Consider the following 72,089-nt stretch of genomic DNA (forward strand, 5'->3'; position numbering starts at 1 on the left):
ACTGATGTTAGTTTAAGTTATTAAATATATAGTACATTATTCAGCCAAGATATTTGGAAGTACTAAAATGATTTTTCATTGCAATTTTAATGATATTGGATACATAAGTTTCTCATTACACTGCTGTTATATATATAATTTTGAAAATTATTATTGGTCACTACATATACAATATCAATTCATTATCACTATCTATGAAATTCTACTAAATAAACAAAATAAAAGATGGTTCAATAGTATCTCCTAAATTAAATGAGGATAGGTGTATGAAATCGTTTAGCCTAATTATAGTTTGTTACGTTCAAGATCTTCACGTAAAAAATATCTAAATAACAACAATATAAAAAATATACTCATTAATTCAACCAAAAAAAAAAAAGCAAAAATCTAAACAATTTAATTTGTATGAAAAGCTAAAGGCAAAATCTAATTTTGATTCTAATCGAATTTTCTCTAAGCTTTGGTTTAAAAAAAAAAAAAAATATATATATATATATATATATATTATCTAGGTCTATTTATATTGAACTCCTCATTTTTTACACTGAATTAACACACTTGACAAAAAAATAGATTAGATGGAACATGTGGCACAAAATTAAACTATAATTAAAATCCAATTTTTATACTAAATTAACTCACTTAGTACAAAAATTTAAAAGGTTAGATTAGACGAGACACATGACGCAAACTTAGACTCTAATTGAATTTCAATTTGAAATCTAATAAGATTTTCTCTCAGCTTTCTATATATATATATATAAGAGAGAGAGAGAGAGAGAGAGAGAGAGAGAGAGAGATTATGCTTGAGTCTCTATTGTTATAGTCATTCACCATATATAACATACAATTACAAGCACAATGCTATATGGTAACCCAGAGAAAACTAATAGAACAACTATTCCAAAATAAAAACCACTTAGAGAACACTATCAACCACATGGAAAAATAAAATCTACTAGAGTAGAACAAAAAGTTTATACAATAAATTTAACCCTAGATCTATCATTACCTCGTGTAATATTAATGTGACTCTAGGTAACTCCGGATCGATAGGCTCTTATATTCTGGACTTTGTTGAACGTGAACTTCACACTCATGACTTCAAGTACCCACTTGAAGGTTTACTCTTAACAACTTTCATATAACTAGATTGCAGCATCTACTTTAATCATTGGATCTTCAAAACTTGAATCAGATCTTCGGTGATACTTTAAGAGAACTTGGAAGACCTCCAATGCTTGTGAGACAAAATACAACTCTCCAAAAGTCTTGAAAGACACGCTTTAGGGGTCCGTTTGGGATCCTTTTATTTTGTTAAAACTGAAAACTTTTTACTAAAAGTACTGTAGATAAAGGTAAAAGTTAGTTGAAATAGTACAACAAGACCCATGAATAATACCAAAAAGTGCAGTGAAGCCCATAAATAGTAACAAAAATAATCTGAATAGTAAAATAAGTTGGCTTTTTAAACTAGAGCTAAATGCACACTAGGTCTACTTTTATACTTGGCCTGAAAACCATGAAACTCTAAATCAAACAATTGAAAGAAACAAAACCAAAAAACTAATTCTACACGAATCTTAATTGATCGAGAGTACATATTGAGACTAGTGAATCTCGATGGGTTAAGCTGGAATTGACTTGGAGTCAAGATTCCAAAAAAATTTGGGTCTTCTTGATATTTGAACCTTGGCTTGTTTAGATCCTGAACTAGATTTCAAGTAGCATTAAAACACCCTAAGATTCATAAATTGGTTACACATGGTAACAATTTGCCAACCTAGTACTATGGACTCAACATAAGATAATAATGGAGTTTCATACTGGAAAATCTAGACATTCCAGTATTTGGAAAAACATTATGCCAAGTGAAAAACTTTAAGCAAGTGTACGCATGATTAATGTAGCTTTGTTCCAGTGGTGGCTCTGAGAATTTTTCTCAGGGTGTTCCTTAAGAAGTATAAATTACACAATCTAATAAAAGAGATTATCTTGGGCTTTTTTCCTGGGGTCTATTGGGCATTTGGGCTTGCTATGTTATAGTTTTTTTTTTTTTTTTTTCCAGATTTTAGTTCAAAAATTTTTTTGGGCTTCTTTTTGCTTGAAAGCCCCAATATATTATTAAGTAGAACAAATTATAGGGTACAATTTAATTTTATTGACATAAAAAAAATTGAAGGTCTTCCCAAATTTTTTTTGAAGGGTAGACAAATATAAAATTTTAAATTATTATGTATAAAAAAAAAAATTCAGGTCAGGGTGGTTCTGTGACCAACCTGGCCTTCATGTGCCAACGCCCCTGCTTTGTTCTACCCACTTTTGTAACTCTATCTTATGAAATATCTGTCAATTTGTTGATATATAGTCACCCGGGCCAACTCTAACTCCTAGAAAGACGCTGCTCGGGGTTCATTATACTTGAGGTTGAGGTAATAAAAATGTAACTAAAGGCTTCTTTAATGGATGTTGGCCGAACTATATAAGTCTCCTCTCTCTCTCCCTTAACCCTTTAATTTAACAATACACTTTTAATGTGGGACAAGCTTTAAAACACAAGCCCACTCCATTCCATATCACAATCTACAAGATAGGTTTTTAAAAACTAAATAGCTTTCTTAGTAGAAAGACTAGTGCAGATTATTGTGGATTGATCATAGTGAGCAAAATACACCTTACTAATGTCTATGAACTACAAATTAAAGGAAACAGAACGACAAATCCAAGAACAGAAAATCAAGCCTAAAAGCAAACAGAGAGAATTGATTATCATAAGACATAGAAATTTATAAAAAAATAGCCAAGAGCCTTCTAAGCTTCTAGCTCAACTAGTGCATCCTAGTATTTTATTTATTTATTTATTTATTTTATACGAGATAGAATTTCTACTCTAGTCTAATCTAAGTGTATATGTATGTGAACTTTCCTTCTGGAGACTTGAACCCCGGCCCTTACCCCTCACATCCCACACCCTACAAGCACTTATACTTGTAGAGTGACTACTGCACTAAAGGTGCGCAGTGATTAATATTTTTAATGAAGACATTCAAGGTTCAAATTCCTCCTCCCAATTATAACTATTGAATTATCATAAAAGATATTTAATATATATATATATATATATATATATATATATATATATATATATCACAAGTATAAGGGACACATTAAGCAGCCATAATCAATCTAATACCTCTTTAACCACTACTAAATCAAGTGAAGCACTAGAGGATGAATTTGATAAAGACACCCAAGGGTAATGCTGCATTGAAAAAAAAAATCACACCAAATCTAGAATGGTTCTGGTTAGAAGTATGGGGCATCTGAGAAGTAAACTATAAGTTGAATTAAAATTGAAGGATCAAAGATATACCTTATCCAACTCATTCCAAAGCTGAAAACTTGCCATAATCAGTTCTAGGGATTTTCCATGCCCCAATATCTGAAACACCACTTCGCACATTTTGCTTCACAACCAAATTCAAAATTTTTTAAAAATAAATATAATTTCTACTCAGGCTAAGAGAAACATAACACATTTTACTATAAAGAAGTGAAAATTTTCCATTCCAATCCATAGGCATTCCAATACAAAGAAAATGATGGCTCCAATTTAAAATTAAAAAAAAACAGTAATGAATATGGATTTTTTTTAATATCATTATTTGGTAACATAGTCAATTATAAGGGAAAAAATAAATTCTCTGAGAGAAGTACTTGGTTGGAGGAAATCCACTTTCTGGAAAAATCGAAGCAGCAAAAACAGCTTTCAAAAGAGCAATTCCTATGCATCATCAATCAACAAAATGAACTCTTTTGCCTCTATTTGGTTGGCAAGAAAATTGTATCCAAAAAAAAAAAATTCAGAAAATTCAAATTTAATCATGCTAAGCAGGTTTAGTAGAATTTTCAATGGTCCATTTCCGAGAAACTGAAATGAAAAACAACAGAAAAATTGTAATCTAAGCAAACAGAGAATAAGCAAAGACCTCAGAAGTACATACTGTCATCATTTTCGTTTTCCCACCAAAAGGTACATGGACTACCTCAAAAGTACTTGCAAGATGCAAAAGAAGGAATTTTTATTCACTACATTTTTTCTCATTAATTGTTCCAAGTGTAGTATATTTCATATATCAAAGTAGGTTATAATATAAGTTTGATCCCACTTTAGCAGTGGGAGAATGTTATTTTGATTACACTTTAGAAGTGGAAGAGTGTTATTACAGTATTACCTTCTTAGAAGAAATACAGGGCAAGAAACAGTAGAAAAATCAAGTAGAAAAATGCGTTTGTTAGTATTTTCACTTGAGCGAATTTCGAGTGAGAATTTCTATTTGAAAATTTAATTGTTTCACTTGAGATTCATTCTATATATATTGTTTAAACTCTTATTATTCAAATCTAATAAAAGGACTATTTTTTTCCTAGAAATGTTAAATCTATTTTGGGAGAGAAAACTAATTATGATTAATCCAGATAAATTACAAAATGGGACTTCTTGCTTATATATCTTCTTCATTATGTGGACCAGGCCTACACAAGGATAATAAAAGGAGCCATGGATTGGAGAGCAAAAGGGTCAATCCGCATCAAGTTGGGCCCATCCAAAATCTAACAAATGAGCTTGGAGTACTTGTGAGACCATTGGGCCAAAATTGGAAAATAACGTTAATTTTCAAACAATATAATTAGTAGACACTGTTTTCAAACTATATTTTTTACTAACATCTCGAGTTTAAAAGACTCGATTTTGGGCCTATAAATTAAGTCTCAAAAACTAGATTTTCATAGTCTGATCACATTTGATGTGACATTTTTTCTACGTGGTGACCACCTAAAAATCGAGCCTCTAAAAATCGATTTATAAGCCCACCTATATATTCAGCCTCCATACACTACAAACCATTCACCCCACCCTACCTTCTCATCAGACTAGAAACCAAAGAACCCACAGCCGCCCGATCTAGCCAGACCACGCCACCACCGCACCACTGCGCGACCCAGGTAGCATGACCCAGGCCGCGCGACCCATGCATCAACCCGACGAGGTGAGGTGAGATCTCTCTCCTTAGATTCTTCCTCTTTTTGATCTGATTTGGGTTTTCAAGTTCAGTTTTTAGTCAAAATAGAAAAACTTAGAAAAATTGTTTCATTGTTGAATAAATAGCGAATGTGTTTCATTGTGCTGGGATTGTTGTCTTTCTGGTGTTGTGTTTATGAGATTTCTTAAATGTGTTTTTGGTATTTCTGGGAATGCTTGTAGAGACTTGAGGCTTAAAATTTTTTTGGTTTATAAATCGAGTCTTAAAGACTCGATTTTCAGGTGGACGCGATGTGGACAAAACGCCACTTCAGACGTGATCAGATCATGAAAATCGAGTCTCAAATACTCAATTTATAAGCCAAAATCGAGTCTTTAAGACTCGAGATATTAGTAAAAAATATAATTTTGTAACGGTGCCTACTAATTATATTGTTTGAAAATTAATGTTAATTTCCAATTTTGGCCAAGACCATTGGATTCATGTTTGATGCCAATGTGTAAGCAACCAAAAAAAAAAAAAAAATCATGAAAGCAATTGTACATCTATTGCGTAACAAAGTTTATGCCCACTTTTGTTACATGCGGACATGCCACATTTTGTTACATTCAGCAGTTGTACAAAACATATTTGTGAGTTCTTAACTACACAAGAAGAGGGTCCATTTTTTTTTCTTCAACTCATTACTCCCTCTTTCCTTTATTTCTTGGAGCTAATATCTATTTCCCTCAACTTGTGGGAGCTGTTTTTGCTAATTTTCTGTTACATGAATTCTAGGAGCTTGATTTATTACATGTGCTTCACAATTCATTTTGATCAAGAGAAAAATATATGGGTTGCCCACAACCAAGATGAGTTTCTATATATCCTACTCTCTTTACATATTTCTACCTATCTTCATATGATATTGTTTAATACCTTGCTTATGATTGCCTACAAATTTCTTCATATTAATTTGCATATGTTTCATAGTTTAAATTATTTACACATAAGGAAATTATTATTCTTATTAATGCATTATTTTTATTGCTTATATTATATTATGATTTTGTTGAGGTGAAACACAAAGGTAGCGGCCAAAATGACCAATTAGCATGAGTACCGATTTCAACTACCCCAAATAAAATCCTGGTCTAGCCTCTAACTTATTAAAACACAGCGCACCCCAAACAAAAGACAATATTAAAATGCGTGCCTCTAAGCCACTATTCAGTATTCATTGTTCATTTCATTGTTATTGCTAACCCCCTTCAATCCAACACCAACTGATGAACTCTTGTACTGAAATGGTATTCCTCGTTCTACTTTGGATGAAAGCCACTAGGTCCAAAATCTTTCACCGCTTAATTAGATAATTGGATGCGTGTAACAATTAAGCTGCTTTGACTTCATCTTTTGAAGGCATTTGGAAATAAGACCGATTGAAAATCCCTTTAGACTGATAAAGACTGGGTGTATCAAAGTTCCAAGGAGGGGTAGCAGTAGCATATAACCTAGCCGGAAATGGAAAAAAGCCTCGTGTAAGCTAAAGTGTTGAAAACAATGGAAGAAAGAGACTTTTCAATTGTTGCAAGCTGTGTACAGGAAAGTGTGAGGAAAGTAATACCTCGAACCTCGTTGCAAGGTGGAGAGAGATGGAAAATTTTGTGTTCGCAACTTCGCATGGCTTTCTTGAAGCCATTATTGATGCTATTAAGTCACTACTCACTGTTGAATACTGACAAAGGATTACATTCAATTATTGTATTGAGGGGTTGATCTAAATGGAAAACAAATAATGAAGGATTAAAGTGCAAGAGTTCCATGCTTTTCCTAAAGAGGACATATATTTTCCAAAATGTTCACGATTCCAAAGATGTAAATAAGCATTTTTGAAGGTGAATTTTTGCATTAACAAAAATGTGCACACGAGGATGAGACATCCAAACGAAAAACCGGAAAGACAGGTAGAAAACACGTGGTTTCCAATATAAAATAATATATAACGGGAATAATGATTGTGGGTTCGTATCTATTTTGTTGAGAAGTGATATATGACAAGACGAAGGTGTAGGTGGCCACCTACTACTCAAGTACCACTCCCATGGGAGTGGCCATCATTTTATGAAGGGAATAGGTCTCCACTCGCCCTTATCCCTTTACTTTTAGATCCCGACTTATTGAAGAAGAAAAAAGAAACAGACAAAAAAAAACAGAGACACACGCAAATTGTAGAAGAACATACAAAATTAGTTCCCTAGAGTAACTACTAGAAGTCTTCCCATGGTTGAAAGTGAATGATACTGAATATGATGCAAGCTTAAGATAACAAGAAATACTCCTTCAACTAATCTCATGTTGATCATTTAACCTTTTAAGCTTCTTTGTTAATTTGTTACTATAATTATACTTCACAAGTTTTAAAAAATAAAAAACTTTAAGACCTCTGTTGTTTGCATGAACTAGCTATAGAACCCGGGAAAAAATAGTAAAAGGAGAAATCGGGGGAGAACTGGAGAAGGTTTTTCTCAAAATTAATCATTTTGAAAGAGATATATGTTTTTTTGTTTGTTTGTTTTTTTGCATAAGAGATATACTTCCACGTCCAAGACAAATTTGACAAGGAACTAACTAATTATATATGTGAAGTGGTTTTAGCCTTTTAGGACTATCATATTTTTTTCATAGTTCTGGCATGGTATATTATGAACAACTATTTACATTAGAATTGTGACTTAAAAGTTGTCTTCTTAAATTTTCTTATATGTTAGTACTTGCTAAATTAAATAAGGGTCATACTAACGAGTGCTCTTAGGCATTAGTTAATAATCTATTTTAAGAAAGTTTTGACATCATTTTTATGGGAAATGAAAAAAACTGTCAAAACATTAATTTTTTTTTTCTTTTCTCATAGAATTTTTTTAAAATGAATTATTAAACAATACTCTAAGAGCATTCGTTAGCATTTCCCATTAAATAATTTGAGGTTTTTTTTATTATTTTTTTTATAACAAGGTGTATGTAATACAGTTTGTGAACAAATATTTGCCTTAATAATTGAGAGAAAGCCTATAAGCACCAAAAATTTGACATCGGTTTATGTGGCAGATTATTAGTAATTCGTAAAAAATGTGATATCAATAATGTACTCAAATAATCAAATGAAAACTAATAAAAATTTATTAACTCAAAATGTTGTCAAATTTGCTGCTTAGAATAGCAATAGCATTGCTCGATAATTAATTATTGTACTATGAACCAAAAAATAAATAAATAAATAATGAATTATTATTGTACCATATAGTAACCAATTACCATGGAGTTCAGTGGCTGTAATTAAGAATTGAGATACGTCGCCAAGTTTGACTGCAGCTCCTCACATGTGGAAGGCCACATAATAAAGGTAAGAGATTTCAACTTCTTTCCATTTTTTTAATGCCTCCAGACCACTTGATGAGCTTTTGATTTTTCCTTTGCGACGCCAAGAAAGTTCAACACTGTCATAACCAATTAATACTTATTTTATTTTCCACGTATAATTTTTGTTCCCTCAAATTTTTGTATATAAGGGATCGATTAATATTATAATAAATTCATTATTAATTTTTATTTTATTGATGTTTCATTAATTAATTTCGCTAATATTCTTTTTGATATCTCCTCATTGTATTTATTAAAGAATTATATAAAAATCACCATATATCAATAATTTGTAAATTAATAGCGAATTGAATTATTTTCCCAACATCAACACAATTAACATGCAATTTCTCCTTACAGATGTGCTGCTTCTAATTGTTGACTCTTTTGCTTTGAAGGAAGATTTTGAGAGTCAATCAATTTTTTTTTTAAAAAAAAAAAAAATTAATTTGAGCTCTAGCTCGTCTATTTCCCCTTTTGTTTTCTTTTCAAACAAACACATCACACATTTGTCTCGTAATGGTGACACCATATACGACGGCTTGTGTGATGAGTAGTCCAGATTAACCCACGTGTTGCAATCGAGGATCAACCTTCATCAACTATTCTTATTCTTATTCTTTTTTTTTTCTTCTTCGAGTGTTTAGAACTTTTTGAGCACTTAGAGCATTCTTCCAGCTGCATATAAGTCTCTCATTCTACTCACGGTAACTCATATCAAGCAGGATGGAACCAGGATTCAGATTTGAGGGAGCAAAACTTAAATTGTTTTTTTTTTATGAAAATAAAAATTAATATTTATTTCACATTCAACAAAATACTACATATAAAATAAGTGTTTCTCAAATATTTGATATTATAAAAATGTCAACAAAATATAACATATAAAATAAGTGTTTCTTAAATATTTTAACATATTTATCAAAATAGAACTAGACCATATTTCAGAGGAGATCCAAAAGAATTTTTTTTTTTCAAATTACATATGTATACCAGTTTTTTTTTAATTGGGGGCTATTAAGACCAAAATTTAAAATTTTATCACATATATATACATTAGTTTTTTTTTTTTTGGGAGGGAGGGTGAGGGTGGGGGTGGGGGTGGCAATGGCCGCCGCCCTAGCATGGGTCCATCCGTGACATCAAGAGTATACTACACACAAATACTCTAAAATCATTTTCAAAATATTATAAAGATGTTGTATTCTTGTTATGTATTATAATAATTTCCTCAAAATTAGCAGGATATTCGCTAAGGAAAGGTGTATAAAATGAGTTGGCACAGCTATCTAGGTATGTTGAGCTTATGAAGTGCAAAAAAAAAAGACAAATTTTTAGCTTATCGATTCGTTTGTACTCACATTAATGAACTTTACTACAGCTGATGAATCTTTTCAGGATGTAATAGTTAACTAATAAGGGCACAGACAGATTGTTAGATAGATTAAATGACTCATGAAGTTTGTTTGTTTATTACTTTATGAAGCCGACAATAATAACAACAACAACATGCTTTATACTTTATAAAGCCGTGGTGAGAGAGACTGTGTTGTTTCAATTGAGCTTGATACCTTTGACACTCTTCTCTTGAGCAAAATCTTCTGTGACAGAGAAAACTAAGAGATGGGTAGGGAAGAGAAGAAAGGTAGTCTTCAACCATTACTAATTCCAATAGCTGAAGAAGATGGTGTAAAGTCTTGTAGAAAGGAATTCCACATAGATGAGATTGTGGGGGAGGTGAAGAAGCAGCTGTGTTTAGTAGGGCCATTAGTTTCAGTTAATCTGCTGGTAAATAGTTTACAGGTGATTTCAGTTATGTATGTGGGTCATCTTGGAGAGCTAGCACTTTCTGGTGCTTCCATGGCCACTTCCTTTGCTTCAGTCACTGGTTTCAGCTTGTTGGTACGTATCAAATATCATCTCAGTACTCTTTTATCTTTTTAAGTCTTGAGTTATGAAATTTTAGCTAGTTTGGCAGATTCAGCTTTTAAGCCTTTTTTTTTTTTTTTTTTGAGTTGAGAAATGTTTGAACTTTTGAGTTGTGAAGACCATTATATGTTTTGCCAATCCATCTCACTGTTACATACAACAAACAATGACACAGAGCTTAGTCCCAAATTTATTGGAAAAAAAAAAGCACAAAACAAAAGGGGCGTTCCGAGAATCGAACTCGGGACCTCTTGCACCCAAAGCAAGAATCATACCACTAGACCAAACGCCCTCAGACATACACAACGTTACTTCGATAAGTAAAGAACGTCTGTTTTGGAATTGGTCAATCCAAATCTTATATATATATATATATATTTTTTTTGCTAAACAATCCAAATCTTATATGAAACAAGAAAGATGTGTAACATGTATCAGTTAAACTAGTTCGTTCCATCTTTTAATTATTATTATTTTTTTTTTGCCGCACATCAATCACTCACCACCAGCTGTTCTACCCTTGGGTTTGAGACAATGAGATTTAACTTCAGCCATTTACTCTAGCTCTTCAAGTTCTAAGCTAATTTCATTATTGAAAAAGGGTAGAGCTTGACACAACTTTATTAATTAAATATCTAAGATACCAGATTCTTTCAAATCTTGTTGTAAGGATATAATTTCCTTTTTTGCTTGATCTATACTTGTTAGATATATGTGTCTTTAGTATTGGCAAACTGTTTCGAATTATAACCATCACTCAAGTCAAATTGTAAGTCTTGTAGTGTCTAAGTGATATACTTGAAGATTAAGACAAAGATTCACGAACAACTCAAGGAAACTGTAATTTCTGGTAGCTCAATAACATGTTAGAAATCAAGCACTGCCTCTCTCTCTTTCTCTAGAAAATTCTCTTGAATTCCGGAAATTTCTCTATGATGCTCTTTCCGGATTTCTCTATGAGATATCTCTAAAGACTTCTACATAGAAGTAAAACTCAACCACAAATTGTTACAATAGTCTAGAGGCTGTTATGGGCTAGATATTAAAATAATAATAAAATAAAACCTAGAACTACTAGAACTCTATTGTGGCAGAAATTAGATGAAGCTAGAAGCTTCAATGTCGGTTACTTAACCGACCTCATGCTTGTATAAATAGGAACCTTTTGGTTCCCACTTGTGATATGAGCTGTGAGAGACTTGTCAAGCAGAGTGTGAGACTAGTGAGACGTGTGGAATAAGATGAAGTAGTGTGTGACGTGAAGTGCAGCCGGTGAAGGGAAGAAAGTAAAGTCAAGGGTTAGTCGGTAGGTGTCTAGGGGTAAGGTGTAAGGTGATAAGTGCGTGTTAGTGTATTTGAGGATAGTGTGTGTGCCGTGTGTGTATTGATGCATATTAGTGCTGGTAAAAAGTTAAGTTTTAAATAAAAGCTTTTTGTTCAGTTTTTTGTTCAACAATTTAGTGTCAGACTTTCCTCTAACTCAACATAACACTCAACTGATTGAGCTCACTTAATTGTTAACTGCAAGCTCGATAGTAGTTGACTGATTGAGCCTCAGGGATATAGAATTCTTGATTCAAGCCCATGATGTAAATGAACAGTTAATTCTATCAAAAACAAGTTTTTAGGGAGAAAGTGTTGCGTTGATATACACCTAAGCTTCTATGAAAAGCATGTCTCTCCCTCGCCATCAAAGCCGAAGAATTGTTGATCAACTTTGAAGTTGCTGCAACATCTACATAGACATCATGCTGTGGGAATCTTAAATTTGATACTTGAGGCTATGGACTAGATTGTTCGTATGAAGAGATCCATAGTGAAAGAGTTTAACTGAGTTGAAGCTGCGTGGGGTCACGACAGTAAGCTCTACTGATGGTAGCAAACTAGAGTAGGATCAATTATGTTTGTACAACTTCAATTTCACTGGTGGATTGTTTCGTTGAGGATTAGCATTAAACCTTTGGAGGGTTTTTTCCGTCAAGGTTTCCTTTGTAACCATATTGATGTGTAGTTTACTTTTCCACATTTAATTTTAGCAATATTGTGTTTGTGAATTATTAACCAAATCTGAATCTGAAAAGCATAATTGGTTAACTAATTGGTTTGGCTTTATTTAAAATCTACCAATCGGAGTCTAATTTGGTTAGTATGATTATATTAGTTTGCGTTTGGTTGGACAGATTGGAATGGGAAGCGCATTAGACACATTCTGTGGTCAGTCCTATGGTGCAAAACAGTATAGAATGCTTGGTATACACATGCAGAGAGCCATGATTGTTCTTCTATTGGCCTGCATTCCCCTAGCACTTATATGGGCTAATACCGGCCAAATTCTTGTATTCTTGGGACAAGATCCAGAAATTTCTGCTGAAGCTGGACTTTATGCTCGCTTCCTAATACCCTGCATTTTTGGTTATGCACTCCTTCAATGTCATATCAGATTCTTACAAGCCCAAAATAACGTACTTCCTATGATGGTTAGCACAGCGATTACAACATTATCGCACTTACTCATTTGTTGGATTCTTGTATTTAAGTCCGGCCTTGGAAATAAAGGTGCTGCTTTGGCGAATGGCATATCTTATTGGATGAATGCATTGTTATTGATGGCTTATGTTCGAATATCTCCTTCATGTAAGAGCACATGGACTGGATTTTCAAAGGAGGCCTTTCATGGGATTACCGAATTTCTAAAACTATCAATTCCCTCAGCTATAATGCTCAGGTAAGTTTCTGATTATAACTCTTAAGTCTCTTACAGTACTTATTTATAAGCTCACCTTCCCAATATTACATTTTGTGGAACAGCTTGGAAATCTGGTCTTTTGAAATGATGGTTCTTCTATCTGGTCTTCTCCCTAATCCAAAGCTTGAAACATCAGTGCTGTCAATCAGGTTTGTACTTAAACTGGTTCTAAGAACATTGCATGCTAATAAAAAATGTTTCCAAACATATTTTCACAATTTACTAACCAGCTGTAGTGTTTTTCAGCCTTAACACATGTTCAATGATTTATATGATACCCCTGGGGCTGAGTAGTACAACAAGGTCAATCTGAGCTCAATTAGAATGCTGCATTACCTCAATCTGCATCTTTCTGTACCAATATATCTTCTTTTTTTTTTTTTCTTTTTTTCAGCATAAGAGTTTCAAATGAGCTTGGCTCAGGGAGACCCCAAGCAGCTCGCCTAGCAGTTCGTGTTGCTCTATCCTTGGTTGCTACAGAGGGCATTCTAGTAGGAACAGCCCTGATATTGGGTCGTAATTTTTGGGGTTACTGTTACAGCCAGGTAGAAGAAGTTGTAAGATATGTGGGAGAAATCTTACTTTTGGTTGCAATATCCCACTTTTTCGATGGTCTTCAATCTGTGCTTTCAGGTCTGCATTAACCTTTTATTTCTATGCTTTGCAATCACTCCAAACATTTAAATGAATTTCATGCATTCGTTGGTGCTACATTTTTTTTTTTTTTTTTTTTGCTGAATATTTGTGCAACACCTTGGGATTAACACATTTATAACTAGATAGAATTTGTACATTTGCATCCAAATACTAAATATAGGCTCCCATACTAAGGTACTAAAAGTAGATCCACCAATGCATAGTCATAGCTGAAGTACCGGGTATATAGCTAAATACAAGACATCCATTGAAAATTTGAAATAGTTTTTTCAAATGTATTCTCTTGCTCTAAAATCCTATTTCTGTTTACACAGTCATACGGGTAAGCTGACACTTAGACCATCATTAGGAGAAAATTAATGTTATCGCGACTGATTTTGCCTCTAGTTATGATTTGATTGAAAATTTCAGGCGCTGCTAGAGGATGTGGATGGCAAAAGATTGGGGCCTTTGTTAATCTAGGAGCTTATTATCTTGCGGGAATTCCCGTAGCTATATTGTTAGCTTTTGTCTTCCATATTGGTGGAAAGGTGACTTCATATCTTTCCATTTCTTTGCCTCTTCCTATATTCAGTTAATCTTTAAACGTTCCTTCGCTGACAAAAAAAGGGTGAAACATTAAGCGATGAATGTGTATTTTGAATCTAATCCACAGGGACTCTGGATGGGAATCATAGTGGCATTGATCGTGCAAGCATTAGGTCTTGGGATAATTACCCTATGCACCAACTGGGAGAATGAAGTAATTGTACTTTGACATAAAAAGTTACTTATATCATCATCCGTCAATTTCATCTGATGGTTCATTTTCTTTGTTTTATAGGTGAAGAAAGCTGCTGAGAGAGTAAAAAATAGTTCTGGAGATGCATTACCATAAACTCTCACCAAAAACAATAGAAAATGGCTGCAGACACAAATTATAAGATAATAAAGGAGTTCCATATACTGGAAAACTTTCAAATTCCAGTATTTGGAAGAACATTATGCCAAGTAAGAAACTTCAAGCAAACGTACACAAGACTGATGTGGCTTTGTTATGTCCATTTTTTTAACTCTATCTGAAGAAATTTATGCCAATTTAGTAATATAGAGTGCCACGCTTTAACAAAGCATAAACCTTAAATAGCTGAACAACCTCAAATCAAAAGTACTTGCAAGAAGCAAGAGGAGGAATTTATTCACTCCATTCTTTCTCATCAACTGTTCCAAGTAGTTTGTTGTGTTAGGCCCTTAAAATTGTGAAATTTTGTACTGAAATGGTATTTTAAATTGAAACATGATGAAATGTATTGTGATGAAGTTGATTGTTGCAACAATGGTTGTGGGGAGACTGCACGGCATGATCTGGTAACAGGTGATTGGTCATAATTATGTAGCGGGACGGAGGTAGAACACATGTTAATGGAGAGAAGGGGTTGTTTCATGCATAGGGATGATATGGATGAATTGGTTAGGTTGCTGAGAAGAATTATATAATAATCCAATGGCTTGCATCAATCAAAGATTAAAAAGTTTATTTTTGAAACAAAATGTCACCCAAATCGCATTTGACTAATGAAGAGACTATAATTAAAGGATCTAATGAACTAGTCTGGCCATTAACATGTGGAGTTGTTACCACTACTCACTCCTATAGGACCTTAGTGGGACAAGCAGCCATATTGCGGAGATTGGTAATGTGTCAGGAATAGCATCTTTATCCTTTTGTAGGTATTGAAAATGTATTAGTTAAGACTTACGAATCTTGTGAGTATGTGTCATGTTCATAGTCTAACAAAAATTAGAGAATATAAAAGAAAGTGATATCATTAATTCTTTAAAAAAAAATTCGCATACATGAAAATAATAACAAATGAGATAGCATCAATATATCCAAATAATTTTAAGATATCAACTTGGAGTGAATGACTTGTTTTGAGAACCATCATTAAATAAATTATACTTTATCAAATAGGTATATAGCTATTGTAATAAAATTTTAGAAATCAACTATTTAGTTCTAACATAAATTTAGACACAAAATTGGATTATAATTTCAAATTCTAATTCAATTTTCTCTAAACTTTACCTATTAATATATATATATATATATATATATATATATATATATAGATGACTTATAAATTTGAATTTTTTTAAGTTATATGATGATGCTTTTTATAGTTTATTATATTAAACTCCTCGTTTTCTACATTTAATTAATTAATTTGGCGCAAAATTTTAAAAATTTAGATTAGATGGGACACATTACACAAAATTAAACACTAATTTAAATTTAATTTTTACACTAAATTAACTCGCTTGGCACAAAATTCTAAAATTTAGATTAGATGAGACACATGACGCAAAATTAGACTCTAATTGAATTCCAATTTAAAATTTAATTAGATTTTTTCTCAGTTTTACCTATTATTATTATTATTATTATTATTATATAGATTTTTTTCTTACAATGTGAGTTTGCTTTTACTAGAGTTTATAAAAACTAATGTAAAGGTGACATTAGTCAAGAGTTAACTTTGTATTACAACTTGCTACGTGATGAGTTGTGGCACAAAATTGTGCCACATTTGGTGTCCTTAGCATTACTCACCTATATATGAAGTCATATTCACATATCCAATTTATTTTTTCATTTTTCATTTTTAAAAATAATTCTAGTATTTTTTTTATCATATCTAGACAAAAAGAAAAAAAAAAACTAGCTCTATATGTATCTAGACAGACTGACAGACTATATACAGGGAACATTCTTAACAACAAGTCAACAACCCATTCTCAAAAAAAAAAAAAAAAATTTACACTCCTCCGGTCCAAACAATGAAGAGGGAAAGTAAAGTGAAGGCTCTGGAAAAGGTTTATAGAATGGGTGCGTTGGCAAGAAGATTACTTTATATATTTTGTAGTCTTGAAATTGCAAAACACTCTTTCCTAAGCCTCCCAGTCCTCAAATTTCCCTGACCTTCTCTCTGGCCAAAATTGGAAATTAATTCTGTTTACCAAACAATAGAATTAGTAGTACTATTACAAAATTATATTTTTTACTAACATCCCTAGTCTCAAAGACTCGATTTTGGCTTATAAATCGAGTTTTTGAAACTCAATTTCCATGGTCTGATTACGTTTGATGTGGTGTCCACCTGAAAATCGAGTCTTTAAGACTCGATTTATAAACCAAAAAAATTTTAAGTCTAAAGTCTCTCATGTACAAGCCATTCCCAACAATAATAAAAAACAAATTTAAGAAATCCCAGAAACACAACAATCCCAACACAATGAAACACATTCGCTATTTATTCAACAATGAAACAATTTTTCTGGGTTTTTCTTATTTTACTAAAAACTGAACTTGAAAACCTAAATCAGATCAGAGAGAGAAAGAATTTGAGGAGAGAGAGCTCACCTCACCTCGTCGGGTTGATGCTTGGGTCGCGCAGCCTGGGTCGCGCGGTGGTGGCGTGGTCTGGTTGGATTGGGCGGCTGTAGGTTCTTTGGTTTCTGGTCTGATGAGAAGGTTGGGTGGGGTGAATGGTTTGTAGTGTAAGGAGGCTGAATATGTAGGTGGGCTTATAAATCGAGTCTTAGAGACTCGATTTCCAGGTGGTCAACACGTGAAATATGATTAGACCATGGAAATCGAGTATTTGAGACTCAATTTATAGGCCCAAAATTGAGTCTTTTAAACTTGAGATGTTAGTAAAAATATAGTTTAAAAACAATGCTTACTAATTTTATTGTTTGGAAATTAATGTTAATTTCCAATTTTGGCCCTTCTCTCTGTCCATTAACACTCTCATATATACATATATAGATAAATAGCCACAAACTTTTATAGATCCAAAGGTTAATTTTTCACACATTGTCCTCTAATGTGGAAGATTTTCCCCCAACTTCGAAAGAACCATGAAAAGGGATCCCCAACTGCTGCTGATAACTTCAAGGCTGAGCCTACTTTAGACTCCAATCAGGTTCTAACAATTGCTGTATTTCATTTCTGGTTCATTAATTAAAAAGTTTTTGTTAGAAATTTTGGTTTGATCTATTGTGTTTTTTTCTATTATAATAAATGGTTAATAAAGAAGTGCATATCAAATAACTGCATTAATGTCTTTTAGTTTTGCTTCTTATTACATTAAATGACTCCATTGGTTTCCTTTTTTGACATGCCAAATTGCCAATAGCTTTACATTTTAAGTAGTTTATCTACTTATTGACATAGAAATGCCCCTTCACTCAACAAAAGAGAAGAAAGGAGCAAGACCTATACACTTTAACTTTGTGATTCTTATTCTTTTGAAGGTAAATCATCTTTCTCTATGTTTCTTTGTTGTGTAGTTGTGGGGGGTAAAAACTATTGAATAAATAATTGTGCTTTGGGCCTAATCGGTTGGTACTAGTTTATTTTTATCAGGGGCCTCTAAGTCCACAAGTCAACTTATACTTCAGAGGTCCGAGGAGTTGTTCGAGGAGGAATGTCTCCTTGGACGGGCTCAGCAATGACCTTGGGACTTGCTAAAGGGATTAGAGGCAAGCTTCTGGAAAAACTGATGGGTAAAAGGGCGATCCAAACACCCTTTAGAAGCAAAAACGTGTGAGAAATATCTGAGGAAAAAGCTGTTACCACCACATTAAAGACCCTGCATCTACTTCCCTAGTCGCATTAATGGGGAAATGACCTCTGAATAGTACAGTTCAACCTTCTTGCTATTGTTTAAAGACTTCAAGAATGTGGTGGATAGGACAAGTATCTAAGGGGAAAATTTGTACGACACGTGGATGAGTCAGTAAAGAGGAAGTATATAAGGAAACGAGAGAAAAAAGAGAAGGGGATCTGCACTTTCTGCTAAAGAAAAATAGGAACTAAGAATTGTAAACTTTGGCATAGAAAGAGAGTATCTATACAATTCGTCCTCGACTTACGTCTGAGGAGGTCTCTTTGCCATATTCATGTATCATTTGCACAGTTTATGGCATTCTAGCCTGTTAATCAAACTTCCAATATCTCAAACCTAGATTTCAAACTCACTCTCTACAAATTTTATTGTATAAGGCTCATTGGGCCTGAGCCCAACACTTGTCTTTGGGTCCGGGTACAATTGTGCGCTTATAGTAGTCAGATAGACATATATTTTTTGTTTTGTTTCAATAATTTTTAGGCTCTGAATATTCCAATTCTTTAATTTCTTTTTGGCTAAAAGACTTAACATTTGAATTTTTGTGTTCATTTTTTGCTATAACTAAATTTGTCAACTATATAGCCATGGATTAGCCCCATCTTTCTCTTATATTTCTCTGTTGTGTGATCAAATATTTTCGTTTTGCTTTAATAATTTTAGCTTTGAATCTTATGCTGATACATTATATATTTATGCAAAATTTTTCTGTGCATTGCATGGGTTAGCGACTAGTAAGCTACCATATTTCAGCAAAAAAATATTACGCTACCATATCACATTAACCTAATAAAGTAATATTATAAGTCTTTATGCTTTTTCCTTCCAATTTTTGGCCATTGGAAATAAATACAATTCCATTTAAGTTTTAACCTTCCTTTCTGGACAAAAACTCAGCATGTTTGAAAAACCCATCCATTACCTCGGATTTGGAAGCACAAAACTCAACCAAGCATCTTTGTAAAAGCATATTCCAATTCCAAACTCCATCAATGAAAAGAAAAATTGAGGAGAGAGAAAGAGAGAGTCCAAGTCTGAATTAATTTATGTTTCGCATTTGAGTGAGAGAGAAAGCCAAAGAAAATTAAAATTAAAATTAAAAAGTACCGAAATTGACAACAAGAAGCTTTTATCTCATACCCTTTGCCAAAGAAAAGTGGTGAATTTTTTATTTTATTTTTTATAATCCAATAGTTATAATATTGGTTTGGAAAAAAAATCAAGCAAGACCATATGTAGAGGTCAAAGTGTGATATAAAGTTTGATAATAAATTCTTGTAAATATAAAGTGGGACTTTTTACACACTAATACTTTCCATATGTAGAGTTCAATGTGTGATATAAAGTTGGATAATAAATTCTTGCAAATGTAAAGTGGGACTTTACAGTTTAGACACTAATAATTTCCATATGTAGAGGACTTTACAAAATTCTTTCCTTATTTTTCTTGTTGTTCTATTAATGAATCCATTATTGAAATGTGATCAAATTTTCATATTATGGTTGAGTGAACTTGACTTGTTGAGATTGTTGCTTGTATGGAGTACTTTTGTAAAACTATTTCCTTTCTTAGTACATTCTATTATCTATTTAGATGACTATATTGTGAAACTCTCTTTGTGACTGTATACATCTCTTTGATTTGATTCTTTGCTATAAAATAATTTTGATGACTGCCCATAGTAGCAATAGGTGGACCATAATTTGAATTATTTAACAGTGTGAAAGTTGGGTGTGTTGCTGAGATGGATGTTTGTGGTTGTAGTTGAAGCCTTGATGGTTTATGATGATTATTACTTTCCACTAACCCACTCATGGGGTAATATATAGGTTGGGAGTGTTGCTAAATTGGATGTTATGGTTGTAGTCAATGTAAATATAACCCTACTCATAGGGGTCAGACCTATGGGACAATACATAAAATATGACATCTTCTATATGTATATATTGCAAATATGTGACATGCATCTATTGTATATATTATTTAATATTTATACATCTCCAACAATCAATTTTATTGTCAGGACATGATCACTAAATCTTCAAGTGGACTATCTTTGTGATTTGAAATGTATGATAACTCTTAAAGAATTATCTATATGTATTAATAGTTTAAACTTTATTTTAAGAGTTATTTTTGTCATGAGTATTATTGTTTATGTTTTATCTCAGGATTCCAAATTATTTTGTTATTTGGAGCTTAATGAATTATTATATGTTTGGATTTATGAGTAAATTTTTGAAATTATGAAACTTCAAATTGTAGTTCAATTATAGACATTTTGACTTGAGGTTGGATTTCTATATTTAAAATTCTAGGGCGTGATGTCCATGGTTTTAGAATTTGGTATGGTCAAACAACCGTTTTTGTTCATGGTTCTCAATTTTGGGGGTTTTTGGTGGATCAAATTTGGTGTTGGTTCCCAGTTCAACTAGCCGGTTTGGTCTGGTTTTTAAAACTATGGTGATGTCTACAATGGAGAGCTCCTAAGCCTCCACATAAGTAAATTTGAATAACATAATGGTCCATGTTTGAAAAAAAAAAAAAGAAAAAAAAAAGAGTTGGGTACTTTTGTTGGATTCAAAATTTTGGGTTGTTACATCTACAATGGAGAGTGGCTAAGCCTCTACATAAGTAAATTTGAATAGTATAATGGTCCATGTTTGGGGGTAAAAAAAAAAGTTTGGTACTTTTGTTGAGGAGAGGCTTAGGTCTAGTGCTTCTTGTGCACGAGACCCGATGAGATGCTACCACATGACAATTTTTGGACACATGACAATATCCTATCGTGTTCAATGCATAGAACACTAGACCCAAGCTGAATCCCTTTTGTTGGCCGTCTCAACAAAACTATAAATTATTAATAAGAAGTTAAAGCCATAAGTATGAAAAGATTCTCTTTATATATATATATATATATATATATATATATATATATATATATTATCCTTTATAGTAATTTGCACCTCAAACAACAATTTTTATAAGCTTTACCAAACACTTAGCTTTTTCAAAAACACTTTTTGACAAATTTTGCCAAATGCGCTGCTTAATAAAAAAAAAAAAATTCAATTTCATCCTTTTAAAACTAAAACTTAAAAAAAAAAAAAAAAAAGACTGTAAATGGTTGTTTGATATGAGCTATGGTTTACGATTTTAATGTTTTCGGATCTAGTTTTTTTTTTTGGGGGGGGGGGGGGGTTTGGTTGTGACATTATTTTCTTTGTACGATGAATTGATTGTTTGATATGAGTTTGTGTTTATGATTTATGTTTCAAGTCTTGTTTCTTTTTGGGGTTTTTTATTTTGATTTTTGATTTTATTTGGTTTCTATTTGTTTTGAGTGATTGTTTGAAGGAAAATATTTAACCTCCTTCTACATAAAACACATTAAAACTACTTTGCAGCAATCTCTCTCTGATTATTTGCTTTCATTCTAAGTTGGGTACTTTTGTTGAGGAGAGGCTTAGGTCTAGTGCTTCTTGTGCACGAGACCCGATGAGATGCTACCACATGACAATTTTTGGACACATGACAACATCCTATCGCGTTCAATGCATAGAACACTAGACCCAAGTTGAATCCCTTTTGTTGGCCGTCTCAACAAAACTATAAATTATTAATAAGAAGGTAAAGCCATAAGTATGAAAAGATTCTCTTATATATATATATTATCCTTTATAGTAATTTGCACCTCAAACAACAATTTTTATAAGCTTTACCAAACACTTAGCTTTTTCAAAAACACTTTTTGACAAATTTTGCCGAATGCGCTGCTTTAAAAAAAAAAAAAAAATCAATTTCATCCTTTTAAAACTAAAACTTAAAAAAAAAAAAAAAAAAAAAAAAAAAACTGTAAATGGTTGTTTGATATGAGCTATGGTTTACGATTTTAATGTTTTCGGATCTAGTTTTTTTTGGGGGGGGGGGGGGTTTGGTTGTGACATTATTTACTTTGTACGATGAATTGATTGTTTGATATGAGTTTGTGTTTATGATTTATGTTTCAAGTCTTGTTTCTTTTTGGGGTTTTTGATTTTGATTTTTGATTTTATTTGGTTTCTTTTTGTTTTGAGTGATTGTTTGAAGGAAAATATTTAACCTCCTTCTACATAAAACACATTAAAACTACTTTGCAGCAATCTCTCTCTGATTATTTGCTTTCATTCTAAGTTGGGTACTTTTGTTGAGGAGAGGCTTAGGTCTAGTGCTTCTTGTGCACGAGACCCGATGAGATGCTACCACATGACAATTTTTGGACACATGACAACATCCTATCGCGTTCAATGCATAGAACACTAGACCCAAGTTGAATCCCTTTTGTTGGCCGTCTCAACAAAACTATAAATTATTAATAAGAAGGTAAAGCCATAAGTATGAAAAGATTCTCTTATATATATATATATATATATATATATATATATATATATATATATATTATCCTTCATAGTAATTTGCACCTCAAACTACAATTTTTATAAGCTTTACCAAACACTTAGCTTTTTCAAAAACACTTTTTGACAAATTTTGCCGAATGCGCTGCTTTAAAAAAAAAAAATCAATTTCATCCTTTTAAAACTAAAACTTAAAAAAAAAAAAAAAAAAAAACTGTAAATGGTTGTTTGATATGAGCTATGGTTTACGATTTTAATGTTTTCGGATCTAGTTTTTTTGGGGGGGGGGGGGGGGGTGGTTTGGTTGTGACATTATTTTCTTTGTACGATGAATTGATTGTTTGATATGAGTTTGTGTTTATGATTTATGTTTCAAGTCTTGTTTCTTTTTGGGGTTTTTGATTTTGATTTTTGATTTTATTTGGTTTCTATTTGTTTTGAGTGATTGTTTGAAGGAAAATATTTAACCTCCTTCTACATAAAACACATTAAAACTACTTTGCAGCAATCTCTCTCTGATTATTTGCTTTCATTCTACTTAGGACACATTAGGTACCATTTCCTCAGAGTCAGATGAAATGAACAAAAAAGAAACAATAGAAAAGTACAAGCGTGTGACATATCTTCGGAGGGATATGTCATCTCAAACATTACATACATTTCCACATACTTTTTCACCCATACGTATTTCAAAAAACTTCAAAAATCTCATCTCAAACTATTCTACCAAACACCCTATAGTGTCTGGGAGCTTCGGATAGATATGGCTCGCGGGAAACAAAGTGACCAAAGAACGCTTTGCCATGAAATGCATTAAGCGCGGTGAAAAGGTACATACCTTTTTTCCCCGTCCATAAATATATTTTTTTTAAAAACATATTTGATTTTGCCTCAATATATATATAGACACACACCCACACTTAAAACAAACCAAAAGTTTGGTCCTTTAGAGCTCAATGATATATAGCTCTTTGTATGTCTGTGCTTGGTGTACATACATGTGTTGGTTTGACAACTACTTTATTATGAATGGATCCATTGAATGTGGCCAATCCTAATTAGTCTGCTTAGTAGCCGAACCCAAAAATTTTGGGACTAATACCTAGATGATTTGTATGTGTATGTGTTTATATATCTTTTGATTGTTTTTTTTTTGGTTGAAGATTGAAGTATAAGGCTAGAGAAATCATAATCTAGAAATCACTTTGTCATCCCAACATAATTCAATTCATGGAGGTATGTGCTTGTGTTGCAAGTGCCAATTTTTCTATTATTGAATACACATATATGGGTTTTGTTTGAGTGTATATGGCTACATTTGAATTCTATTATTTAGGGAAGTGGTTGGTGAAGATATGGAACTGAAAGGGAGGTTCTTTGAAGGAGGGTTATAGAGGCAAAATATGGGTGTGAATGGTGGGGGGGGGGGGGGGGTGCTGTGATGGAGTGAGTCTTTGTAAATTCATGGCTTGGGGTGTAAATTTAGAATTTTCAAACTTGTGTGGAAATCCTAAAAGCAATTTCATTTAACTCGACTTCAACTAGATCATTGATTACTTAAATTCTGAATTTCAATTAAACATGGTGGTTGCAAGATTGGATAAATGCTCTTTTGAAACTTAAGTTGCTAAAGTGCTGATAGCCTCCAGGGCAAGGTTGTCAAAATCGGGATCCTATGTAGGATTGTTGAAGTTAGGTGAGATCGTAAATTGTAGGATTGAATCGTGAATCGTAAGATCCTACATATTTTTAGATTTAAAGCAAAAAACACATTGATAATGATTTTTTATGTTGAATAATCACGTAAATTATAAATTCATCCATAAAAAAACTAAGATTTGCATCAGATGATATAATTTGCATGTCATACATCGCTAAGTCTATATTAATGAAATAAATATATTTAAGTTTTGACCTAATGTATCTAAAAAGTTCAATAAATGTTTAATTAGCAACCAAATACCAAAATATTTATCAAAACATATGGAAAATATTTTCCAAGTTCTAAGTTCCAAGTTTGAAATCCAAAATAAGTTAGCAAATGGAAACTAGCTAACTACAATATGAAATCCAAAAGCAAGATGAACATTAAGGTGAAGTAAAGATTTAATTATTTCCATTCTAAAGTTCTTATAACCATCGCCCTAAATTCCTAATCATCAACCTCCATTTCATCATCTATGTAGACATTATATATTTGTATACTAAAATTGCAAAAGACATCAAAATACAATTTTACACTCAACTATTCAAGTTTTACCACTCAGTAACAATTAGAGAGCATGCTCAATAAAATCAATCAATCAATATACAAATATAAGCATAACTGATAAAATTATATATAAAAAAATATTTTAGTAATATTAGAACACAAATTAGTATATTGATCAAACAAATTTAACAACATTATAGCTTAAAAGGCAGCAAAACCAACATTAAATTCATCAAATGTTTCATTTTGATGAAACATTTGCTTAGGTTAACATCATTTTATAAAAATAAAATAAAAGGTCATATCATCACAACATGAAAAAATAAAAACCCTTAAAGCTTCATCAAAAGAAAAAATTTATCCCATGAAAGAAAAACCAAATTTTTTTGTTTTTGGTAGGATCGGTAGGATCCATGGGATCCTATCAATCCTACATACGATCCTACCATTTTTACGATTCTAGTGTGATTCTAATCGTTTTGGTGAGGTGGAATCGTAAAATCATGCGATTCTACGATCCAAATCACGATTTTGACAACCATGCTCCAGGGAGTTAATATAATGGACTTCATTGGATGAAGGGGGAATGAACTTGAAGGGTGTCAACATTAATGCCCATCTATAACTAAATCGAAACAAAATTCTACTATTTTACTTTTGTTGGGAAAATAACATAAGCAAGCCTGCAAAGCAATGGTTTCATGAATCTTAGATTTCCACAAGATCTTCCACACTTTCATTTGCACCTTTGACTGAATCTATGTTGTTAGGGCTGAGTCTAGTCAAATGTTATCGACTTTACTATGAACTCTCAACTTTTGTTGCCCACCCACGTTAACTTGTCTTAGCATGGGAGAATAGGGATGTATATATGTTTTTGATTGCTTCAATTGATGAATTGTTGAATATATCCTGGAGCTTCTGGTTATCCCAAGATTTTGATAATTGATTAATAAGACCATCTATAAACATAACAGGCATTTCTGTCTGATTTGGGTTGGGCTTTGGCTTAAACCCATCCACTTTATAGCTTGCCTGCAGTACTTTTGAACACAACTCTCTAGAGTTTCAATCTCTCAAATTTTGGCTCTACAGCAAAGAACTACATCATCAACATACAATAAATGGGAGATTAAAGGCCCCACTCGAGAATCTTTAGTACCTCTAATTCTCATACAATGCATTTCTCTATCTACAAATCGTGATATGGCTTCTAAATGTAAAACGAAGAGTTATGGTGATAAAGGATCCCCTTATTGTAAACCTCTTGGAGTGCTAAATTTGCCAAATATCCTGCCATTTAGAAGCAAAGAGAAGCACACTTGATGATGCAATGATAGCTCAAACCTACAAACTTTTCATTGAACCCTAATATTCTCAAAATTGCAACAGAAAGTAACACTCAATGCGGTCATAAGCCATGTGTAGTTCAGCTTTTCCCCACCATTTGCTGGTATTAAAAAGTGTGCAGCAATTCATGAGTTATCACTATGTATTCAACTATGCAGCGACCTGGTACAAAAGCTTATTGGCTTGGAGAAATGGAACTTTTAGACTCACAAACAAACTAGGAAGGTTTGGATTATTTTTTTTAGGAACTAACCTTCACGAAAACAATTTTGCATCATATTGATAAACTAGTTTCCCACAATTAACCAATAATGCTATTTAAAAAAAAATACTCAACATGCCAACGGAACGTTAGAGGATGTATTCAAACACCACTCTTTAGATCTCTTCATCTGAACGGATGCCGCACAAAATTTTAAATTTCTATTTGACTGGTACATGGCTGGATTAGCTCCTCAAGGTCTTGTGGAAAGCTTGAACAAGCAGAGCTAAATAAACCTTGAAAGTGATTCAAAAAATACTGCCCAAATTCCATTCTCTCCCATTGTCAGGCCCCATTATCATCTTTAATAGCTTCGATAAAATTCACTCTTCTTCTGATGATTGTGGAAATGTGAAATAATTCAGATCACCTTCAGCACAATTCACACCATTTCAGTTCTCAAATCAATTCTTACCTTAAGTTCCATTCCTCTTACCTTCCACATTCTATGCTAAAGGATCAGCACATTAGAGCTTTTAAATTTTATCCATGAGGTCTTTCACTTTGAATTAACAAAACCTAAAGCTTTTCTTGTTTCAATCACTGAACTCTTTCCTTGACACTTGAAATTTTCTCACTAATACTAAACTTAGGGATCTTGAAAAGACTTGAATCTCAAGCCTTTCACAACCATATGAGATATGCTAGCATGTGGGAATAACTGTCTCCACTTCTCATTTCATATGAACCTATACAATCTCTCCTTAATACAGCCTCTGCTCCACCGGTTGTTAGACTGTTTCCAGTAGGTGAAAGCACTTTGCTGATACAAGACATCCATCAAAATACTTTTTCCAAATGGATTCTCATCCTCTAAAATTTTATTTTGATGACATTGTCATACAGAATTCGAGGTTACCGCAACTGAATTTTCCTCTGGTTATGATTTGATTGAAATTTTCAGGCACTGCTAGAGGGTGTGGATGGCAAAATATTGGGGCCTTGGTTAATCTGGGAGCTTATTATTTTATAGGCATTCCCATAGCTATATTGTTGGCTTTTGTCTACCGTATTGGTGGAAAAGTGAATTCATATCCTTCCCTTTCTTTTCCTTTTTTTTGGTTACTCTTTTCATATTCTTTCACTGTCAAAAACAAGAAAGGAACATTAACCATATGAGTGTCTATCTTGAATCTAATCCACAGGGACTCTGGATGGGAATCATGGTGGCACTTTTCTTTCAAGCATTATCCCTTGGGAAAATAACTCTATGCACTGATTGTGAGAAAGAAGTAACGTAATTATACATTAAGCATATATATCATCATCTGTCAATTTCATCTCATTGTGACGGTTCATTTTTCTTTCTTTTGTAGGTGAACAAAACTTCTGAGAGAGTACATAACAGTCCTGGAGATGCAATATCATAAAGCTTCATCAAAAGCAAATAGAAATTGACTGTAGGTTTCATACTGAAAACCCTACAAATTTCAGTTTTTTGAAGAACACTTTGCCTAGTTTTATCCAAGCGAGCATACATACACATTGATATGGCTTCGTTATGCCCAGTTTTGTAGCTCTAGGTCAAGAAGTTTCTGCCAATATAGTGACATTGAGTGTCACACTTTTTTGCCAAGCATAAACCTTTTAAGTACCTGAACTACCTCAAAAGTAATACTTGCTAGGAGTAAGAGGAGGAATTTAGTTGCTCCCTTCTTTCCCACGTTTGGTGAACTTTTGTGCTGAAATTATACTTTTAAATGAAACAGAATGAAATATATTGTTATGAAGTCGATTGTTGCAGCAATGTTAGTGGAGGCAGTGCAGAGCAAAGTGCTGGTAAGTGGTGATAATCATGTGGCAGAGGTGGCAGTGGCACTTTTGACAATGGAGGAAAGGGTTGGTTCATGCGTAAAGAGGATAAGGATGAAATGGTTAAGTTGCTGAGAAGCATTAAAATGGGTTTCAATTGACTTAAATGATCCAATGGTTTGCATCAATCGTAGACTAAAAACTAAAAAGTTTATTTTTGAAACAAAATGTCACCCGAATTGCATTTGAGTATTAAAGAGACTGTAATTGAAGGGTCTATACTGAGTAGGAGTAAAAATGAACTACTCTGGTCATGCCAATGTAGAGTTGAGTTGTTACCACTACTCACACCCTTAGGCCTTTACTCTTTTTATTTAAAGGGTCATGCTAACGAATGCCCTTAGGACATTGGTTAACAATCTATTTTAGAAAAGTTTTAATATCACTTTTATGAGAAATGAAAAAAATTGTCAAAATATTAATTGCTTTATTTTATTTTTTCATAAAAATTTTATTTAAATAGATTATTAACCAATGCCCTTAGGGCATTCGTTAGAATTTTCCTTATTTAAAAAATAAAAAATAAGAGTCCTTCAGATTACAAGATTTAAGCCAAATGCTAGACTAAAGTTATGTGAATCTTAATCAATGAATTCAATCCAACTTCGCCATTTACACGCAAGTTAAATTTAGGTATTTTTTGTAGGCAACAATTTACACAAAATTTTGGCTTTGCAATGACTTTCAAGACCTTTTTTGCAGGAGAAACAGAGAAATTTCATTTAAACTAAACACACTTCACTAATGGTCATAAGAGAGCCCAGATCTAGGAAGTCATTAGGCATAAAGTCTCCAACTTTTTTTCCTAAGAGCCCAATTTTCAAGTTCGTGGGCAGAGACATTGGATCCAAATTCAATTTTTGACCAGGCCTTGACCATATGACCCTATGAATTTCTCGAGACAGAAGCTAGACTAATCAGCTCTCCATCGGTAGCCGCATTACAATTGATTTTGAGAAAATTAATTGGAGGTCTTCCGAAATTGAAAACATTTGTGCATTGCTTATAGTTTCAACGGATGGGCAAAAGGTTGTAATATGCTCGTCAAATTTGTTAAGGTTCAAGATGTGTCAGCAAATGCTAGTGTCAAAACATGTTGAAATTTGGTTGTATCAATAAAGTTGTGTTAGGGTTAAATCTAGGTCCAAAGTTGCATAAAGATAATAAAGTTATGATGTACTCAAAGATGAAACATTAATTATCTTTTGTATATATCTATTACACGTAACGAATTTCATAGTGAAAATATGTTTAATTGAAAAGTAGACATTTGGTTTCTCAAAAAAAAAAGAAAAAAGAAAAGTAGACAGTTGAGGCTTTAAAACAAATACGTATTTGATCTAATTTAGATTTGAAATGAGTAAAATATGATCATTTGGAGTTGGCACAACTTGTTGATCTAATAATCTAGCTCGATCGAGAAGCAATTTGACTCAAGGAAATATGCAGCTATTTGAAATATGAATTCTATTAGAAAAAGGGTTTTTGGTCAATTTTAAGTTTATCCCTACTTTGTGCAGCTATATAAACCATTTTATGCACAACTTTTAGAGGCAAGAAAGGAGGCTATACCAAAACCAAAAAAATTTCTAACTTTGTTCCTTTCTTTGTTAGTGTAAATAGAGAAAATTTATCATTATGCCTTGAGAAAAAAAAAAAAAAAAGTGTGTTCTTGATAACACCTTGAACTTTAAACCTTTCTTTGAAATCACATGGATTTTTTTTGGGTAAGTTTATTATAGAAGAAATCTTTTATGATGTTTGTTGGAGTACTCCTTTGTCCATAGGTACAAGTTTGTTTGGAGGATCGCTATAGGAGGATTCCAAAGTATCTAGGATTATTGTTTTGTTATGAATTCTGAGTTATAGGGTTGGGCAACGAGTTTAGCCAACAAGCTAGGCTAATGGGCTGGCCTATCGAGTGCCCATGGGCATAGAAACTAGCCCATAGCTTGACTCACTAGGCTAGTGAGCTGTACATGGACCTCAACAACAATGGGTTGGGCAGCCCATTTGTTCGATGGGCCTTTAGGCTACTGGGTCGGACCATGAACAATGGGCTATTTGGTGATCTTTACTACAAAGGTTCAAGTTCGCTTGGAGGAAAGAGAAGCACACTATCATGATGCAATGATAGATCAAACCTACAAACTTTTCATTCAACCCAAATCTTCTCAAAACTAACACCATAAGTTTTACTCAATGTGGTCATAAGCCTTCGGTACATCCAGCTTACCCCCACCATATGTTGGTTTTAAAAGTGTGCTGCAATTCAGGAATTATCACATGTATTCAACTATCTAGTGACCTAATACAAAAGCTAATTGGCTTAGAGAAATCAATTTTGGAAGCAAAGGCCAATGTTTGATTAACAGGAATTATCAGAGTTTTTTTTTTAATGGCCAATGTTGATGAAGAGTGGATGCCGCAATTCAGGAACCATCACTTTTCTTTTCTTTTTTCCCGCTAAGCAATTTGATCCAATGGTTCGCATCAATGATTCAATAGACAATAGTAGACTAAAAAGTTATTTTTGAAACAAAACGCCACCCAAATCGCATTTGACTAATAAAGGTTTTTTTTTTTTTTTGGAGAAACAAACACACACAAGGAAGATGGAATTAAAGGGTCTGTATCTATAGTAATTACAGAGGAATCGCTGCTTGTATACATAATTCTATACTGAATAATAGTCATAAATTGTAGAAAGGACTCATTACAGAGGAATCATTGGATGTATACATATTTCTTGGTAAGCTTAAAAAATTGTCATAAACTGTTACTCTTCCAATGTAAGTTCCTGCATTTAAATTTATGAGATGTAGATGAATCCATTGGAGGCACATTGGTCCAAGCGAACTATGCTAATCAGTAATCACTAATCAGGTTCCCCATTTGATTAGCATATAAATAAGAAGGACCATATCAACATTCTTGTTTCATAGCACTACACAGTTTGAGACATCCAGAACATCGAAGCAAATTGTTAAAAATGGCGTCTTGGTGTTCTATTTTTGAGTTTGTTGAGGCCGCAAAACCAATGTCCCGGAAAATTACGGCAGCTGTTGAGGCCGGTGTCCCGGCAATTGTGGCAGCTGTTGAGGCCGTGACACCGGCAATTGCGGCAGCTGTACCAGTTGCGTCGATTGTCCCATGACTGCAACCTGTGGTGGCACCCTTAGCCGCAGTAGTTAGTACAGTTACAGCTGCTAAGGAATTCCAAAACTACAGGAATGCGAGAGGACAAAACTAGATGGTGCTATGTCTGAACAAAATGATTGTGTACTTACTACTTAGCTCTGTGTACTTGCTTTGGGTTCCAAAAATAAAATGTTTTGAATTTTAATCTCCTGTTGTTTTCTAGACATATTCACGCACTATATACTTGATTTGTTATTATTTTTATTTTGGGTAATAAGGAAATTAACATAGAAGTAACCAGTCACCAAAGGCACAGTAGCGTAGCGACATATGGTCTATTACAGAACAGAAACATCAAAGCTTAACAAAAAAGAGAAAATTCCATTGAATAGTGGCTAATGAAATAAAATTTAGAAGCTACATACGTGTGAGAATTAACATCAGTGATGATGATGATGATAATGACTATGAGAACGCCATCCCAGATGAGAAGGGTGTAGTACTAAGTACCAACCTTCCTCCACTAAAAACCGACAGATGTTTTGGTCTGATAATAAAATAACTATCATCAGAAACGAACTTCATGAGTTAAAACTCTCTAAAAAAAGAAACCTTCCTCCACTTATTAAAGAAACATAGGTGTGCATTAGATTATAAGATTTATTATAAATAAATACTAATAATTATTAGTTTGTGTATATATATATAGAGGAAATAATTATAAGGTTTGAACTTTAAAGTTTAAACCTTATGCCAGACTAAAGTCATGTGAATCTTTTCTTAATTTTTTTTATTTTAATAATTAAGTTATGTGAATTCTGATTTAATCCGAAATCAATTCAACTTCTCCATTCAATTTGTAGGCAACAATTTACCCAAATTATTGCCAACGATGACTTTCAAGACTATTTGGCAACTTTTTATTGTTCTTCCACCTTAACATGATTCGTTTAGACTTATCAAATATTTCAAACAAGAAAACTTCTGAAGGGACTTTTTTATTTATTTATTTTTTTTTATGCGATACGGGATTTTCTTTTGCTATAGTGATGACTCTATACTAAAACTGATCCTTAAAGAGTAAATGATCATTTCCAAAACTTGTGGTACTTTGCTTAATCATTATAAGGCTTATAATGTGAGGAGTATCATTTACTGCCATGGATCACCGTAAGAAGTGATCATTTGTGAAATAAATTAATACTCCTATAATAAAGTGATTACCTCATTAGAAACTGCTCCTTAAATCTTCATGGTAAGTATAAGACAGTATCCTTACCTATGATGGTTATTTGGCGATAACAATAAGGAAAATAAAGATAAGAATTGGATTTAACTGAGGAAACCCTGACCTCTTGAGACTTAGCTCGAAATGAATTCTTTTGATGATTTATTCCTTATTATCTTACTGCTTAAATACAGTAATTGATAACCACAAAAACGAAATACAAGGACTTCTTTCTAATATGAAGGGATACCGTGGCACAACAACCCAACATGCTAGGGACTCACTCACAATTGAAAACAATCCAAACTAACCAACAATCCTAACGTTACAATAGAGATCTTCCCAAAGATAATAACAAACACCTAAAACAGAGGACACTAATAACAATCACCTAAAACAGAGGACTCCAAACCACATCCAAGTAGATACACGTATCACTTCATGGCCATTACTTTCCGATGGTGATCAGATTACATATCAATTGAACCTATCGATCTATCAGAGGCATAACAAAAGTGACTTGGAGAAAAGATAACCACATTTTCTAACCCAAAACGGGTGTTTAGCTAATCACAAAATAAAATTAAAATAATTATTATATTTTTGAAATGATACCCAATCATATATGTTTGGTTTGTAAGTTAGTTTAAGTAAGTTTGTTAGTAGCTTTAAGCCTTTAACATTTTCCATTAGTCAAATAAAAATGAATTGTCAAAGAGTCCCGATGATATTTTAGTAGAAATTGATGGAAAATTATAATCTCCCTTCCAAATAATCAATTTCATGATTTATATTAGATATTTATGAATCTAAAAGTATCAAGAGTAATACTAGAAACACAATATTTTCCCGAACTTCTTTTACAATTGTTGATGTAGGCACATATAGCTTGTTGTTATTAGAATAACTTCACTTTTATCTAGATTCTTTTTCTTTTTCTTTTTTGCCCTCACACCGTGTATTCTCAGAGCTTTTAATCAAAGACTAATCATTGTTCGTGCCGGATGGGCCCATGAAGAAATAAAGCGCTGGTTCAAGAAATTCTTTTCAAGATGCAAGTAGTTGGACTTGAACTGGGGAGCACACCGCCGAACCGGGGAGCACACCCGCCGAACCCCATACAAGCACTTTGAACCGAGAGCCTAACAGGACATATAATTAAAATAAAGTTGGCATCCTATACCTTTTTTATTTCCACTAATTATAAATATTACTACATAACATCTCTCCCCCGGGCTCGAGCTGATAGAGGCCTCATGTTCCCCATGCATCCAGCTAGATTCACCAGGTGGTGAGATCCTATACTTATTGAAAATTTAAAAAATGGAGGTAAATAAATGTTAACGGATAAAGTGGACCTATCCATTCAATTCTTGGGGAGGCCATGGGACTATGGCCGCAAAATTATCACATTTATTTAAGGAAAACGCTAAGTTCTCACATTTATTCCAAGCCATATACAAGGTACCGTGGAAGCAAGAACTAAGAAGTTCAAATGTGAAAGCTACTGAGATTCAGGCTAATGGTCTATCTAAATCCCTGAACTTATCACATTCTACCTGCCTTATATATAGACCAGGAAGTGTCTCTCTTCCTCACACGCTCAAAAGAAGAAGAAACACACCAAAGCAATCATGTCAGGAAAACCTAAGAAGATAGCATTCGGGTATGGTGGGGTAGTGATCACAAGCAGTAGTGAGGGCAACTCAAGCAAAAAAATGTCGAATAAAGCGATCACAAGCAGTGGGGGCAGCTCAAGCAAAAGAGTGTTGAACAAAGCGACCGAATTAAATAGTTCATCGCGTATGATCTTCAAAGACAAGCACACTTCATGTTCAAGTCATTTTGCCAAGCAGCATAAGACAGAAAAGTTTGTGGACAATAATAGTGGAAAGTTGGGGTACAAAGATGAGGCCAAGTACACAGCTGGTCTCAAGTTCAATGACAGGGTACTCGGGAATACCACAGAGTTCGAGATCCAAGTCAAGTTCAAGAAAACTATTTATCCCAACAAGAGTGCCTCAAAGTTCAACAATAAAGAAAGAGTAAACATTAGGTCCGGAGGTGGCGTAAAAGCAGTGTTTTACGCCACCCACTAACATTAGGACACGTGGACAATTTAATTAAGAGCAACAAAATCCTCTCCAGGTCACCCAAACCCACGCTATTCACCTCAGAAAAAACAGAGAAAACAGAGGAAAGCTCACCACGCTATTCACCCAAACCCACGCTTCCTTCCACCACAGCCTGATCGCCGGAGCCTGATCGCCGGAGCCGCCCTCAGACAAAAGCTCACGCCTTCACCTCTGCTTCCTTCACGCAAAAATTTCTGGTTTCCTCTGCTTCCGGCGACTTCCATCTTCTACTTCCTCTTGCCCAAATCTCCACCACACCACACACCGAAGCATACCGCCACACAAGTCACCGGATTCTTTCCTAGAGCTTGTGAACATGCCGGAGCCACACAAAGGTTTGTTTTTCTGTTTTCCCTTTTCCCCAATTTGGATTTCGAATTTTTGATGGGTTTTTCTGTTTTCTCTGTTTATGGGTTTTTTCTGGAGCCTCATGAAATATTTGTGGGTTTTTTTTCTTGTATTTTGGTATCTTTATGGGTTTTGATTAGATTCCTAAGTGTTAGGGTTCAACCCGTATATTGATGGGTTTTGATTAGATTTTTTTTGCTTAGCTTTTGTTATTTTTGTTTGTTATTCCTAAGTGTATGGGTTACTTTTGTTTGCCTTTGAAATTGTAAAAATTAGTGATTTTTTTACAAAGCCCAATGATAAAACATCACTGAATTTGGATGTGTTTATAAATTTTTTCCTAATTCTAATATAATAATACTGTTGCCTAATTTGGATGTGTTTTATTTTTGCCTAATTCTAATATAAATCCTGAACATCCAACTAAAGTGCCTCAGTTTCAAGAATTATGCAAAAGAGAGCTGGACTCAATTGGAGGGTCATATAATTGACATAAATGAATATACACAGGTGTTCAAACATGCCCTAACATAATTGACATTTTAGCATAATATTACAAAGATGCTCATCTTATCATTTAATTTCCATATTCTTTAACATTTAGATTTACACTAACACGATTTTCCCAAAACAATTCAAAATAGAACCCAACAAAATCCTGTTAGAGTAATTTGCACAAGTTACTTAACCTTCTCCCCTTCAATCTCATTGCCAGCCTCAATTTTAATTAGAACCTCCTGCCTTTCACCACATTCATCTTCTATCATGCTTGGCAAATTTGCCTGTTTCTCATTTGCACTATGATTCTCATAGTTCACCTCAGGGGCAGATTGATTTTCACCTCTAACTGGTGATTCTCATAGAACTTCAATCTTGTCATTACTTAAATCAAAAACTAGTGTTTAAAGGAAGGTGAACTGTTCAATACTTTCTTTTTTGACCTTCCAAAGAACAGAATGAATTTCTTTTTTTTCTTCCCATCTTTTCTTTCAATCGATTGGTAACTGAACTATATGATTGCACCCATAGCAAATACCTGAAACACTTGGCTCTTTTTCCGTCATTGGGTCTTTTGTTCAATAAGCTTTATAATAATACAAAGACTGCTTTGGATAACCTGCCGTCCTTTATCCATGGAGGTCCACCTACGCCAAAACTGAACCAGTGTATAGTGTAGGTGACAAGTAATCAAAAGTTAGTAAACTGTTTTTTCTTCGTTGGTTGAAGACGGTTTCAAGTTCTCTGTAGTGATAATGCTAGTAATCCCTGCTTATGAAATCATTTAGGTACTTAACTCTTTACCCACTTCCAAAACTGGATATAGTTGCTGTCCCTGAACTTTCTGGTGAGGCTATGGAGGGTTATGGTACGATCACAGTTGTGAAAATGAGCTACTTTATGATGGTTTGCTTTCTCCAGTTAATAAGAAGCAGATTGTAAGTTACACATCTAATTACCCTGTTAGCTGCTGCTTCTTTTTTTGCTCCCAAAACTTTAGGAATATTATCTTTATGGGTTTTGATTAGATTCCTAAGTGTTAGGGTTCAACCCGTATATTGATGGGTTTTGATTAGATTTTTTTTGCTTAGCTTTTGTTATTTTTGTTTGTTATTCCTAAGTGTATGGGTTACTTTTGTTTGCCTTTGAAATTGTAAAAATTAGTGATTTTTTTACAAAGCCCAATGATAAAACATCACTGAATTTGGATGTGTTTATAAATTTTTGCCTTGTACTATTATAATTATTCTTATTTCTAGTGTTTTTCCTTATAGTTTTTCAATTTTCCTAAGCATATGATGCTTGACAAGTGGCATGTATTCTATTGTCCCTATTAGAGTTTATTTATGATTTTTTTTCCAGTTCTATTTGTTATTCTGCTTGACTTATTCCTAAAAGTTCTCATTTCAATTTCTTAGGATGTGGAAGACCAAAAGCAGCTGGCAAATGTTTGGCAAAGGACTAGAGATCTTGGTGTCTACAGCTATTAAATAGTTCTCTCTTTTGAAATTTATAATCATTTTGGCTAAGATTACTGCCTGGTTTGGAACAAGGTCTCAGATTGGTTTCTAAAACAGTCGTGGCCTCGTCTTAAGCTTTGAGACAATTTCACATCTGATTATGTAGTAATAGTAATAAAAAGCTGCTCTAATCTTTTGTCATGTGTGTGATTAATGTATGTATGTTGGAGGTAATTTTGTTACCTTGGCTGGGCTGTTAAAAAGTTATAGAGAACTGTTGGAATAATTTTCAAATTGGGATTTGGAAATGAATGGATTACTTTGAGAAATATTTTATGTATAAAGTTTATTTTAGTTTTTAAAATAGAGTTACAAATGCAAGATTTTAGATTTCAATTTTTCAAGTTCTAATACGGGAAAAAGGGAAGCTGATTTTTGTTTGCTCAAATAGAGTGATGACCGACGTCCTGTGCAAGTAGAGCTAATGCTATTTTGTGGGCGGGCTGTACATTTATCTTTACTGCAAGGCTTATAAACTTAAAGAGTAAAAATAACATCTTAGGCTCTATAGACAGTCATGAATTTTCAAATAATTCAAGTCAACTAATGCTCCTCTACCATACAAACTAAAATACATCTAAAATAAAACCTGTCACAATTTTTTCTATAAAAGTTTCTAATTGAGAATACATTTAGCTGAAATAAAACCTGTTACAATTTTTTCTATAAGAGTTTCTAATTAAGAATACATTCAACTGAATAAAACTTGTCACAATTTTTTCTATAACAGTTTCTAATCGAGAATACATTCACCTGGATAAAACCTGTCACAATTTTTTCTATAACAGTTTCTAATGGAAAATACATTCACCTGAAATAAAACTTGTCACAATTTTTTCTATAAGAGTTTCTAATTGAGAATACATTCACTTGAAATAAAAACCTGTCACAATTCAATTCATAAAAGATCATATGATTGACCATACATCTTAAAGATGATTGATAAATAAATAAAATGAATAAATAACAAAAACTTCTATTACAGAACAATTTATACTAAGTAAAAAAATCAAATACATCATATACCTGTACAAAACTTGTGGAGCACAATGTATTTGCTATGACTAACGGGTTCAACCTTGCCATCGAAGACTCCTAATTTAAAAAAGTAAAGGTTTATTTTTGAAAATATCAGCAAATGTATGTATTATCTTGAAACTGAATATATTGTAATTACATAACCTCAGTTTGACTTTGTTGTTGATGCACTGACTCCGAATGTGGTGTCAAGCTTGTATTTGCAACATCCCTACAAGAAGTAAGTTTATAAACCACAAAATTTAAATACTAAATTAATAATACAACTCAATAAAGTCATGTAATTACCTGGAATGTTTATGTGTTGGACAATTGGATCTCACATGACCCGTTTCTTTGCAAATGCTACATTTTCTCTTCTTCATCAATTGTTTTTCTTTTGGATGCTTTTGTCTCAAAGCTTTAGGCCTTCCCTTTGATGGAACATGTGGAGGGTCTCGCAAAGTCATTGGAAGATTTGATAATACTTGACTATTTAATATAGTATTATCAGGACTTCCTAAATCATCAACATCCTGAACATCTTGCATGGCTAGAAGCTCCTCATGAACTTTTCGTAAAGTTTGTCCAAGATGCTTGTATTGCTTCTCTGATTGTGACCCTACCTCTGCAACTTCCAAAAATTGAAGCATCAAACTATTTCTCATCATGGTAGAAGAAACTTGAGGCTCCACCTGTACTACATCACTAGATATGTCATGCACAATATGCTTCTTGGCATTAATTGTCCATCTTTCTAAAATATAATGTGATGGAAGAAAATGCACAAGAGATTTCTTCACAAAAACAGCTAGGATATGCCTACAAATAATACCAACAAACTCAAACATATGACATGTACAAATAGCTTTTGTCTCAACAATATCAAGAGACACTTCATAAAATGGACTTTCTCTCCCATGAGCTACCACCTTGTATATCTTCTTCACTCCTTCTTCATGATATTTGGATGCCTTGTATTTTTTACTACAAAATAACTCTTCTTGAAACTTCATAAACATCTTTCTTGTATAAACTTTTGCTGCCTCTGCTTCCAGCTTATAACATGTTTTCAAAATTGGCACTGAATTTTTTGTCTTTACATCTTGCTCTTTCTCTTTATGATAACGTGCATTCAAAGCTAGCTCATATTGATAGACAAAATCACTTATCGTTGTACTCGAACGAACATAATCTTTAAAAAATTTATTCATGCTTTCACTCCTTTGAGTTGTAGACATCCCGGCACAAAATGAGCTTCGTAAGTAAGCTGGAACCCATCTTTCACGCCGCATATAAAGATTTCCCAACCAATCATTATCCCCCAATCCATATTTCTCCATAATCTTACTCCATTCCAACTCAAACTCTTCAATAGTGATTGTATCATGGATGCAATGGTAAAATTCTTCCTGAAAATGTGGATATTTATTATATACATGGGACAACTGTTCTGGAACTTTTTGTAAAAGATGCCACATACACAATCTATGAGTTGCATTTGGCAATACATCTGCAATTGCCTTAGCCATAGCCTTGTCATCATCTGTTATGATTGTAGAAGGAGGATTTCCAGGCATTGCATTAAGCCAAGTCTTCAACAACCATGTATAAGATTCTGCTGTTTCATTGATAAGCAAAGCACATCCAAACATCACAGATTGATGATGGTGGTTAACCCCTGTGAAAGGAACAAAAGGCATCTTATAACGATTTGTTTGGTATGTAGCATCAAAGGTAACGACATCTCCAAAATATTGGTATGTCATTCTTGACCTAGCATCTGCCCAAAAGCAATTACCCATGCACCCATATTCATCAACTTCAATTGCATAAACAAAACCTGGATTTTTACATTGACTCTCAATAAAATATTTGTACATTCCCTGAGCATCTCCATCTTGAAGCAACTTTCTTCTTTTACTACCCAAATAATTTTGAATATCAACTGGAAAACATCCAACATTATAATCACCGCCAGATTCTTTACTTAACACAGACATTATCTTGCTTGGGGCTATACCTGACTCATTGAGTGTATCTATAAGATTCTTTTGGGCACTTGTTATCACTATATGCCCACGAAGCAAACTTGTACTCTTAGGAGTAAGAAGCTCATGATTATGACTCTCCACAAATTTACATACAATCCATGTATCATCAACTTTCTTTAAACCTATCATTGCTTTGCATCCCACTCTTGTTTCTGCACGCTCTGGACCTGTTTTTTTATTGTCTTCATTACATTGACGCCGGAATCCTTCCTTCGAACAAACATATTCAATTCCAACCCTTATTTTATCTTTATTCTTTCGAGTATGATTTACTCGTATACTAAAACCCTTTCGCCTTGCATATGCATTATAATATGCATGAGCAGCCTCTAAGTTTTCAAATACCATATCAAGATGTGGTTCTGAATGCCTATTGCATGGAAAAGGTTGATTTGAGTCATCCAATGACAAGTCTACATTATTTTGATCTTCGTTTATTTCTGACTCATCATGTACTAAATCATCCACCATATCACAAAGTGAGACTGTTTCAAGTTCTTTGTTGTTCGCACTCATATTTTCAATTCAAGTAATTTTATATTTCAATATGACCTATAAAAAACAAAAGAAAAGAAAAATTCATAAGCAACAATTAAGAATAAATTTAAAATTTGTACTATTACAATACTAAACTTGCCCAATTTGGCAAACTTGTTCTATTACAAAATTAAAGTTTAATTGGAAAATTTTACGCTAATATTACAATTATCATTGTCAATAGGAGAAAATTGACATTGGTACATATTGCTCCAAGTACATAAAACAGCTATCAAATAGCTCCAAGTACATTAAACAGCTATTAAATAGCTCCAAGTGGTACATATAGCTCCACTCAATAAACTTTATTACATAAAAAAGCTCCAAGTACATCCTTATTTGCACTTTGGTACATATAGAAAGCAAATTGACATGACAAGTAGGAGCAAATTGACATTACACATAGGAGCAAATTGACATTACAAATAGGGAGAAAATTGACATTACAAGTAGGAGTAAATTATATTTGAAACTAAAAATATTTTAATGATTATCAAATAAATGATACCAGCTGTGTCCCAGAGGTTGAAGTTGACAGCAGAGAATTCAATTGTGTAAACTTGTCGGAAAGGCACCTGTAAGAAGCAAAATTGAAAGAAATACAAATCCAAGAAAAAGAAAGGAAACAATTCAGATTTTGTCCACATATGGTATGCACGGATTAGACTGAGCAGAAGGAAGCTAGTAATGAAAGTAGCTAATTAAAATGTATTTCAAATCAATGGGTTTCAAATCCAAATTGAAATCCAAATGTTGTCATCCAAACACAACCTAAGATAAACCTGAAATTTAGACCGTTAAAACAACCTTCATCCTGGACAAATGAGAGCAGGGTGCCATCAAGCCAGAAGGCAGTTGACCATCTGTTTCTTCTGTGCTACATTGCTAGGGAACTATGGTGTCTCTTTCCTCTTTGTTAGTCGTCAAGTGGTTTGCACTTCAAGGTTGTGAAGGTGTTAATATCCAAGGACAGCTATTTTATAGGCACTAGAGCAATGCAATCTTTTTATTTTTTTTATTTTTAATGCCTGAGTATGGTGTATGCAGAAATAAAGAAAGAAATACTTAACCTATGATTATATTGAATTCTTATTCTTTGGTGCCATAAATATAATACATTCCCTGAGTGGGATTAAACTTGTCATCTCATATTTAAAATGTCAATTTTTGTGAATTGAGACTTATGATGGTTTGCCTTTTCTTTTTGGGATTTTTTAGATATGTGAATATTTTTTGCCTTCATCTTTAAATGATTTACATGCTACTAGAGTATCTCAAAGGAAAAAAAAACTACTATAGTAACACATTTTCTAACCTTTACTTAATAACCAAAAAATAAAATTATATAAAAGAAAAATAAAATCTCTGGTGCCATACATTTATGCACAGCAGTGAAGTCCACTGCATGGATGGTTCAAATATGCGCAATTGATTCTCACCTTAAAGATTCTATGTTTATAAAGAACCCCTTTAGTAGATAGATTAGGATTACAATGAAGTTAACCTGTTATTTGGCATTTACTGTTAGTGTAAGTAGATAGATAGATTAGGGCATGTTTGAACACCTGTGTATATTCATTTATGTCAATTATATGACCCTCCAATTGAGTCCAGCTCTCTTTTGCATAATTCTTGAAACTGAGGCACTTTAGTTGGATGTTCAGGATTTATATTAGAATTAGGCAAAAATAAAACACATCCAAATTAGGCAACAGTATTATTATATTAGAATTAGGCAAAAATTTATAAACACATCCAAATTCAGTGATGTTTTATCATTGGGCTTTGTAAAAAAATCACTAATTTTTACAATTTCAAAGGCAAACAAAAGTAACCCATACACTTAGGAATAACAAACAAAAATAACAAAAGCTAAGCAAAAAAAATCTAATCAAAACCCATCAATATACGGGTTGAACCCTAACACTTAGGAATCTAATCAAAACCCATAAAGATACCAAAATACAAGAAAAAAAAACCCACAAATATTTCATGAGGCTCCAGAAAAAACCCATAAACAGAGAAAACAGAAAAACCCATCAAAAATTCGAAATCCAAATTGGGGAAAAGGGAAAACAGAAAAACAAACCTTTGTGTGGCTCCGGCATGTTCACAAGCTCTAGGAAAGAATCCGGTGACTTGTGTGGCGGTATGCTTCGGTGTGTGGTGTGGTGGAGATTTGGGCAAGAGGAAGTAGAAGATGGAAGTCGCCGGAAGCAGAGGAAACCAGAAATTTTGCGTGAAGGAAGCAGAGGTGAAGGCGTGAGCTTTTGTCTGAGGGCGGCTCCGGCGATCAGGCTCCGGCGATCAGGCTCCGGCGATCAGGCTGTGGTGGAAGGAAGCGTGGGTTTGGGTGAATAGCGTGGTGAGCTTTCCTCTGTTTTCTCTGTTTTTTCTGAGGTGAATAGCGTGGGTTTGGGTGACCTGGAGAGGATTTTGTTGCTCTTAATTAAATTGTCCACGTGTCCTAATGTTAGTGGGTGGCGTAAAACACTGCTTTTACGCCACCTCCGGACCTAATGTTTACTCATCTAAAATTGGGTAGTGATACAGGCAGTCTACATAATGTTTGGAATATTATTACAAAACTTATTGACTCCACACAGGGAGAGAGAGAAAATGGATAATAATGAAAGAAAGGAACTCACCGAATAACAAAAAATTGGGTAAATTACAAAGTTAGTTCTTATTCTTTACACTATATTTTAATTTGGTTTTTAAACTTTCAATTGTGTCAATTTGGTCCTTAAGTTTTTCATCATTGTCATGTCAAATTAGTCCCGGTCATTATCTCCTAAATGGAAAAAATTGAAGTATCAAAAAAAAAAATAAAAAATTATATTTCATAGCGTCAACTGCTATTTGGACTGCCATATCAGCATAAACTTGAAAAAAAAATTGTGACTAACCTCACGTCCAAAATTAAATGATAATTAAAAATTTATTTAACATTTAAATATGTCACATCAGTATTTAAATGAAAAAATCCAAATAACCAAAATTTTCATATTCTTTATACTTTCTTTTAATTTTTCCTGCACTTTCCCGGTAATCAAACGTATCTACGTTAAAAAAAATCTAAAAGAAAAACTACAGTACTTTTTTTTTTTTTTTTTTAATAATACGTAGAACTTTTAATGAACCAGAGAACTTAGGAGGAGCCCATGTTAGAACCAAGGCAAACCTCCTGTAAGAAAACGTCAGCAAAAGCTTGGGGCCTGAACTTAAATAAAAAAAAAAAAAAAAAAAAAACCCAGCCAACACATTAGCTTCCCTACAAATCCAGTTGAAAATACATACACCAAAAGCCTCTGCTAGATTACGAACTATATAGCTCTAGCTTGAACTCCTCAATGGACAACTCTGACCTAGCCCTTGAATAGCCTCTATGCAAGCTTTAGAATCACTTTCAACAATTACTCTCGCTAAGTCCTGGGCTAGATCTCTCAAATCGACCCAAACCCAAGCCACTCTCTCTTTCTCTCTCACTCTAAAATCGACCCAAACCTAGATCTGTTCCCACCACCTTCCAAGAAGCTTTTAGATCTCCCGTGGTGGACTCGTTGGAGACCGACACATATGGAATGCTCGATTTCGGCTTGGACTATGATTGAGTAGTAACTTGTTAGTTTTTAACTTGTTAGTTTTGGAATTTTTTTTTTTTTTTTTAAGAATCTATAAAAAAATCTTAAGCTTCCTTGAAACTTGCTGGGTTTAGGGGTTTCAACCACCATATGTGGTACTCAAAATGGGTTATAGTTGGCTTGAGGAGATTGGGTTGGCTATATGGATTTGATTGGGCTTCAACCACCTAAATTGGTGATTTCATTTTAAATCAATCTAAGATCTTTGGGTTTAATTTTTTTTTTTTTTTTTTTTTAAGGAGTTGTGGCTTTGATTATGAATGTGAATGTTTGAATATGTTTTCATTTCAATATGTGAAGGTTATATTTAAATCAACTCAATCAAAATTTGAAAGGGTCAATTTTTGTAGGATTTGATTTCGGAGTGTGTTTGGATGCCAAGAAATATTGAAAGGAAAAAAAACGCAGATTGTGAGACGGCACTAACTAAATTTTGCTACAATAATCTCGAGTTTCTTAGCCTCACTATGTTAGTTTGCTAAATAGTTTAGAAACGATATTAACTAATTTTTTTTAAAAAAATTAAGTGTTATTTGGAAAAAAAAAAAACTGAATGATAGGCACACAAAAAATAGTCATATTCTTTTGTAAAAAGAGACAAATACTATATATTTATACAAAGGTTGGCCTTTTCGCCTCTTGATTTGTTTGTTTGTTTGTTTGTTTGTTTGTTTTTATTTATTTTTATTTATTTTTTATTTTTTACACATTAGGGAGATTAGTTTAGAAGAAGAATTCATTCATTTTAAAAAAGAAACTACCATCATTGTGTTTAGAAATAAATTAATATCTCCAAAAAAAAACTCTATTTTTTTATTTAAAAAATTAAAATTGTGAGACTTTTTAACAAAATGGATTAAAATAACTAATATTAAATTTAGTGGACTAAAAATGACAGTTAATCAAAATTATTAAAAAAAAAAGTTATAAAAAAATGTATTTTTATTTTCCCAAACAGAAACAAAACCGAATCGGGTATTAATTTGACCCGTTTAATAAACAGAGCCGGGTCTTTCTAGCCCAGATTTTCAGTGTGTGAGAGAGAGAGAGAGAGAGAGAGAGAGAGAGAGAGAGTGCAGAAATTTTGAAGCTAAACGAGCTCTGTGTGTAGCAATGGCGACTGTAGCGGAATCATCGGAAGCGAACCCAATTCCACCACCACCACCACCACCACCATCACCAAGTGAAGGCCACAGCAACAACAACAGCAACAATGAGATGGGTGGGCAGCTCTTCCATCTCGCGTGGGCCGCAAGCAGCGGAAGCAAAAGGGCCCAGAAGTCGCAGGTCGTCTCCTTGCCATAACGCCCCTCAGCAAGTGCAGGCTCCGTCTCTTGAAACTGGAGCGCATCAAAGATTATCTTCTAATGGAGGAAGAGTTTGTGGCCAACCAAGAGAGACTCAAACCCCATGAGGAGAAGAACGAGGAGGACCGATCTAAGGTCGACGATCTCCGTGGGTCCCCCATGAGCGTCGGAAATCTCGAAGAGCTCATCTATGAGAACCATGCCATTGTGAGTTCGTCGGTGGGGCCTGAGTACTACGTTGGGATTCTTTCGTTTATCGATAAGGATCAGCTCGAGCCTGGTTGTGCTATTCTTATGCACAATAAGTATTTTCTTATTTTTACTGTGTTTAGGGTTTTAGTTTTTGGTTTAATTTGTTTAATATTGTGTTTCTGTGGAGATTGCTGATATTTAGAATTGCAAACCCAAGAGTTTTAGTATACGAAATCTACAGAATTCTAATCTGAAAAGAAGAAGAAGAAGAGGGCTTTCAGTTACTTTGGTTTAAATCTCTAGAAAGTTTAAAAGAATTGATTTTGAAAGAGCTAGGAAATTGTGTTTTGCCTCGCGCGCGCGGGGGGGGGGGGGAGTGTTTGGTTTGTAGGATTGAGTGGGAATTACCTTTGGATGATGAAGGAATGATTGTCAATTCGATAGGGGGATTAAACCCTAGACCTCTCCATTGGAAACACCATGAGGTGCTAATTGAGTTACAAGGCTAAGCCAAGGGTTAAGAAATGGAGACGTGGGAATGTGTATGGAAAGGAATGAGAAATAAGGAAGAATGGTGGCTAATTGGAGGTATTCTTGGGGTCATGGAGAGAATTTACTTATGATTCAAATAATGACACGGTTCCATTTATACCCAAGCTCTTTATAAGGACTTAATCAAAAGAAGCTTAAGATTAGCCTGAACTACCTTCCTCACACATGATAACTCTTCGGGCACATGCCTGGCACACTCGTATTCACTTCACCATTGACTTCGTTGCACATGACACACTAGGGTTGGGCTTGAATGTATGTGGTGGTTTAGGCTTTCTTGGACCTGGTTGCACATGTTGCACTATTTGGCCTTATTTCGCGCAATGTACTGATTGTTAGTTTATCATTGACCAATTAATGGTTGTTGCTACATTCCAGTCAATTTGCTCAAAGTTAAACCGAGCATGCATTGTTAAGTTAGTATGATAGGTGTATACATTGTTAAGTGCACAACAGGAGTTGAACTTTCCATAAGTTTATGTATTAGGATGCTAGTATTGAAAGTTACCTCATGCGTACTGCAACCTCTTTTTTCTTTTCTTCTTCTTAGGTTGCATCATAATCTTATAGATTTTTAGAGTTTGTTGGTGGCTGATGTGCATGAAATATATACAATAAAGTACTCGCATATCTACATACTTAGCCTTACTTTTATGTTATTTTGTTACTGATTATATAATATCTTTGTGTTATAGGTAACAAGAGCTTTACATGCAAAGTGGGGCTAAGCCAATTGAATCAAGCCAACTTTCATCCAGCCAGGCATGAATTCAAGAGAAGACCAACCCAAATAAATTCAAGTCCAAGTGGAGCAAGGAATCAAAGGAAATTTGCACAAAATCCAAGTCCAATTCGGATTAGGATTCCAGCCTGCACATCAGTAGTATTTTTGACATAACTTTTGGCTCAGATATCCAATTGAGATGATTCAAGTTGGGCTGGAAATTTAACTTAAAGGGCTACAATTTTGTAGTTTACCAAAAGTCCAAATTCTGACGTTAAATGGGCTAAAATCGTCTGTTAAATGAAGCCTAAAAATTTGAGATTTTCTCCAAACGGGAATAGGATTCCTTGACCTATTTAAAAGCTCTTTAGGGAAAAAAAGAAAAAAAGACCAGAGAGGAAAAGGGGGTGCCGCATAGAAGAACTTGTTTTGGGAGTCATTATGAAGAGGAAGATCTGAGAACAAAGGCGAGAGCTTCATGTTGATCAACCAATTCAGATGAAAGGCATAAATTTTATTTGTTTTCTTTTCAATTTTATTATGAACTAAATTTATTTTCTAGAGTGTTGATGTAGTCTAGCAATGAACACACAATTTATATTCTAAGTTATTTTATTTTTAATATTTCCATGATTGAATGTTTAATTCTTATTCTTAATGCTTACTATTTTTTTTTACGAATTATTGTTTGATCAATTGAATTACAATGAGACCGAGAGGTGATTTGTTATTTTAGTTCTAGAATTAAACATCATTAGTTGAGCGAAAGTAGAAATGCTTTACCGCGATTAGTGTGATTTTTTAGGAAATTTAAAGTACGTAATGAGTCTCCAATTAATTAAATTCACATAGAGATATAGAATTGTTAGTTGAAGATATTTTTGATATTATTCGAGAGAAGATATTGAATACTTAAGGAATTTTTAATCATCAACGGGAGATTATTAGAATTTAATAATTAGGAAGAATAAATTGGGTAGGATTTGTTAGGTGAAATCAACCGCTCTAGATCCATTCTTATCATATTTTTACACTTTTAGATTTTTGCATTTTGTTAATCTTTTATTCGTAGATTTATTTTTATTAAATAGTTTAATTTAATTCAAATAGTAGAACGTTCTATTTATTTTTTATTTTTCAAATTGTAATTATTTTAGTGAATTTTGGTATTCAATAACATAGTTAATCTCTGTGGGTTCGACATTCGTTTTTTAAAAACACTTTACTACTTGTTACGATTCTGTGCGCTTGCAGATTATTTTACGCGAACAGTGGCTGCACCATGAACTTGAGTTGAAGTCCACTACTTGTTCATGAATGCCTTCCTCACATTCTTGTCTATTTAGAACACCCAATTATTTATATATTAATGATCTGTTAAAATTTAAATTGTATATTTGACTTTTGAATCCCCTTGGAAGAAAAGCTGAGCTTTAGAAGGTTTGGCACTATTAACGTATAGTATTGTGGGCTTGGCCCAACTAGGTTACTTACTTGTATAGCACACATTGTACTACTTGTACTGCACTCATATTTACTTGTACAGCACTCATATGCCTCCTATATATAAAGACACTCATGTATATTATTTAAGTATGAAATACAATACTATTGAATTCAGTATTTCTAACATGGTATCAGAGCCATTGCTCTGACCTTTTCTTAGCAGTCTTGTCTTTATTGGTGTAACTCCATTCTCAATATTATTTCCGCTGTCATAACAACTGCCACAGCCTTTCGCCGTTGAACCTTCGAGTCTTCCAGACATCGTCCTCAGGTTCCAGACCTGTAGCAGCCGCCGTTGAGGAGTTCAAACATTGCAAAGACCACTGCCTTTTTCGGCACCGCCGTGAATATTGCTCCGAAAAATTTTTCCGAAGGTACCACGAAGATCGTCTTTCTTCGATCTACCTTTTCGTGAAAACCTCACAGTCATCGGAGGCTCCACGCGCCCTCACGCGCCGCTTAAAGCTTCTGCACTGAAGATCACGCGCCCACGCGTCGAACCGCGCCGCCACACGCCAGACTGCTCCTGCTGACGTCAGCCCTAGCCACGTCATCACTGCCACGTCAACCCAGCCACGTCATCACTGCCACGTCATCACTACCACGTCATTGCTGACGTCATCCTCCAACGCGCTGCTGACGTCATCCTCCAGCGCGCTGCTGACGTCACCCGCCACGTCACTGTTGACCGTTGACTTTTTTTTGGAGTTGACTTTTTGCAATCCAGGTTCTCCTTACTCAGTTTTTCACGTAGATTTCATTTTTGCAGTTTGATTTTACATATTGTGTCTCTAAATGGATAAAAATGATGTTTTTCTTCCTCGCCCCATCAATATTGTATTGGAGGGGACTAGGAATTACTTATCTTGGTCTCAAGCTATGCGCAGTGTTCTTAAGGGTCGCATTGGATGAAGGGGGAATGAACTTGAAGGGTGTCAACATTAATGCCCATCTATAACTAAATCGAAACAAAATTCTACTATTTTACTTTTGTTGGGAAAATAACATAAGCAAGCCTGCAAAGCAATGGTTTCATGAATCTTAGATTTCCACAAGATCTTCCACACTTTCATTTGCACCTTTGACTGAATCTATGTTGTTAGGGCTGAGTCTAGTCAAATGTTATCGACTTTACTATGAACTCTCAACTTTTGTTGCCCACCCACGTTAACTTGTCTTAGCATGGGAGAATAGGGATGTATATATGTTTTTGATTGCTTCAATTGATGAATTGTTGAATATATCCTGGAGCTTCTGGTTATCCCAAGATTTTGATAATTGATTAATAAGACCATCTATAAACATAACAGGCATTTCTGTCTGATTTGGGTTGGGCTTTGGCTTAAACCCATCCACTTTATAGCTTGCCTGCAGTACTTTTGAACACAACTCTCTAGAGTTTCAATCTCTCAAATTTTGGCTCTACAGCAAAGAACTACATCATCAACATACAATAAATGGGAGATTAAAGGCCCCACTCGAGAATCTTTAGTACCTCTAATTCTCATACAATGCATTTCTCTATCTACAAATCGTGATATGGCTTCTAAATGTAAAACGAAGAGTTATGGTGATAAAGGATCCCCTTATTGTAAACCTCTTGGAGTGCTAAATTTGCCAAATATCCTGCCATTTAGAAGCAAAGAGAAGCACACTTGATGATGCAATGATAGCTCAAACCTACAAACTTTTCATTGAACCCTAATATTCTCAAAATTGCAACAGAAAGTAACACTCAATGCGGTCATAAGCCATGTGTAGTTCAGCTTTTCCCCACCATTTGCTGGTATTAAAAAGTGTGCAGCAATTCATGAGTTATCACTATGTATTCAACTATGCAGCGACCTGGTACAAAAGCTTATTGGCTTGGAGAAATGGAACTTTTAGACTCACAAACAAACTAGGAAGGTTTGGATTATTTTTTTTAGGAACTAACCTTCACGAAAACAATTTTGCATCATATTGATAAACTAGTTTCCCACAATTAACCAATAATGCTATTTAAAAAAAAATACTCAACATGCCAACGGAACGTTAGAGGATGTATTCAAACACCACTCTTTAGATCTCTTCATCTGAACGGATGCCGCACAAAATTTTAAATTTCTATTTGACTGGTACATGGCTGGATTAGCTCCTCAAGGTCTTGTGGAAAGCTTGAACAAGCAGAGCTAAATAAACCTTGAAAGTGATTCAAAAAATACTGCCCAAATTCCATTCTCTCCCATTGTCAGGCCCCATTATCATCTTTAATAGCTTCGATAAAATTCACTCTTCTTCTGATGATTGTGGAAATGTGAAATAATTCAGATCACCTTCAGCACAATTCACACCATTTCAGTTCTCAAATCAATTCTTACCTTAAGTTCCATTCCTCTTACCTTCCACATTCTATGCTAAAGGATCAGCACATTAGAGCTTTTAAATTTTATCCATGAGGTCTTTCACTTTGAATTAACAAAACCTAAAGCTTTTCTTGTTTCAATCACTGAACTCTTTCCTTGACACTTGAAATTTTCTCACTAATACTAAACTTAGGGATCTTGAAAAGACTTGAATCTCAAGCCTTTCACAACCATATGAGATATGCTAGCATGTGGGAATAACTGTCTCCACTTCTCATTTCATATGAACCTATACAATCTCTCCTTAATACAGCCTCTGCTCCACCGGTTGTTAGACTGTTTCCAGTAGGTGAAAGCACTTTGCTGATACAAGACATCCATCAAAATACTTTTTCCAAATGGATTCTCATCCTCTAAAATTTTATTTTGATGACATTGTCATACAGAATTCGAGGTTACCGCAACTGAATTTTCCTCTGGTTATGATTTGATTGAAATTTTCAGGCACTGCTAGAGGGTGTGGATGGCAAAATATTGGGGCCTTGGTTAATCTGGGAGCTTATTATTTTATAGGCATTCCCATAGCTATATTGTTGGCTTTTGTCTACCGTATTGGTGGAAAAGTGAATTCATATCCTTCCCTTTCTTTTCCTTTTTTTTGGTTACTCTTTTCATATTCTTTCACTGTCAAAAACAAGAAAGGAACATTAACCATATGAGTGTCTATCTTGAATCTAATCCACAGGGACTCTGGATGGGAATCATGGTGGCACTTTTCTTTCAAGCATTATCCCTTGGGAAAATAACTCTATGCACTGATTGTGAGAAAGAAGTAACGTAATTATACATTAAGCATATATATCATCATCTGTCAATTTCATCTCATTGTGACGGTTCATTTTTCTTTCTTTTGTAGGTGAACAAAACTTCTGAGAGAGTACATAACAGTCCTGGAGATGCAATATCATAAAGCTTCATCAAAAGCAAATAGAAATTGACTGTAGGTTTCATACTGAAAACCCTACAAATTTCAGTTTTTTGAAGAACACTTTGCCTAGTTTTATCCAAGCGAGCATACATACACATTGATATGGCTTCGTTATGCCCAGTTTTGTAGCTCTAGGTCAAGAAGTTTCTGCCAATATAGTGACATTGAGTGTCACACTTTTTTGCCAAGCATAAACCTTTTAAGTACCTGAACTACCTCAAAAGTAATACTTGCTAGGAGTAAGAGGAGGAATTTAGTTGCTCCCTTCTTTCCCACGTTTGGTGAACTTTTGTGCTGAAATTATACTTTTAAATGAAACAGAATGAAATATATTGTTATGAAGTCGATTGTTGCAGCAATGTTAGTGGAGGCAGTGCAGAGCAAAGTGCTGGTAAGTGGTGATAATCATGTGGCAGAGGTGGCAGTGGCACTTTTGACAATGGAGGAAAGGGTTGGTTCATGCGTAAAGAGGATAAGGATGAAATGGTTAAGTTGCTGAGAAGCATTAAAATGGGTTTCAATTGACTTAAATGATCCAATGGTTTGCATCAATCGTAGACTAAAAACTAAAAAGTTTATTTTTGAAACAAAATGTCACCCGAATTGCATTTGAGTATTAAAGAGACTGTAATTGAAGGGTCTATACTGAGTAGGAGTAAAAATGAACTACTCTGGTCATGCCAATGTAGAGTTGAGTTGTTACCACTACTCACACCCTTAGGCCTTTACTCTTTTTATTTAAAGGGTCATGCTAACGAATGCCCTTAGGGCATTGGTTAGCAATCCATTTTAGGAAAGTTTTAATACCACTTTTATGAAAAATGAAAAAAACTGTCAAAATATTAATTGCTTTATTTCATTTTTACATAAAAATTTTCTTTAAATGGATTATTAACCAATGCCCTTAGGGCATTCGTTAGAATTTCCCTTATTTAAAAAATAAAAAATAAGAGTCCTTCAGATTACAAGATTTAAGCCAAATGCTAGACTAAAGTTATGTGAATCTTAATCAATGAATTCAATCCAACTTCGCCATTTACACGCAAGTTAAATTTAGGTATTTTTTGTAGGCAACAATTTACACAAAATTTTGGCTTTGCAATGACTTTCAAGACCTTTTTTGCAGGAGAAACAGAGAAATTTCATTTAAACTAAACACACTTCACTAATGGTCATAAGAGAGCCCAGATCTAGGAAGTCATTAGGCATAAAGTCTCCAACTTTTTTTCCTAAGAGCCCAATTTTCAAGTTCGTGGGCAGAGACATTGGATCCAAATTCAATTTTTGACCAGGCCTTGACCATATGACCCTATGAATTTCTCGAGACAGAAGCTAGACTAATCAGCTCTCCATCGGTAGCCGCATTACAATTGATTTTGAGAAAATTAATTGGAGGTCTTCCGAAATTGAAAACATTTGTGCATTGCTTATAGTTTCAACGGATGGGCAAAAGGTTGTAATATGCTCGTCAAATTTGTTAAGGTTCAAGATGTGTCAGCAAATGCTAGTGTCAAAACATGTTGAAATTTGGTTGTATCAATAAAGTTGTGTTAGGGTTAAATCTAGGTCCAAAGTTGCATAAAGATAATAAAGTTATGATGTACTCAAAGATGAAACATTAATTATCTTTTGTATATATCTATTACACGTAACGAATTTCATAGTGAAAATATGTTTAATTGAAAAGTAGACATTTGGTTTCTCAAAAAAAAAAGAAAAAAGAAAAGTAGACAGTTGAGGCTTTAAAACAAATACGTATTTGATCTAATTTAGATTTGAAATGAGTAAAATATGATCATTTGGAGTTGGCACAACTTGTTGATCTAATAATCTAGCTCGATCGAGAAGCAATTTGACTCAAGGAAATATGCAGCTATTTGAAATATGAATTCTATTAGAAAAAGGGTTTTTGGTCAATTTTAAGTTTATCCCTACTTTGTGCAGCTATATAAACCATTTTATGCACAACTTTTAGAGGCAAGAAAGGAGGCTATACCAAAACCAAAAAAATTTCTAACTTTGTTCCTTTCTTTGTTAGTGTAAATAGAGAAAATTTATCATTATGCCTTGAGAAAAAAACAAAAAAAAAACAAAGTGTGTTCTTGATAACACCTTGAACTTTAAACCTTTCTTTGAAATCACATGGATTTTTTTTGGGTAAGTTTATTATAGAAGAAATCTTTTATGATGTTTGTTGGAGTACTCCTTTGTCCATAGGTACAAGTTTGTTTGGAGGATCGCTATAGGAGGATTCCAAAGTATCTAGGATTATTGTTTTGTTATGAATTCTGAGTTATAGGGTTGGGCAACGAGTTTAGCCAACAAGCTAGGCTAATGGGCTAGCCTATCGAGTGCCCATGGGCATAGAAACTAGCCCATAGCTTGACTCACTAGGCTAGTGAGCTGTACATGGACCTCAACAACAATGGGTTGGGCAGCCCATTTGTTCGATGGGCCTTTAGGCTACTGGGTCGGACCATGAACAATGGGCTATTTGGTGATCTTTACTACAAAGGTTCAAGTTCGCTTGGAGGAAAGAGAAGCACACTATCATGATGCAATGATAGATCAAACCTACAAACTTTTCATTCAACCCAAATCTTCTCAAAACTAACACCATAAGTTTTACTCAATGTGGTCATAAGCCTTCGGTACATCCAGCTTACCCCCACCATATGTTGGTTTTAAAAGTGTGCTGCAATTCAGGAATTATCACATGTATTCAACTATCTAGTGACCTAATACAAAAGCTAATTGGCTTAGAGAAATCAATTTTGGAAGCAAAGGCCAATGTTTGATTAACAGGAATTATCACAGTTTTTTTTTTTTAATGGCCAATGTTGATGAAGAGTGGATGCCGCAATTCGGGAACCATCACTTTTCTTTTTTTTTTCCCGCTAAGCAATTTGATCCAATGGTTCGCATCAATGATTCAATAGACAATAGTAGACTAAAAAGTTATTTTTGAAACAAAACGCCACCCAAATCGCATTTGACTAATAAAGGTTTTTTTTTTTTTTTGGAGAAACAAACACACACAAGGAAGATGGAATTAAAGGGTCTGTATCTATAGTAATTACAGAGGAATCGCTGCTTGTATACATAATTCTATACTGAATAATAGTCATAAATTGTAGAAAGGACTCATTACAGAGGAATCATTGGATGTATACATATTTCTTGGTAAGCTTAAAAAATTGTCATAAACTGTTACTCTTCCAATGTAAGTTCCTGCATTTAAATTTATGAGATGTAGATGAATCCATTGGAGGCACATTGGTCCAAGCGAACTATGCTAATCAGTAATCACTAATCAGGTTCCCCATTTGATTAGCATATAAATAAGAAGGACCATATCAACATTCTTGTTTCATAGCACTACACAGTTTGAGACATCCAGAACATCGAAGCAAATTGTTAAAAATGGCGTCTTGGTGTTCTATTTTTGAGTTTGTTGAGGCCGCAAAACCAATGTCCCGGAAAATTACGGCAGCTGTTGAGGCCGGTGTCCCGGCAATTGTGGCAGCTGTTGAGGCCGTGACACCGGCAATTGCGGCAGCTGTACCAGTTGCGTCGATTGTCCCATGACTGCAACCTGTGGTGGCACCCTTAGCCGCAGTAGTTAGTACAGTTACAGCTGCTAAGGAATTCCAAAACTACAGGAATGCGAGAGGACAAAACTAGATGGTGCCATGTCTGAACAAAATGATTGTGTGCTTACTACTTAGCTCTGTGTACTTGCTTTGGGTTCCAAAAATAAAATGTTTTGAATTTTAATCTCCTGTTGTTTTCTAGACATATTCACGCACTATATACTTGATTTGTTATTATTTTTATTTTGGGTAATAAGGAAATTAACATAAAAGTAACCAGTCACCAAAGGCACAGTAGCGTAGCGACATATGGTCTATTACAGAACAGAAACATCAAAGCTTAACAAAAAAGAGAAAATTCCATTGAATAGTGGCTAATGAAATAAAATTTAGAAGCTACATAAGTGTGAGAATTAACATCAGTGATGATGATGATGATAATGACTATGAGAACGCCATCCCAGATGAGAAGGGTGTAGTACTAAGTACCAACCTTCCTCCACTAAAAACTGACAGATATTTTGGTCTGATAATAAAATAACTATCATCAGAAACGAACTTCATGAGTTAAAACTCTCTAAAAAAAGAAACCTTCCTCCACTTATTAAAGAAACATAGGTGTGCATTAGATTATAAGATTTATTATAAATAAATACTAATAATTATTAGTTTGTGTATATATATATAGAGGAAATAATTATAAGGTTTGAACTTTAAAGTTTAAACCTTATGCCAGACTAAAGTCATGTGAATCTTTTCTTAATTTTTTTTTATTTTAATAATTAAGTTATGTGAATTCTGATTTAATCCGAAATCAATTCAACTTCTCCATTCAATTTGTAGGCAACAATTTACCCAAATTATTGCCAACGATGACTTTCAAGACTATTTGGCAACTTTTTATTGTTCTTCCACCTTAACATGATTCGTTTAGACTTATCAAATATTTCAAACAAGAAAACTTCTGAAGGGACTTTTTTATTTATTTTTTTTTTTTTATGCGATACGGGATTTTCTTTTGCTATAGTGAAGACTCTATACTAAAACTGATCCTTAAAGAGTAAATGATCATTTCCAAAACTTGTGGTACTTTGCTTAATCATTATAAGGCTTATAATGTGAGCAGTATCATTTACTGCCATGGATCACCGTAAGAAGTGATCATTTGTGAAATAAATTAATACTCCTATAATAAAGTGATTACCTCATTAGAAACTGCTCCTTAAATCTTCATGGTAAGTATAAGACAGTATCCTTACCTATGATGGTTATTTGGCGATAACAATAAGGAAAATAAAGATAAGAATTGGATTTAACTGAGGAAACCCTGACCTCTTGAGACTTAGCTCGAAATGAATTCTTTTGATGATTTATTCCTTATTATCTTACTGCTTAAATACAGCAATTGATAACCACAAAAACGAAATACAAGGACTTCTTTCTAATATGAAGGGATACTGTGGCACAACAACCCAACATGCTAGGGACTCACTCACAATTGAAAACAATCCAAACTAACCAACAATCCTAACGTTACAATAGAGATCTTCCCAAAGATAATAACAAACACCTAAAACAGAGGACACTAATAACAATCACCTAAAACAGAGGACTCCAAACCACATCCAAGTAGATACACGTATCACTTCATGGCCATTACTTTCCGATGGTGATCAGATTACATATCAATTGAACCTATCGATCTATCAGAGGCATAACAAAAGTGACTTGGAGAAAAGATAACCACATTTTCTAACCCAAAACGGGTGTTTAGCTAATCACAAAATAAAATTAAAATAATTATTATATTTTTGAAATGATACCCAATCATATATGTTTGGTTTGTAAGTTAGTTTAAGTAAGTTTGTTAGTAGCTTTAAGCCTTTAACATTTTCCATTAGTCAAATAAAAATGAATTGTCAAAGAGTCCCGATGATATTTTAGTAGAAATTGATGGAAAATTATAATCTCCCTTCCAAATAATCAATTTCATGATTTATATTAGATATTTATGAATCTAAAAGTATCAAGAGTAATACTAGAAACACAATATTTTCCCGAACTTCTTTTACAATTGTTGATGTAGGCACATATAGCTTGTTGTTATTAGAATAACTTCACTTTTATCTAGATTCTTTTTTTTTTTTTTTTTTTGCCCTCACACCGTGTATTCTCAGAGCTTTTAATCAAAGACTAATCACTGTTCGTGCCGGATGGGCCCATGAAGAAATAAAACGCTGGTTCAAGAAATTCTTTTCAAGATGCAAGTAGCTGGACTTGAACTGGGGAGCACACCCAGTCGAACCGGGGAGCACACCCAGTCGAACCCCATACAAGCACTTTGAACCGAGAGCCTAACAGGACATATAATTAAAATAAAGTTGGCATCCTATACCTTTTTTATTTCCACTAATTATAAATATTACTACATAACATCTCTCCCCCGGGCTCGAGCTGATAGAGGCCTCATGTTCCCCATGCATCCAGCTAGATTCACCAGGTGGTGAGATCCTATACTTATTGAAAATTTAAAAAATGGAGGTAAATAAATGTTAACGGATAAAGTGGACCTATCCATTCAATTCTTGGGGAGGCCATGGGACTATGGCCGCAAAATTATCACATTTATTTAAGGAAAACGCTAAGTTCTCACATTTATTCCAAGCCATATACAAGGTACCGTGGAAGCAAGAACTAAGAAGTTCAAATGTGAAAGCTACTGAGATTCAGGCTAATGGTCTATCTAAATCCCTGAACTTATCACATTCTACCTGCCTTATATATAGACCAGGAAGTGTCTCTCTTCCTCACACGCTCAAAAGAAGAAGAAACACACCAAAGCAATCATGTCAGGAAAACCTAAGAAGATAGCATTCGGGTATGGTGGGGTAGTGATCACAAGCAGTAGTGAGGGCAACTCAAGCAAAAAAATGTCGAATAAAGCGATCACAAGCAGTGGGGGCAGCTCAAGCAAAAGAGTGTTGAACAAAGCGACCGAATTAAATAGTTCATCGCGTATGATCTTCAAAGACAAGCACACTTCATGTTCAAGTCATTTTGCCAAGCAGCATAAGACAGAAAAGTTTGTGGACAATAATAGTGGAAAGTTGGGGTACAAAGATGAGGCCAAGTACACAGCTGGTCTCAAGTTCAATGACAGGGTACTGGGGAATACCACAGAGTTCGAGATCCAAGTCAAGTTCAAGAAAACTATTTATCCCAACAAGAGTGCCTCAAAGTTCAACAATAAAGAAATTAACTATTACTAGGTTTCCCTTTCTATTCCAAATATAAATAAATAAATAAACTATTGCTAGGTTTCCTTATTTACTTGGTTTTTTATAATTTATAGTATAACAGCTCTCTTGCTTTGCTATGTCCTTTAAAGTTTAATGGTTTCTCTCTCATATGGGGATTGGCTTCTGATGGAATTCATTTTTCTCCTTTATTAATGTCAAAGTTGTAATTTTTTTTTTTTAGTGAGTAATGTCGAAATTGTTGTATTTTGATGGACCAAATTAGTTATGAATTTGATCCGTGCATATATATATATATATAATTTTTTAGTATGTTGATTTGATAATAAAGATCTATTATTAAAAGTGAATGTCATATATTAAAAATTTCTTAAAAAAATATTGTTACAAGCGGAGGAGGGAATTTGAAAATTTGAACCCTCTTTCTACTCATAAATGAACTATTCAATGTCTCAAGAATTGAGAGTCAAGCCCTACGAATTTTGGTTGGAGTTCTCTTTGTCTTGATTCTTGATGCCCAACATCAATTAAGAAACTCAAGTCAGGATGTTTCTTCAGAATTTAAAACCCAACTGCAAAAGAGGAGGAGGTCTATACTCCGTACACCTCAAATCTCTCTCACCTCGTCCCCCAAAGTGAGATTCCATTCATGAAACTCCACCAACTATATCAAGTGATTTCGATCGTATTCTTTCTCCTTACCAAATTTGCTATCGTCTTGGGCACTCTAGGATAAGTTATTATCATCAAATTTGCAATTGTCTTGTGCCACAACTTTTTTCAATCTAATGAGGTAAGTATTAAAGCTAGGAAGGTTTTGAAAATTTTCACTTCAAATTTAAAATTTGGCTTCTCACAATGTGGAATCTATATTTTAAACATTTTTAATTGGCTTCTCACAATGTATTTAGATTATGTTTTCTAAAAGGAGTTTTCAGAAAATTGATAGATTTTGAAAATTTATCAAAATTTAGGAACTTATCTTTATCATAACAATAATGAGGCCTATAAATTTGTCAAAACTCTTATATCTCTAAAATTTAGGAACTTATCTTTATCATAAAAATTCTTAGGCTTCAATTTTGAAGCTTATACTTATCATTTCCATCATTATCCCCAAAAAGAAATTAGTTTTTTTTTTTATGAAAGAAAAAAAAAAAAAAAAAAGAATCTTTCGCATGTAATCATTGACCCCACCCACTTGAAGCTGGAAAACTCGTGGAGCACCCTTGGGTGCGTTAGGGCTATCCACATCGTGGTACAGTATTTTTGTGAAGTGCACAACTCGAACCAGGCAACTCTTAGACCCGCAAGTGTTACCTAATCCAAGACTCCTACCAATGCACCGCCCCCAAGAGCAAATTACTTATTGTCTTCATGTCACTTCTTTAAATAAATATATATTAATTTTTTCTCAAAAGTAAAAAATGGTCTCCTAAATATTTTTGTTCTTTCAATATTTTTGAAATCATTTTTTAAAAGTGGGATTCAAACATGTATACATAAAAAATTATAAAATGTGTTTATCACACAAACTGTTTTATATATCCAAAAAAACAAGTCAACAAGTATTACCCAAAAATTAGTTTTCACATTCAATTTAAAAAAAAAAAAACAAAACAAAACAAAACTAATTTCACACTATTTTAAGAACAAAACAAAAAAATTCCCATAAAAAAAAAAAACAAAACAAAATCCAACTACAAACAAGCCCTAAATAAAAAAAAATGGGCTATTAAATGTTATTGGGCGCAAAAAACCCTAACTCATTTGCTTGTCCCTTTCCTTTTCTCCGCCAAATTCTCTCAATTTCAACCGTGTGCCGCAACCCACTTCTACCCTCCTCACAGGGACCCCTGCTTCCTTTCCTATCATTGTTCACGTTGGGCTCTGTAGAGGTCAATCTCTGAAGTTTTTATCTTTCATGAGTCTCATGACCACTTTTATATCTTCTCTCTTCTCTCTTTTTATATATAGACATGGCCTAGTAGTAACAGTTCAACTTTAATCACTTAGAGCAATTTTGGTGTGGCACACCAAAGAATAAAAAGGCTAATAAGTAATAACATTTTTAGAGCAAGTGGAGTTAATCAACTATGAAAAGGCTAATCTTTTTAACCATGCTTTCTCTTTTTCTTAGCCGCACAATAAAAGAATCCTACTTTTCTAAGACTATTAATTAGTTCAAAAATGTGACTTTAAGAAATTGCGTCAGCTCACACCGAAAACTCCTTTTTTTAAATTCAGCCAAAAAAAAAAAAAAGGTACGGCTTTGACTAATTAAAGTCGCACTACACACACAAAAACTAGGAGTCCGTTTGGATACAACTGAAAGTTGAAAACACCGTAAAAAAATAATTTTTAAATTGGTAAATAGTACCTTGAAACCCACTTTTAATTAAAAAAATTGTTGAAAAGTACGTGAACAGTGCGCGCACAAACGCTGAACGCTGGGCTATCCAAACCAACCTTAGGACTTGGAGGCTGTTTGAGGCAAATTGGTTTGAAATAATAATGATAATTATTTCAGAACAAACATCATAATAGATATTGAATTATCAAAAAAAAAAAAATCATGGTAGTGAAAATTTAGATGAAGTTGGTTAGGTGTTATGACATTGTTTTGAGAAATCTTGAGATATGATTGTGAAACCATTACTTAGTGGTTTCAATTAATGGGTCGCATTCCTAGAGGAATTGGGAAAAAAGGAAAAGAGGAGGAACCAACTTAACAATGGAACTAGGACCATGAGAAATACCGTATAATATTGATCTTCATTATAACGGAAAAGTAGCACTGGGGTGCTTTAGTTAATAGCATAGTATTACGTTAGAGTAGTTGATAGTTGATACTATGATGTTTTGATGTGTATGTTGATATTCATTTGAAAACTCACCGTTATAGGTTCTAGCTAGTGACTTTTGGAGCACACAGTGGAAAAGGCTTAATGTAAGTGGGACTTACACGCTACACCCTTTTGCATTATCAATATTTGTTGGTTAACCCATTTGGATGTTCAATTTTAATATTTCTTGAATGTTTTTAACGCATTGGAAGTCTCTTTACATTTTTATTGTTGATATTCGTGACCCTTTTAGTTCATCACTTTGTTATAACTATTGAGCTACTGTCTTTGTGAAATTAAATTTGATCTTGTTTATGTACTCCCTTCATAAAATCCCTTGCCATGAGATAATTTCAGTGACCCCGCCCATGGGGGTGCAATACATAAGCCATGATTTGAATCATGTGTTTGATGTTGTGGATGTGAATGTTGGGAATTAGGAGTTGATGGAGGCTATTTATTTTTCAATGACCCTACCCGTGGGGGCAAAACACATGAGTAACTGTCCATGGAGTACTTCTTGAGAATTTAGGATTTCAAGTGTAATTTGAATAAGATTGCTTTTGCAAGGAATTATCTAGATTTCTTGTTTATGTATAAATCTTGTGGAGTTTAGAGCAATTGGTTACTTTGGAAATTAGACGATTTATCATGTGCTTTTATTTTGGAGACTGAATTTATTTGCTTTAGAGATTTTCTATTGCAGATAATATATGGATTTCATGGATTGAAATTTTCAGGCATTACATTTATGGATCCCATCGGGCTCTAGACTAACTTTAGTTTACTTGTACTATACACATACTTGTCCAACTCTTATATTTCTTGTATTTCATTCATATGTCTTCCTATATAAAGGTGCTTCCTTTACCATTTATTCGCTTAATCACAGTGCTTATCATTTTTTCCCCGGTTCATATATAGACCAGCAAGTGTCTCTCTACCTGATTCGCTCAAAAGAGGAAAACAAAAAAACAATAATGGCAGAAGAACCGGTATATAGAACCGGATTAGCTATCGTGACAGAAAGCAGTGAGGGCAGGTCAAAAGAAGAAAACCAAAAAACTATAAGGGCAGAAGAACCGGTATATAGAACTGGATATGCTATCGTGACAGAAAGCAGTAAGGGCAATTCAAGCCAAAAATCTCTGAATGAATCGAGTAAGGTGGAGACTCCCAAAGACAAGTACAGTTGGACCCCAAAGACAAGTACAATTGGATGTTCAAGTAATTTTACCAAGCAGCATATAAGGCAGAAAAGTTCTTTGACAAACATAGAGGATGGTCTAAATTTACAGCCTTATGTTTTTTAATGGTCTCTCTCTTGGGGATTAGATTGTAATGGATTTCATTTTACTTTGATTAATTTCTTAGCAGTATTTTGATGGATCTAACTAGTTGTGACTTTTTTGTTTGATGGATCTAAACCGTTTTATTTATTGGTATGAGACTTATGGTTTATCATTTGTGCCTATATATATGTCAAGTATAGCAGGAATTTTGATTATTGAATCGAAATCAGAAGAACTAAAGTGAGTTTTGTAGATTATCTTTATGGTAAAACCTAGAATATCATCTCTTAAGACAATATGTTGTGTGTAGTATAACTTGCCTCATTCTTTCTTAAAAGTTATCCTAACTTTTGAATGGAGTTGATGGTGTGCATTTTTGTTAGACTTAGAATTTCATCATCTCTCCTCTTTGTTTATTTGTTTCTTAAAAAAAAAATAAAAATAAAAAAACTGAATTTTTTTTAATATATTTTTTTTTTTTGGAGAATCCAAAGTGTCCAAACTTAAGATTATATGACTAGTACTAGAATTTAGAGTGAACTTTATATATATAATTCAATAGTTAAAGGGAGACAGAGCAAGTGTCAATTAGTTGAAGTGTTGAACTTCTACTTTATTATATTTTGTACTCCAAGGCACTCGAAAGGATTTTAAATTAGTACAATGATATGGACACAACAATTTATTCTTCCTTTTTCTTTTAACAATTGTAAATTTTGATTATACCAACATCACTTTCACAAAGTTTTAACACAAACATCATCATTTTATTAGTACTAATTAACATATCCCTCATTAGTATTAAAAAAGATTATGAAAATTAATGCTTTCTTAGTGTCTATTTGGGAACAGCTTATTTAGTTGAAACTGAAAATTTTTTACTGTAAATACGGTAAATAAAGATAAAAGTTAGTTGAATAGTATAGTGAGACTCATGAATAGTACCAAAAAGTGCAATAAGACTCATAAATAGCAGCAAAAATGAGTTGGAAGCCCAAATAAGCTAAAAATTTCAGCTCATCCCAAACGCATACTTGGACTTGTTATTTATTTTATGAATCTAAGTTGGCCACTAACTCATAGAGAGTCTCTCTCATAGAGCTGGTATCTCATGCGCCTGGCATATGAGAGATTTTTCCCTCTCATAATATAGACCACAAATGTGTTGGATTGGAAGGGTTGATGGATAATATTGGTATAGTTAATTTTTGTTATAGAGGAACTCTCTCTATAGTTGGTCTCAGAAAAGAAAGCTTCACTTATTTCCAAAGGCTGCTATAAAGAATTATCTGATTTTGGGTTTGGATCACTCTCCCATTATATTTCATTCTATAGGAGAATAGGGAGGTTTTCCTAAATGAAATATTTGGGATAATGCCTGTCTATTGGTCTCCTTGCCACTATGCTATTAAGATAAGAACTTTTAAGGCTGAAATTAAGAAATGGAATTGGGAAACATTGTATCTATACCTGAGAGAATTAAGTCTATCAAGCTTAAAATTGGAGAAGTGCAACCGCAGCCTCTCTTCCAAGCTAATGTTAATTTGGAAGTGACTCTTTGTGTTGAGGTGCAGGTTTTGTAAATAATAATAATAGTAATAAATTGTCCCAATACTAATTGAAATCTTAAACGTGAAGTGGGCTTATCCATTAAATTCTCTGGGAGGCCATGGGACTCTTTGACCGCAAATTTCTCACATCCATTCAAATCCATTCAATTCAAGCTTAATCAGTTCCATGAACCATGGAACTGAGAAGTTCAAAAGTTGTTAGGAAGATTGAGTCTATCTAAATCCCCGAACTTATCATATTCTAAATGGCATATATATAAACCAGCAAGTGTCTCTCAACCTCACACACTCAAAAGGAAGGAGAAAAAACAATGGCAGAACATAGAATTGGCTATATTGGGGTTGTGACACCAAGCAGTAAGGGCAGTTCAAGCAAAAGAATGGCGAATGAATCGAGCGAAATGCAGAGTTCATCGCGTATGATCTACAAAGACAACTACAGCGGCTGTTCAAGTAAGTTTACAGAGCAGCACAAGGCTGAAGAGTTTGTGGACAAACATAGTGGAAGGTTGGGGTACAAAGAAGAGCTCAAGTACACTTCCACTAACAAGGTTAATGACAAGGTTCAAGGTTATACCACTGAGTATGAGACTCAAGTCAAGTTTAAGAAGACTGTTTACCCCAACAAGAGTACCTCAAAGTACAACAATAAAGGGATTGACTACTACTAGATTTCTTTATTTTCTTGGCTTTCTAGATCTACAGCTCTCTTGCCTTAGGTTTTCTTTTTTATAATGTGTTCGCTCTTTCTAATGGGGAGTGGCTTGTAATGGATTTTTATTTTACATTGTGAATAATGTCAAAGCAGCATTTTGATGGATCTAACTAGTTGTGAATTTGGCTTTTGTGTGGATTGCTTATGGATTGCTTCTTCTTTTTTAACACAACAGTGGGTGATAATTATCTAATATATGAGATAAATATTTGGTGATATATAAACTAAACCATTTTGTAGATTGGATTGTTATTCATCATGTATTATCATTTTTGCCTATATATTTCAAGTATGGCTTGAATTTTGACTATCGAAAACGAAACAGAAAAATTAAAATCATGATTCACATTTTGGAAAGAAACGTCAGAATTTGAGTGTATACTACATTACTACATAATAGTATATTACGATAGATGCAGCCCAAGGCACTTAAAGTGTTTTAGTTTACTCTAATCATTGAGGAAAAAAATTTCACAATTGCATGTGTAAATTGTAAATTGCAATTAGACCAAATTCACTTTTATAAGTACCCATCATTTCATTTTTCTTTTCTTTTTTTTTTTGAAGTGGCACCACTCAGTACAGTAGTTGTGTAGCTTGGGCTTGAATTCAATTGGGAAGGCAGGGGGCTTGTGCTTTTATTGGAGGAATGGTATGGACGTACGAGCCCATTCAAGCTTAATTAGAGTATGACTAGTGATTTTTTTTTCCTGATCCAGCCCACACATGTTTACAAAAGCTCAAAAAGATTTACAAGTGCTTGATTCAAACTTAATCGACACAAGCTCATGATTTTTGTGATCGATCCATTAGGGTATATTTTATTTTTGAGGAAAGGGTATATTTTAATTAAAAAGCCTTATAACACAACTCGTCCTTCTGAATCTATTTAGTGGAGACATCTAGGTTTAAAATCCTCTTCCACTATTATTGTGATTATTGAATTATAAATAATAATAACAATAATAAAAAATTTAAAATTTAAAAAAGAATAAAAAAAATAAAAAGCTAGAGGGGTGTACTAGCAGAAATTAAAGGAATCCTTCCAATACTATGGAAGCTTTCTTAGGAAACAAAAACATGGTATTCTCCAAGAAATTGCTCAAATATCATCAAATCATGTCTTAGACTCTTAGTCAACCACCATTATTATTGGAAGGTTGAGGTACATTTTCGATCGACTTAGGTCAATTCAGTTCAATTGGTCTAGTTCGGTCTACGGTGGTCTAGTTCGGTTCATTTGCTTTATTTTTTCTATTTAGTCCTCTACGGTCCATTCAGTCTATTCGGTCCACTTCGTTCCAATCTTTCTATTTCAGTTCATTTTAGTCTATTCGGTCCATTGTATTTCACTTGTTCCATTTCTATCCACTTTGGTCCATTTCAAATCATTTGATCCAATTCAGTCCACTCTGGTCCATTGGTCCACGTCAGTCCATTAGGTTCACTTTAGTGATAATTGCCGGAAGAGATTTGTGTAGAAAGAGAAACCGCTTCACTAACAATTATATCACATTCTCAACGCAATGTTAGTAGATTCTTGATAAAATTACATTTTTCTTATGTTATTAAAATCTTGTATTTTTTTCTAATATAAATAATAAATTTACTTACATCTGTGACTAATATATATATAGCTTTTTTAAAATTTAAAAAAAAAATCTAACTAGTGCTCATTAATGCAATTGTACCAAGTAGATGCAACATTGAAAACAAGATATTATTTCCCAAGTTTGTACACTTTTATTTTTAAAATTCTATTGTACAATGGCTTAAGGAAGATTTGAAACCCAATCAATCAATCAATATATATAAACAAAGATCTTATGTAGGAAAGTATAAGGTTCTACTAAGTAGCGCATTCTATACAAAGAGAATTAAAATATTCTCAAGTGTCACATCAGAAATAAGATCAAATTAAATATTAACTTTTTATTTCATTTGGTTCAATATTTCAAGATTTTTCTAATTAACAAATAAATATTCTTTGTATCCTTTTGTTCAATGTTTCAAAACTTTTCATCCCTCACACATACACACAAAACTCTTTGCATTTTAATTCACTATTTTCACCTTTTGCACTTCTTCTCCTTTATAAGTATTTACGCATAGCCCTTCATGTTATCCCATGTCAAATACACAGACAAAAAATGATATCATTTACTCTCAATCTTTCGACGACACCTACCTAGCTACAACCAAGGAATGAGAGCTTGTATTTTATATTGAATGACAACGGTAATTACAATTTTAATGTTAAGATCGGACGTTATGGATTTGTGAGTTTTGTAAATGATGTGATTGACTGTGGGTGTTTGGAATATATATATATATATTTAGAATTAAGAAAAAAGAGAGACACATTCTATATCAACTTTTATTCTATAATATTCTTCTAAGTTTTTTTTTTTTAATTTCTCATTACCTAAATTGAATAATTATAATGGATATATGTGTGTAATTTATAATTATTGTTTTTTATGATGAACTCATTTCTAATAAATTTCTCTAACAATTATGTTATAATACATATATAACATTCTCCAAAACCATCTTATATAAAACACTACAACATTATCCGTGCATCGCACGAGTAACTTATTAGTTCTTCTTAATATCAGAAATCAAATAAGTTATTTCATTGAAGTACAAGACTCTCTCTTGGTCAAGTTGTGCATTTGATCATTGTATAAAAAATTTAATTAACAATTCTAAAAGTGCACTTGCTACACTTTGGACCTTCATGTTTAACATCTAGGTCCTTAAACATCTTCAAACTAAAATGCAATCTGAGATGTGATCTCCAGTACTATTTCTTCCAGAGGGTATCTTGTACCTTAATTATGTTTTGTTCTTATTTCTATTTTTATAGTTTTTGTTAACAAAGTGAGGGGAGAGGGATAGTAGTAGTTGAAGGTATTCAAGGCTTCAAGCTTACAAGGAAACTTATATCTAAATTTTCGGTGTAACCATTTACCATCAATTATAGCTTGCTCACAACACCCTATTGCATGGAAATCAGAATGAAATGTGGACGCATTTTATTTCTTCTTAATTAATAGAACGCCATTGATACTTTTTATAAACATATGTAGCCATTATCCATACGAATTTTTAATATGATTGGGATTTCTGAGGAGCAAATGGAGCTTTAAGTTGGAGAATCAGAAATATATAACAAGCAACTTTCATTAATTAGTGCCACAGCACAGTTTATAATTGGCAAGACACTGAGAAGGACATCAACATTATTATGCACACAATTTACAAAATGTGTTATCAAATTCTCCTGTCTTTCATGGTTTTATGATCATCACAAACCATAACTAGCCCCCCTTGCTATGTTTCACACTACAGATTGTAACCTAGTTCATACTCGTGAAATATCTGCTGAGAGTGAAGAACAGAAGTGGATTCCCAAGAGTTTAAGGATGCTGATCTTGCGTCGAAGTCATTCGTCGACCACCAAAGCACGCCATCCTTTGAAACATTCATTTCTTTGAAACAATCAAATTCAGCTATCTGATCTTCCTGTGGTACGAAATCCACAGTTTTGGTATTAAGAAAGTTATCTATTTCAGCTTGAAACACTGAAGCTTGAATTCCTGCATTAGACTGTTCTATACCATTTGCTTTCGGAACATGAGTGGAGTCCATTGAGTTGTTCTCATTGATGAAGGCAACTGAGTTGTCTGAGGATGATATACCATGTAAAGACTTCTCCAATTCATTTACTTTAGCAGCAGTTGGTGATTCATAAAAGCCAACATTTTGTCCTTGCACAGGTTGAGGACTAGGCAAGGCATGTTCCATGAGAGGGGTATTAGGAAACTCATTTAAAGATTGCAGGTTTTGGATCATTTTTTCTTGCAAGGGATGCAACTTTGGCCACAGAGCAGGATTGTTGTAGAAAGAGAGAGGGTTTTGAAGGCTTTGAAGTTGCATATGAAGTTGAAGTCTTTCAAAAGCCGAGCTGCTTAATCCTGGTGAATATGAGTCATCTTCTTGGCCATTTGCATCTTTAGTCTCACCACCCATGGATGACATATTATTCATGTTAGACTGTTTGCGCCTTCCGAGTAATTTCTTCTTCAATCTAGTGTTCCAGTAGTTCTTGATGTCATTATCTGTCCTTCCAGGCAGTTGGGCTGCAATAATGGACCACCTAAAGGTAGATTGAAATCAAAATGAGTTTATTCTCTCAGACTATCAAGCAAAACAAGAGTAATAACTTAAGAAATTAGCCCTACAGATCATGGAGATTTAAATTTATAAGATGGAGGAGTTATTCCAGGCCAAAGCATCATGGACAAAGAAAAAGGACAAGCACTTCATGGTCAATTTTATAGAAAACCTAGAGAGAGAAAGAGAGAGAGAGAGAGAGAGAGAGAGAGAGAGAGATTAACCTGCTGCCAATACTAATATAGAGGCTGCAGATGATGTTGTCTTCTTCTTCAGAGAATCCACCATGCTTGATGTTGGGCCTCAAGTAATTCAACCATCTCAGTCTGCAACTCTTTCCACATCTCTTAAGTCCTGTGAAGTTCACCAAAAGGTCAAAACTTATCATTCTTTAGAATATGAAACCCTTTTTTTATTATTCAATTGTTACAACAAGTGGAAGAGGGGGATTGAATCCTGATTTATCTTATAAAGAAGACTAGGAAATACTACTAAACCATAAAGCTCTTGGTTAGAACATGAACGTTTGATACCCCAAGAAAAAATATTTGTTTGAATGAGATAACATACCAACTTTTTGAGGAAGAGCAATCCAGTTGCCTCCAGTTCCATGCTGATCAATATAGGCTTTGAGCTTAGCATCTTCTTCAGGAGACCATGGTCCTTTCTTCACGTTTGCCTTGTCACAACATGGAGCTCGACCCATATTTTTCTCTCTTCAAGGATAGATATGATCTAATTAAAGCTGTCTGAGATTGTTGAGAAAAAAGCTGAGTAGGAAGACCAAGATTTATAGGTAGGAAAGATGGGTTTGTGATGTGATGCTTATTAGTTATTAGGACTAAAAAGTCTTACACCTCACCCTCTCTCCCTCCTCACTATTCAACCCTATTTCTCTCTCCTCTAGGGTTTGTGTAATGTCTCTATCTCTCTTCCTTTTTGGATTAGTTCGCTCATCCATATTTTACTATCCATGCAAGTAGACAAAGTATAACACAAATTTCTTCTCCTTTTGCATATTAAATTGCACTGCTTTTTGGGGTCCAATTAGTTTATTATTTGAAACCCATTGCTGCAGGTATTTGATCAAAAGAAGGATCCATCCTTTCAGTTTGTCACTATTATCCTTGAAATGTTCCAAACCCAGCCACCCTAGCTATTTAAACGTTAATGGGTTAGACTATTAGAACTCAAAATTATTGTATGCAGGAAAATGCTCTAATTGGCTGCTATTTTCTATTTTATATGACGCATTTAGCTCTCTTTTTTGACAAGGCACATGAAATTTGTAGCAACTGTGAAAGTTAGAGTTGTAGCCTGTAGGAGCATAGGGCCGAATAATATGACTTTTGGATGCACTTTTTAGAACAATGGTTTACCATGATTTTAGTTGGGTGCTTCTTGTAATGACAGATGCTTATGAAAATGTCTGCAATTAATAGTATCATATAAGGGGTGCCTGCCCATGTTGTATGTTTCCCTTCTTTTTTTTCTTTTTCTTTTTCTCCTTTTTCCCTTTTTTTTGGAAGATATATAAGGGCACATGTTTTTGTCATTTGCTATAAGCAAGCACCATTTTAAGAGCTCAGAAAGTCTTACTAATCTCAAGTACCAAGACGCATGTAACATGCAACCCACCATTGCCACCAATTTTTTGTACCATTAGGATAGTTTAGTGTTTCCTTTACATATTTTCGAGGCACTTCTAAGTTCTAACCACAACAATTAATAATAAGAAAAATAAAATAAAAATAGAAGAAGAAGATATAGAGAGGGAGAGAGAAGAGATGTGGGTGTTTAAAAAGTCTTTCCTAGCTTTTAAGAAACTTGTGACCATTTGAAAATTAATGATTATAAACTGATGAAATTGAATTACATGTAAATGGAAGTAGTAATAATTTAGCGCACACTTTTTCTACCATGCAATGAAATTATTGTCAATGGAATCCAAGTAGTTTCAAAATGTACGATTTCCAAGCCCAGGTACGCTAAAGGAGAAGAATTTTCTCAACTGGTGCAGATAAGTCCATGTTCACAACTAAACATTGAATTTGCAAGTTGTCTTGCTGATCTCAGGTTTCTTTTCAACTTGCTATGCACGGGTATTCTTCTTTCTTTTTCTTTTTCTTTTTCTTTTTTTTTTTTTTTTCTTTTTTTCCCTCTTGTGATTAAAGTCATTTTTGAAGGAATCGGGGATAGAGGTTGCATACTATATATGGGTACGTATTGCCGTACGTATTGTATGGGTTCTATAAAATTTCTTATTGTTTTGTGTGAATGGAATCTTCAAATCTAAGTTCCTAGAAAACATACTCAAAGCAAGTGCCTTGATTTTTTTTTTTTTTTTTTTCTATATTGTTGCTAAGCAATTGAAATAAGAGCATCTCTAGCAGATTCTCCAAATTTTTGTACTGTTT

General features: G+C 33.8%; 3 protein-coding genes, 1 long non-coding RNA gene and 1 other non-coding gene across 5 annotated transcripts; 2 read left to right on the top strand and 3 right to left on the bottom strand.

The window, feature by feature from the left end:
- The first annotated feature begins 9,932 nt into the window (after positions 1-9,932).
- Positions 9,933-15,089, top strand: LOC142622695 (protein DETOXIFICATION 16-like). The gene is made up of 8 exons (XM_075796221.1): positions 9,933-10,346; positions 12,554-13,098; positions 13,182-13,268; positions 13,366-13,422; positions 13,514-13,752; positions 14,188-14,306; positions 14,432-14,518; positions 14,600-15,089. The coding sequence occupies exons 1-8, from the start codon at positions 10,068-10,070 to the stop codon at positions 14,651-14,653; spliced, it is 1,467 nt and encodes a 488-aa protein (XP_075652336.1). The 5' UTR covers positions 9,933-10,067; the 3' UTR covers positions 14,654-15,089.
- Positions 10,594-10,665, bottom strand: TRNAP-UGG (transfer RNA proline (anticodon UGG)). The gene has a single exon. It is a non-coding gene; the product is annotated as a tRNA-Pro (tRNA).
- A 19,806-nt stretch (positions 15,090-34,895) lies between the features above and the next one.
- On the top strand, positions 34,896-37,654 carry LOC142621878 (uncharacterized). The gene is made up of 2 exons (XR_012841844.1): positions 34,896-35,319; positions 37,249-37,654. It is a non-coding gene; the product is annotated as an uncharacterized LOC142621878 (long non-coding RNA).
- Positions 37,655-38,200: 546 nt separating this feature from the next.
- Positions 38,201-40,937, bottom strand: LOC142636042 (protein FAR1-RELATED SEQUENCE 5-like). The gene is made up of 4 exons (XM_075810110.1): positions 38,677-40,937; positions 38,533-38,599; positions 38,377-38,445; positions 38,201-38,233 (listed from the first exon to the last, which is right to left on the bottom strand). The coding sequence occupies exons 1-4, from the start codon at positions 40,935-40,937 to the stop codon at positions 38,201-38,203; spliced, it is 2,430 nt and encodes an 809-aa protein (XP_075666225.1).
- Positions 40,938-68,661: 27,724 nt separating this feature from the next.
- LOC142622486 (transcription factor MYB36) lies at positions 68,662-70,417 on the bottom strand. Its single transcript, XM_075795959.1, has 3 exons — positions 70,243-70,417; positions 69,897-70,026; positions 68,662-69,655 (listed from the first exon to the last, which is right to left on the bottom strand). The coding sequence occupies exons 1-3, from the start codon at positions 70,376-70,378 to the stop codon at positions 68,842-68,844; spliced, it is 1,080 nt and encodes a 359-aa protein (XP_075652074.1). The 5' UTR covers positions 70,379-70,417; the 3' UTR covers positions 68,662-68,841.
- Between the last annotated feature and the right edge of the window lie 1,672 nt (positions 70,418-72,089).

This window comes from Castanea sativa, chromosome 1, assembly GCF_040712315.1.
Source record: "Castanea sativa cultivar Marrone di Chiusa Pesio chromosome 1, ASM4071231v1".
Lineage (NCBI taxonomy): Eukaryota > Viridiplantae > Streptophyta > Magnoliopsida > Fagales > Fagaceae > Castanea > Castanea sativa.

What these genes read in the sequence shown, in the direction of transcription:
- LOC142636042 (XM_075810110.1), bottom strand. Translation starts at nt 40,937, where the DNA reads ATGAGTGCGAACAACAAAGAACTTGAAACAGTCTCACTTTGTGATATG. An exon ending in CCAACACATAAACATTCCAG is followed by an intron (nt 38,600 to 38,676) that starts GTAATTACATGA and finishes TACTTCTTGTAG; the next exon opens with GGATGTTGCAAATACAAGCT. An exon ending in AACAACAAAGTCAAACTGAG is followed by an intron (nt 38,446 to 38,532) that starts GTTATGTAATTA and finishes TTTTTAAATTAG; the next exon opens with GAGTCTTCGATGGCAAGGTT.
- LOC142622486 (XM_075795959.1), bottom strand. Translation starts at nt 70,378, where the DNA reads ATGGGTCGAGCTCCATGTTGTGACAAGGCAAACGTGAAGAAAGGACCA. An exon ending in TGCTCTTCCTCAAAAAGTTG is followed by an intron (nt 70,027 to 70,242) that starts GTATGTTATCTC and finishes TGAACTTCACAG; the next exon opens with GACTTAAGAGATGTGGAAAG. An exon ending in TATATTAGTATTGGCAGCAG is followed by an intron (nt 69,656 to 69,896) that starts GTTAATCTCTCT and finishes ATCTACCTTTAG; the next exon opens with GTGGTCCATTATTGCAGCCC.
- LOC142622695 (XM_075796221.1), top strand. Translation starts at nt 10,068, where the DNA reads ATGGGTAGGGAAGAGAAGAAAGGTAGTCTTCAACCATTACTAATTCCA. An exon ending in TCTTCAATCTGTGCTTTCAG is followed by an intron (nt 13,753 to 14,187) that starts GTCTGCATTAAC and finishes TGAAAATTTCAG; the next exon opens with GCGCTGCTAGAGGATGTGGA. An exon ending in TCTTCCATATTGGTGGAAAG is followed by an intron (nt 14,307 to 14,431) that starts GTGACTTCATAT and finishes TCTAATCCACAG; the next exon opens with GGACTCTGGATGGGAATCAT.